This window comes from Vicia villosa, linkage group LG2, assembly GCF_029867415.1.
Source record: "Vicia villosa cultivar HV-30 ecotype Madison, WI linkage group LG2, Vvil1.0, whole genome shotgun sequence".
Taxonomy (NCBI): Eukaryota; Viridiplantae; Streptophyta; class Magnoliopsida; order Fabales; family Fabaceae; genus Vicia; species Vicia villosa.
This window is the reverse complement of record NC_081181.1, coordinates 208,522,987-208,595,075: the sequence shown is the minus strand read 5'-3', so window position 1 is coordinate 208,595,075 and position 72,089 is coordinate 208,522,987. Positions and strand designations below refer to the sequence as shown.

Genomic DNA, 72,089 nt, shown 5'->3' with positions numbered 1-72,089 from the left:
GTGTATATAAAGTATATATAATATAAGTTTATTTAAATAAAAATAACAAAATTTGATTGAATGTCAGATTTTTTTTATTTCAATATAACGTTTATTATTTATTAATATTAAAAATTTTATAATTTGAAAATTAAAAATTAAAATAAGTTTGTAGAATATAATTTTTCTTAATTATCAAAATTGTCATTTGTTTAAAATTGAGATAAATCATTATTTAATAAAAAATAACATTTCCTACAAATAAATATTAAAAATCATGTATTTTTAAGAAAAATTAATATAAATTACGTGATTATTATTATTATTATTATTAATTATAATACATTATTTTTATTATTTATTAAGAAAAAATGTGATTTTTTAATTAAAAAAACGTGTATTCATTATTTGAAACAAATTTCACAATTATTTAAAACACAATTATATATTTTTTTTTCACAATAAAATTATTATGCTAATTATTATTTAGTTTTTGTATATTTTTTATAGACACTTTGTGAATTTGTATATATTATATTTAAAAATGAAACAACTTTATTATTTATATTAAGTGAATTCAATATGATTAAATTTAAATAAAATTCAAAAAAAATTCAAAAATATTTAGCATTATGATTTTTTTTATATGAAGTATAATTAGATAGTTATACAAAAATGTGAAAAATCTATTTTATGTATGAGAATAGGGAATTATGATTTATTAGAGAGGAAATTATTTATTACTAAAAATAGGAGAAAATTATTTTAAGTAAGAATCTTGAGAAAATTATTGATTCACTTTCATTTTATACCTATTAATTGTATTGATTCACTTTGATTTTAATTTTTTAATAATTATTGAATTATTTCGGAAGTGTATATCCGAAACATTCCAAGACCAATTTGTTCTTGGAATATTTCGGATATGCATATCCGAAAACACCTCCCTCTCCCAAAAATGAGTGTTTTCGGAAATGCATCTCCGAAAACTCAAAAAGGGGGTGTTTTCAGAAATGCATCTCCGAAAACACCTTTTTTTTGTGTTTTCGGAAGTGCATTTCCGAAAACACCTTTTTTTTCAATAAAAGTACGTTTTCGGAAATGTATTTCCGAAATAAGGGGTATTTTGGTAATTTCGCCAGAGGTGGGTAAGAAGGTTAGGAGGTGGGTAAAGAAATTTCCTATATTAATAAATGGTGAATCAAAGTGCCTAACAACAAAGGTTTCCATGGTTCCAACTTTGTCGGTCGGAAAATTTTAACTTTATCTCTTAAGGCTATGTTTGCAAGTTTGAAAGAGAAGAGAATGGAGGACTTTGAACAATAGAAAGAATTGGGTGAAAAGAATAAAAAAAATTGGGTATGAGGGTTTTAGAGGGTTTGATTTTGTTCATAATACCAAAAACTCAATAAAATTGGGAAACTCAAAAATTGTATTGAAGGAGGATTTTGGAGAGCTTACCTAAATTTTTCAAATATTTTTTAAGTTGTTATAGTATTCTGAAAATTAAAAATTTAGTAATGATAATGACTCTTTTATCATTTTAAACAAAATCATTTTTTTAAAAAATTTCAAATATTTACTTTTTTTTTTAATTTTCGTTTTTGAAAACCTTTTATTCTCCTCCCCTCCAAACTCAGAAACATAGCCTAAGTATTTAAATTATAATATGATTTATCATGAAGAAACTAAACACATAGTGTTTGACAACCAATTTGTAAGATAAATGCTTATTTCAGAAGAAATCATAACTCAATGTGTTGGTTCAAATGATCAATTGACTAACATATTTATTAAATTCCTTAGAGGGTCTCAATTTTGATTATATTTGTAAAGAGTTTGGTATATATGGCATGTATGCTCTCGCTTGAGAAGGGGGTGTTAGAATTAAGGGTCATGCTAACATGTGCCCTAAAGGCACATGTTAAGAGCTAAATGTAGAAATTTTTTTTAAGAAATTATGCATTGTTTTCATAAAAAGTTCATAATTAATGTGTTTATTACATTTTCCAATACTAATTTACTATATTTATGTTTCTTAACATGTGCCCTTGGGGCACATGTTAGCTTTATCCTAGAATTAATTATGACTATAAGTATTCTACTGTAATCGTTAATATTTATAGACTAAACAATTTTTTAAATTAGCGTTTATTTATTAAATTTAATATATTTATTGTAAATACAAATAATGTGTTACGACCTAAAACACTCCAAATTTATAGAAGAACTCAATAAGAGTATTTTAATTTTGATAATTTTATCCTTTATATTACGATTTTAAATTCATTAAAATATTCATAACATGTAACACGCATTAGGAAAAATAGAAGCAATAGCAACAAACAATGACCGCAGAAAATTTGTTGTGTTGGAGTTGTTTTTTTCCTCTAAATTTCTTATTCTCATATATAGCTCGTGCCAAATTGCTGAAAGTTGAAATTCAAACTTCAAGCTGTCCATACTAGTAGAACTTGACACATGGACCAAAAAATTGAAGCAATCATACACCTTTTCCATTGTGTTTAATCAAATATGATTCCATGATTGCTAGTTAATCATCTTCGTCTTATCCTTTCTCTTATCTTCTTTGTTTCTATTACCGCCCACACAAATTTGGTTTGAACATTGAAACACAGCAATGAAGAGCTGTCGTATATGATTTTAAAGTTTATGCTTGACATTTCTTAATACTGCTATAAAGTGTATCCTTGTCGTTACATGCTTGATTATATCTAAAGTTTATTAAAGCTTTCTATTTCATTTTTTGTTGACATATTTGTTTTTAATAGACTCTTTTTTTTATTAATAATAAAAATATTTTTTTTATCAAAATTTAAAAAGTATTTATTGAATAAATTCTATAATAGAAGCTCTTATTATATATATATATATATATATATATATATATATATATATATATATATATATATATATATATATATATATATATATATATATATATATATATATATATATATATATATATATATATATATATATATATATATATATATATATATATATATATATATATATATATATATAGGATGTATCAAGTAGGAGGAATTTTTAAATAAGAGATTAGAGGATTCAATGCTAACTCATTGGATTAATCAAGAGAGAGAATTAAATTATTAATTAAAATATTATTATAATTATTATTTTTCTCTCTTGATTAATCTAATGGTTAGCATTGAATCCTCTTATCTCTTATTTAAAAACCCTCATACTTCCTCTTATCTCTTATTTAAAAACCCTCATACTTGATACATTCCCTATATATATATATATATATATATATATATATATATATATATATATATATATATATATATATATATATATATATATATATATATATATATATATATATATATATATATATATATATATATATATATATATATATATATATATATATAAATTTTATCTTTTACTTTGATCTTGGTTTTGTTGTCTTATTATCATTATTTAATAGGTTAATTTTTATTAAAATTATTCTACACATTATTTTTTTTTATCTTTGATCTTTAATATTCCACAACAATTATCAATGTTATTTATGGTTGAAATTTCATTTTCTTATACTCTTATCTATATTTTTCAAAAGTTTATTTTAATTTAATTTTTGAAGAGACATGAGGTTGAAATTGGAGTTGGAGACAATATAAAATACAGAATAAATGTTCCAATTAGAAGTGTGAAGACATTAAGCATGAAATTAAGTATACTCTCTTTGATTGGAATGTTTCTTTTTCTAGAAACCATTGAGGAATGCATCATACATGACACTAGAGTTGGTCACTATACATTAGTATACATATTGACTTAAAATTTTGTGGTGTTTGATAAAATTGACAATTAGAACATAAAAATCAATAAGTCGCGCCACCTATCAATCAATAAATTGTAATTAAAGAGACTTGTGACCTTAAAGTTAAAGGTGAATACAGTTTCCATAATTTCTTTTTTCTTTTCTTAGGGACTATTTTTAGCTTTAATAGTAATTCCTTCATCTCGTATTAAATAAATATTTAATATAAGTGAATAAGAAGAAATAATACTTTATACAAACTGATTAAATACAGGTACATTCATTTTATTTTATTTTTGACAAATTCTAATAACTTAAATTTCATTTTTAAAATTGTATAAACGTACATTTGAAATTAAATATTTCTTCAATAAACATTTTGACCAAACAAAACTATTGGAAAGATTCCAAATTATATATTAGTTAGTATAAAACATGAAAACAAAAATTATATAGAGTGATACTTTCACTTTACAAATAGTTTTGTATAAATGAGTTATATCAATTTCTAATTCTTATATGATATATATTTGATCATATAGATCGTATATTTGAAATTAAATATCTCTACAACAAATAAATTTGGATAAACAATTTTTTTTTTTGGAAAGATTCCAACTTCTATATTAATTAGGATAAAGCATGAAATTTTTTTAGGAAATTTTTTTACCCACCTCCTAACTTTCTTGGTCACCTCTGGTGAATTTACAAAAATACCCCTTATTTCGGAAGTTCATTTCCGAAAACGTACTTTTATTGAGAAAAAAAATGTGTTTTCGGAAATGCATCTCCGAAAAGGTGAATATTTTAATGAAAAATATTGATTTCGGAGATGCATCTCCGAAATAAAGTTGCTTTTCAAAAAATTGGTGTATTCGGAAGTGCATCTCCGAATTCACCCCCCTTGGAGGAATTCGGAAATGCACTTCCGAAATAAGGTCTGGACAGAAGAAAAATAACAAACAAGAACGATTTGCTTTATTTAATCGGATGAAGATTACATCGATCACATTACATAAGATTAAAGTTACATATTGTTAAACACGGGTAGGTGAGGATGAGTCAACATTTTGATAACATCGGCCCCCGATCTTTGAACTTAACATCACTGAACCAAATCCAACCCTTGTTCACCTACCTCCTCCTTTTCATATTCCCGGTAATTACATTTTCTTTACTTTTACTATTTTTTTGTTCTTACATTCCACTCACATTACTCTCATGATCATGAAACCCTCACATTACTCTCATGATCATGAAACCCTCACATTACTCTCATGATCATGAAACCCTAATGGGAAAATACACCTAATTTAGGGTTTGTTTTGATTATTCATCCAATGTTTTTACCAAGAGGTGTAGAAATTGTTACCCTTTTGTTAACACAGCTATTATCATTTAAACATGTTGTAAAATATCTTGTAGGATACTGTATGAGTATAGTTAATGAGTACTAGTACATTCATATATATGAAGCGTGCTTTAGTCAAGTTTAACCCGATTGACTCTCATATGAGTGGGAATTTGAAAAGTCCCGATCCTGATGATAAAAGAATGAGGTTAGAAAGACGATGGAGGAGACGCTGTAACAGGTTAGAAAGTCCTGATCCTCTAGAAATTTATACCGCATTGTAACTTACCAACATAATAAACAACAACAAAAACTATACACTTAAAGTTCAAAAAACTTATGAGCAAACTATACTTACATCATAGTGGTGTAGATCCTTATCAACCACTCGCAACTGAAAATGATTAGCACGAACTTGAATTTTCCTTTCCAATTGACCGTAACCAGGTCGGTTAGGGAACCTAACCGCCTTCTGAGATGACGGAGCCGACTCTAGAGTAGCCTTCTGTTTAACTTCGGCAGTCAGGCTCTCGATGGAAATCGGAGCCGAACTCAAGGAAGCAACCGGCGCAGCAACAGATGGAGTAACAACCGGAGCTGCAACATATGGAGGAAAAATGGGTGAGAGAGCAGGCTTTTAAGTAGGAAGAAAAGGCACTTCGAAATTTCAAATCAGGTTGATTACAACTCGTTCTGCATTTACTATCATTTAAGAGACTTCCCAATTTACTATCAATGCGATTACAATTTTTGTCCTGTAATGGTGAATAATTAAGAGACGAAAAATGGTTTGATTTTAATGGAAGTTTTGGAGAGGGTTTGTGTTTGTTTTGGAGAAAAATGATGAAATAGTGAAGGAGGGAAAATGGTATATGAACACTTTTCCGAAAGGTTACCTGATTGTAAATTTTTTGAATTTTCATGCATTTCGGAAATGCATCTCCGAAAACACCAATTTTTTGGTATTTTCGGAAATGCATTTCCGAAGTCTAATAAAATCTATAAAAAAAAATTACTTCGGAGATGCATCTCTGAAGCAGAGGTAAGTTGGGGATTTCGCTGGGAGTGACCCCCATAGGGAAGTGGATAAAGAAAAAACATTTTTTTTATATAGAGTAATACTCTCACTTTACAAATCAATTTCGTATAAATAAGTTAAATCAATTTTTAATTCTTATATAATATATATTTGATCATATCTTTTTTTTTTAAAACAGAAAATTTCATATAACCAAAAAAAGAGAAAGAAGGATTACAAAGAACACAAGGGGGGACCAAACCAAGACCCCTTAAGATAAGAGCCTAAGCCTAGGGGTACCATCCCTGTCTAAATTAAAATCCTTCACTAAAACAGAGGGAAGATAGTCAAACCAACAAAAAACTCTACAAGAATGCCCAAAGTTCGCTAGAGAATCAGCACAAAAATTGGCTTCCCGGTAAACATGAGAAACCATAAACTCAATGTTATGAGTATAAGCAAGACAACAAAGCCAACGAGATCTAATTCTCCAAGGAACAAGGGCAGGGTTGGAGAAAGCAGAGACAACAAGCATACAGTCAGATTCAATCCATAACTTTTTCCAACCTCTCACATCCGCCAACTCGATAGCTAGCATAGCTGCCCAAAACTCTGCTAACTCAGCACTTCCCTCTCCCATATAGTCACAAAAACTTCCAAGATGCCCAGCAGTATCACCCCGGAAAATGCCACCACAAGCCATAAGAACCGGATTCCCACGCGCCACGCCATCAATATTAACTTTGATCCATCCCTTAGGGGGGGACACCATAAAACCTCCAGAGGAGCAGAGTGCCCTCTAGGATGAATGGTAACATTCATACTTTTCAAAAAAGAGAAGCAGCAAATAGAATTAGAAGAACAGCATACGGTATGGTCCCCCACCCATGTAGCCCGAGCCACGATCTGAGAGATGCACGTTTTCCAGTGAATAATCTTTCCTTCAAATCTTTTAACATTTCTAGCTCTCCAAACATGGTAAAACAAGCTGCAAATGGACGACGTCATAACCACTTTAGCTTGAGGAGACCTATTAATACGCATAAGGTCCCAGCAGTCATTAAAGTTGCGAACAGCCCCTGCAAAATGAAGTTTCTCAAGCAGCCAGTTCCAAATGTGAATAACATATCTACATTCAAAAAAAATGTGAGATGTGGATTCCGGATTGGCACCACACAAAGAGCAAATAGAAGGGCCATAGAAACCTCTAACAGTGAAATTGTCATCGGTTGGCAGCCTACTGCAAATCGCCTTCCAGACCACCATAGCATAAGCTGGAGGCACATGATTGTTCCAAATGGAAGTAGCCCAAGGAACCACCTGATTACTCTTATCAACACTGCCATAGGCTTGTTTCAAACTCAGATCACCATTACTAGTTGCTTTCCAAATGATACTGTCATCAATGTCCGCATCTGGAATTTAAATTTTGATCATATCGATCAAACAACAACTTATTCTGTCAGCTTTATCATTCACAGTTGGGAAACTAGTTCATAAAAAACTCTCTTCTGATGATAAATTAAAAAATATGGGTTGCATTATCGTTTTGTTATGTGGCTTTTGTAATACTCAAGCGAAGACATTTAAAAAGTAATTATTTTTATAATTTAAAAAAAAATTGTGACAAATAAATTAATTAATCTCTTTATTTATAAAAATTTGTATTTAAATTATTATAAAACTTTAATTATATTATAACTATATTATAAATAAATATCTTAAAATAAAATAAAAACGTTTGAAGAAGAACGAGTTTAAATATGCATATCCAAAACATCTTAAAATGTGAAAATGGTGTCTTCAAATATGCATATCCGAAGGGTATTTTAAAATTTTCAGAAGTGTTTTTTATTCTATAAAAGTGCAATGAGAAATTCTCTTTAGGTTTTGTGTAAGGAGTTAATTTCTTAGGATCTCTGCATAGATGGTTTAACCTAAAAAATTCACAAATGATTTTTGTGGAACAATAGATTACCATAATATAGTGGATTTTTTGTGTTGGGGCAAACTTCCTTTGTTTATTTGAGAGTAATTTCTGAAACGGGTTTCCACATTTTGTTTTGTGGCTATTTTTGGTTGCTTTTTTTTTCTAATTAGTTGCAATTTTTTATTTTTTTTATTTTATTGTATTTAGATTTTTTTTGGATTAGCTCTTACCCACTTGTATATTATTGATTTGTAAAAACAGTTATTTAGATCAAACAATTAAACAAAATCATTAATAATGTATTGAACACTTAAAACTGTCAATTATTAAGTTAAAATATTTGTAGACCAAACCTTTTTTCTATAGAAATAATTAGTTATGAGATAGAGAAAGTCTTAAACCTTGGAATAAAGTGCTTTTTTGTACTTAAAAAAATTTAGGCTGCTGAAAATTTTCTCTTTATGGTCCATGATGCATCAAATACGCTAGAATAACGTCACTTGTTCTTTTACCATTTAAAGTTGCAATTTGCGATAAAGCCAAGTTGTTCCAATTTGGGCCTTTGTTTAGTATTTTATGACCAACAACGTGTTTTTAAAGGTTTTTTTTTTCCTTTACCTCTTGATAAAATAAGAGTAATTTATTCTATGTATCACTAATATAATTTGGACATTGTTTATTGCACTCTTAGTAATTCTCACGCTTGTGAAAAATAATTTTTTTTTTATGAATTTCAAAAATGTATTTTCAAAAGCATTTCATCTATTCTTAAGTGAGCCATAGCTTCATTTTGCCAAAAGTTAGTATGGATATGCATTTTTGAAAAAAAAAATAATATACTTTCCCATGGATGTTTAGTCTAATAGTGTAAGACAATTCTTTCTTCACTATAAAAAAATGTTCATTTTGTAGTGTGATTTTCACGCCACAACAAGAAAAATCACGCCACAAATTAATTTTTGCGACGTGACAGATTATGTCGTAGGAGAGCGGGTAACAACTAAGTTGTGATGTGATTTTCATGTTAATAATTAGTGAAGAGAAAATCACGTCGCAAATTTTTGCACAAAAGTCCCCACCATTGCAATCTGAGCAGGTGTAGCAGACATGGAATTCAGAAAAACAACTTTATTTGCGACGTAATTTTCATGTCACTAATTAGTGACATGAAAATCACGCCACTATTTATTTTATTTTTTTAATTTTAACGTTAGCCATAATTGAAAGTTGCAACGTGATTTACATGTCACTAATTAGTGACATGAAAATCACGTCATTAATTCTTCTGTTTTTTAAAATAGTTTCTGAAACCAATTATAAATTATATATATATATATATATATATATATATATATATATATATATATATATATATATATATATATATATATATATATATATATATATATATATAAAGTTAATAAACTAAATATACTAAAATATATAAATTAATAAAATATAATATAATAAAATTAATAAACTAAAATTATAAATCTAATATTACTAAATATAATATAATTATTAATTAATTAATATCTTACACAAATTCAAAACCAAAAGTAAAAACAAAATAAAAATAAAATTAAATCAACGATCAGTCTTCCTCCTGATCCATCGGCGTATGACCACCCACGTTTTGATTTCCACCCAAACGATTGTATAAATTGTCACATTTGCGCCTCCATATCAGATTGCATCTTCGCCATGACCTCTATTTTGCGTTGATGTTCACCCAACATTGCCTCCATTTCGGCCTTCGAGCCGCCTCACGTTGCGCCTTCTCGCGTCTCGCCTCATTTAACGCTAATTGACTTACTGTTTCTCGTTGTTCTGGTGTCAAATTTAGAGTTCTATCATATCATCACGTCTCAAGGTGCCTGCCAAATTTCCATCACAAAAAAACACCTGTTAGGCCCTTTTACGCCAATGACTTTACTCCAAATATAAAAATCCACATCTGGATGAAGCGGTTCTCTCGATCTCGAAGTATACTCAGAATTATCATTCAAAAATCGAACAGGCAATGTGTGATAATCATCATACACTTAGAATAAAAAAATTAAGATAAATATTCTACTCTTTTAAGAAATATAACATTGTTTTTTTCTTACCCAACAAATTACTCCTTTAAGAAATATAACATATAATTAAATTTTATTTCTTTTTATTTTAAATATACATAGATAAATATTATATTTTTAATATAAATTTTGGTTTAAAAAAATGTCTTTTTCAATTTTAAAAAAAAAATTGGTTTTATAATATTTTATTTATAATTCTATTTTTAAAAATTAATAATGCTTTTTATATATAACTATCATATTCATCTTTAATAAAAAAAATACTTTTTTATTAATATATAATATTCTATTTTTGATAAAAATAAAAAATATATACTATTTTTTATTAATATTTTCTATTTTTAAGAACAATAACATAAAATATGTATTCTAATGAAATTTCTATTTTTAATAAGTTAAAATCTATTTTTATTTTAAAAATATTTCCATTCTTATTATATTTGTAATGAAAATTCTATTTCCAATAACTTAAAAACTCTTTTTATTTCTGATTATAATTAATTCAGTTTTTAATATAATAAGTTTTTTAATATATTATATTTTTTAAAGTTTATATAATAGATTTAGTTTTTAAAACTATTTTAATATTTATAATTATCTATTTTAATATATTCTAAAATATTTAATAAAAAATTCGTTTTAATAAATTTATATATAATAATATTTTTTTAATAATATATATATAACAATCTGTTTTATTAATATATGTAATAATTTTTTTATAATCGATTTTTTATATATTCTAAAATATTTAATAAAAATTTTGTTTTAATAAATTTATAATAATCTATTTTAATAAATAAATAAATAATTACATATAGGTTTTACTTGGTTAGTCAACTTTATATGAAAAGTTTTTTGATTTTTGGAATTTTATGTTGCGACGTGATTTTAACGTCACAACTTGAATTTTGAAAAATTCAAACTTCTCCTCATGTGCAATTTTGACGCCTTAAATTTTCATTTTTTATTTTTTGAGTTGCAACGTGTTTTACACGTCACAACATTTTTTTAAGACTTCTCTAACTCTCCCTCTTTTTTAACGTTACTTTTTTTATAATATTATAAACACGTTGTGAAGTGATATTCACGTCACAACTTATTTATTTTACTCACGTAAAAATCACGTCACAATTTCTGCGAGACTTTCAGCTTTATACATGTAAGCACATAGATCCACAGAGGAAATCAATCAACTGTTCCCTTCAGAGTGTTTCTTGAATGCACTGCAACAAATGATATAGGCTTCCATCCGCACGTTGATCACTGTTAGATGCATTCCTAGGATGACATAGCCTTCCACTCAAGATGATTGGTTTTGTGGGTCATTCATAATGTACCTAAATCTCCTAGCCCAAGTTATGCGCTAATTCGAGTTTCTACAGGCCGTTACAAGAGACTCCTCCGTATCTGCTCCTCTTTTTATGGTCTGCGGATATGTTGACACGACATTTGATGATTTCTATAATTATCTAGTACATAAGGAAGCATGAAGTATTCCAACTTCTGATCCATGGAGTAGTGTATACGGCTACACCCAATATGGTATTTCAGAGTGTCACATCCTTACATGACACCATATGCTCAGGGAGCTCCACCTAGGTCAGCTCATCAAGCGATATTAGAGGAGGAAGAAGCTAGGGTAGATCATGATATTGATGTTTTACTAACATGTCTTCGTATTATGGATATTGCATGAGCGGGTATAGCCAGAAGAGACTTTCTGGAAGGTACTCCTTGGAGGGCCAATATAGTTTCCATTTTATCCAAGGCACGCAAGACATTGCAATACAAGAGGACAAGAAGGAACATAGGTCAGACATAACCAATAATATTTTATAGTCTTTGAATTATGGATTCTAGATAGTATTATAGTTTGTAATTTATCATTTTGATCATATTATGGATTATGGATTGATTCTAATATATGGCATTTTAAACTTATTACTTATTATAAATGGCCTATTACATAAGTATACTTATTACATCAGTGTATTTCTTAAATATTATCAAACCTTACTGCGTAAGGGTTATTACGGAAGTATATTCCGTAAATTTTGGTAAGATGCATCTCCAGACTAAGTTATAGCAAAATAAGGGTGTGGCTCACTTATCAAGGGATGGGGTGTATATGTCGGTGGATACGGAAGTATACTTTCGAATCTGTGAAGGGAAATTTTGGGTTTTAATAAGATGGCTCTTCACCACTAAAGGTGAGAATAGCAACCCCTTATAATTTTGTCACATAAAGTTAAATTTGTTTTGGTTGACCAATGACCCACAACTGGTCCAATTCATTTAGGACCAATTTTCTTCAAGGACTCTTCTCTTCGTTGTACATGTGGACTTGTGTCACATGGCGTGCAAACATGAACACATCTCTCCTTTGACGACAATCATTGATCTACACCCAACGATATTCCTCCCTCTTTGTCGGACAACTCAAAGACGGTTATACCAACGTCTCATATATAAGTGTTACATATAGTCACCCTATGTAAAATTCAATTCATACTTGTAAAATTCCACCCCAATCTAGTAATGACTTGAGCCTATATGTACTAACATTTTTTGCATTAAGACGTGCCATTTACAGCCTCAGTCTCAAGAGGCGCCATTTTATTTTATTAATCATAGAAGGATTTCCATCCCCAATATTGAAGTCTTTAAATGGGAACATTCAAAAGAAAATCATTGGATGGAAGAATTATTAGATATACAAAAGAAGTTGCACAAAGAGGAGGCAACTAGAGATACAAATATTCTCCGTGAATCTCGAAGACATTGGTACCTCTTCCAGAGATATGCATCGCCTAGGAAGAAAATAAAAGTAGTTGAAGGAACCAACAAGGTACGGTAAAACAAAGAAGATGGAGACCACCGGAAAAAAAAAGAGAAAGGACCTTTTACAGCGTCAATCTCAAGAGGCACCATTTTATTTCATTAATCACTGGAGAATTCCCGGCCCAAAGAAGTCTTATAATGAAAACATTAAGAAGAAGATCATTGAGATGATGTCCGTCGATCAGAATAAAAAACTTGTGTCAAGTGAGAGCCATGTAATAACCTATTTTAGGATTTAGAAACAACAAAAAAGTAGAATGAATATCCAATATTTTGTCGTTGATAATTACGTTGACCATGATTAACTTTAATGTTTCACGAATTCTCATCGATGAAGAGAATTCGTGTGACATTATGCTCACAAAATGTTTCACCAAGTTGAAACTTGTGAAGAGAAAGTTTAATGTCACATATGGAGACATATTCACAAGACTAATAGATACATTAACCCTCCCTTGAAAACATCGTGAAGATAATGGTTACTTTAGATAAGGGGGCATAGAGAGGAGAGTAAAAAAAATTCAAGAAGTCTAATGCAATTGTGCCTACACTTGAATTCTAGGGCATAAAATTATTCACTTTTATATTTTGACAATATTACACAAGGGTCTTTTATATATGGTAATTAGATTTTGTATAATACATTTTTTTAATTATTAAAAAATTCAAAATATATATTATGCGTTAGGAAAAATTAGTAAACATCTGTGTTATTGCACGAAATTATTATAAATAATATTATTATATAAATGTTAGTAAAATATAAAATATATTATTTTTGATTGATTAAAATTTAACATAAAAATTATTTGGCATAGTTAAATTAAATAATATAAGTAATACAAGATTTATTTTCCATCAAATATTTAGACACTTCAAACTATTAAATAACCATAATTATTATAGTTTGGTTATTGTATAGTGAACCAAGTCAAGAACAGATTTTACAATTTTAAAGCGAATTTAATTTTTTATTTAAAATTTAGTTTTGTATTTTTTTTTATGTATTAGTGATAAATAAATGTTTATTTCATTTTCTATTTAAAAAATTCAAAAGTTTATCCAATTTTTTATGTATTTATTGATGAAAATTTTGTTGTTCCGTATTTTTTTGTTAAACATTATTCAGTAATAAATATCCGCCTCACACTTTTTTTTTTCACCTTGATGATAACAATTCGGTGTTCAAATAAGTTTTTATCAAATGTGAGAGATATTCTATGTATAAGATGTGTATATGTTTTATTGGTACTTTTTAAAGGAGTTCTTTTTTATGGTTTTGAAGAGATTATAATCTTCCAATGTAAGTTTATTGTCTAAATAGACTAATTTTTATTTGTTTTGTCATATATGACGGTCCTCCTTCAATCATTTGTTTAAATTATGTGCTTTTTATTGAGATGTGTGCTTTTTATTGAGATGTACTCCCTCTGGCCATAATTATAAGCAAATATTCTCTTTTTAGGTTCATTGAATAATGAATGTATCTGGTCTTTTATGTAGACCAGATACATTCATTACTCAATGAACCTAAAAAGAGAATATTTGCTTATAATTCAGGCCGGAGGGAGTATATGTTTATTCTCGAGATCGTAGAATTTTTCTTAAGTCTATAATTGAAGGTAGGTTGTCTTTTACCTTACCTCACATTTAAAAAAAAAAGTTGATAAAACTTACATATGAAAAAAAATAGTTTATGAGTTATAGTTTGTTTTCTTTTATCTTTTAACAATATAATATAAAATATTAGTTTTAATTAAATTAAATTTTTAGTGATTAATTTTTTTCAATGTATATTACATGAAAAAATTGTTATAGGTAGTATTCTTTAAAAAATAATTTCTACATTATATTTATTCTCATTTATTTTAAAATATATTAGAAAAACATTGAATTTAACAAATTAATTAGCGACATAGCATTTGTTAAGTGTATGAATTGTAAGTTTTATTGATTTCTTAAGTGACTTTAAAAAATAACTTTAAGAATTTTAATTAATATAATATAATTACTTCCATGTTTGTTGTTGATAAATAATATTACAAAAATACTAACCTTAAAAAAAAATATAATATTTTCTCTCTCCTTCATAATCACAACTACCCATGAGCCAAATTAAAAAAGGAATTAAAATTTAACTAAATTAAAAATTTTCTCTTTTCATTAATTATTCTTAAAAATATGAATTTATGGTTGTTTCATTACAAGAATTTCTCTTAATATAATACTATTAATTGATATTATAAAATTAATCAATTTAATGTAACATTGAGAAAAAAAATATAAAATACCGTCTAAAAGTTTAACATATAATGATAAGAAATAAAAAGAAAAAGGTATAATGGTAAATTTAATATCAACTTGTTTTCGAAAATCTATAAGAGATAATAGATAGGAGTTACATTTTCAAATAAAGACTGCAAAAATTGTGATCTAGTTATTCTTTTTCACTAAAGATCTTAATTTCAATGCTTAGCTCGTGCCAAATTGCAGAAAGGTGAAATTCAAACATCAAGCTGTACATAGTAGTAGAACATGACACATGGATCAAGAAATTGTCTTTAAAACTAATTTTATATATGATTGCTAGTTTTCATCTTCTTCTTATCTTCTTTGTTTCCATTACCGCCCACACAAAGTTGGTTTGAATTTAATTTTAACTTTATGTAGCGTTTGGCTTCAAAACACAGCGATAGAGAGCTGTCGTATATTATTTAAAGTTTATCATTGACATTTTTAGTGCTAAAAAGTATATCTTTGTCGTTCCATACTTAACTATGTCCAAAAGTTAATATAAACCTTTCTATTTTACTTTTTATGTTGGCACATTTGTGTCCACCAATATATTTTTCAAAACAATTAAAATAAGTTCATACGTACAATCCACTTAGAAGATGATAATTGTATTGTATATCGAGTTTGTGGTTGAATTTTGATTTTCTCATAGTTTTTTATTTATTTTTCAATTTAATATTCTTTTGAATTTTATTTTTTTGTTTTCATTGTATCTTATATTTTACATCTTTTTTATTCTTTTCTCTCCCATTCATAAGCCTCTCTCAAAGTCGCATACATCTTCATCAAACATAAGGTTTATTGGCTCTTTATGCACTTTAGAAACATATCGTCTTTATGGAGTTGAAATTAGAAGCATTATTATAAATATTTTATCTTATTGTCGTTGCCGAAGACTAGAGCTGTCAAATAAGCCCTATAATTAAAAGCCCTAATTATTTAACCCTATTAAAATCCTATTATATTGAACCCCAAATTATTGAGATTTATTTTGAGGCCTAAAATTTTAGACCCTTTATTTACATAACGCATATTTTTTGGGCCCCATTGAAGGGGCCTTATTTTATTCCAAAAACTCAATAAAACTTCATTTCCATTTCCAGTAGCACAATAGCACGATAGGAAGACTTTTTCCATTCAGCAAAGCTTCATTTCCACACAATGACATATTTGCATTATTATTTTTATATTCCTCAGTTCTAAATACGCACTTCATCTCTTTTCTATTCTTATTTTATTGGTTCTTAATTAATTCATTGAAAGATGGTTTGTTTCGTATCTCGAACCGGAAGAGAGTTGCAGAGATACAACAATATGGGAGGCAGACAAGTTGTAGGGTGAATATATTATATATATTTTTAATTTTGGATTTTTTTTAACAGAATTTTTAATTTAATTTTTGTTAAAATTTTTTTAAAAAACTAATTTAACAAGTTGTTTGTTTTTGGGAAATTTTAAATATATTTTTAAATTTTTTATTTAAAATTTTTTTACTTTTTTAATTTTATTCTATTTTTTAAAATTAAGTTCTTATTTTATTTGGGGCCTGATAGCCGTCTTTCAAATTTTAGGGCCTTCTAACATTGGGCCCTATGTATTTGAGGACTTATTATTTTAAAATTGTTTTAGACCCTCTTATTATAGGGGCTAGGGCCCAAATTAATTGGCCCCTTAAATTGACACCTCTACTGAAGACATTTAAAACACGAAAAGAATCTTCCTAATAGAAGAGTGGAGACAATAAGCATACGAAACACGAATTGAGTATTATCATTGTGATTTAATTAATTTGGATTAAATTTCTAAAAACTATAGATCACGATAACATATCAATAAGATTTTTTTTAAAAAATGGTTAGTCTCTATAATTTTACTCGTAAAATTTTACTCTTAAAATTATGATTAAATATAGAGTGGAATGAAGCAAAGTGAAATTGAATTTATTATAGATTTACGAAATCAATGTTTCAAAATTATAGTAGATACATCGCATCTCCATTCAAAATTTTAAAACATTGGTATATGAGTCACGTCTCTTGAAAAATCTGATATTTCACTTACTTATGGAGAATGTAGAACTAAATCACTCACACTTGCACCGAACAACCTCTCACACAAGCGTGGGTCTCTTATGTCCTATAACATAATCCAATGCAAGATTTAGTTCCCGCTTTTCTACAAAGCCGAACCATGACACTTATACCACTTGGCGGGGAGTACGGGGAAGTCTAGCAACAACAAGACTTGTATATTAGGATCACGAGATAGGGAGATACCACATCTTCACCTAAAACCTCAAGGTATTAGCTCTACATGGGTATTCTCTCTTATGAACTCAATTTCCACTCATTTATAGTCGATATGAGACTTACCCACTCACACTTGCACTTAACAATTTCCTCCAAAAGTATGAGCCCTCACACACAGGGGCGGATACAAGGCCCGGCCAGGTTGGGCACTTGCACAAACTCTGGCCCAAATTTTTTTTGGGGTTGAAGTAATTTGCATGGCAAAAAGGAAAGGCAAAAATTAAAACTCTTAGTTATTGAGGGACCAAAATATAAAGTGAAATCTTAGTCAATCTAATTGTCCAGGCTTTATAATTTTCATGGCTCCGCCACTGCTCATACATCTTATAATAGGATCCAATATATGATCCAACTCTCATTCTTTCATCAATTCGAACCATGACTCTGATAGCACTTGCTGTGGAGTCCAGAAAAGTCGAGAGCAATAAAACGGTCAATATTCTAGAACTACAAAAGAGGGAGACCCCACATCTCCACTCAAAACCTTAAAGCATCAAATATATGGTACGTTGAGTTGTTAGCGGGTCTCTTTATATTTAATAGTGGTTCAGTTCACCTGTCTTCCAATTTGTTGTTTTGAGGAGTTCTTTGAATATTTGAACCCTCTGATTTTATTTTTCTTTTGGTTTAGTGAATCTTGTACTTGTAAACAGTTTTCCTCATTTGTACTTCTTTGAGCAGCTCCCTTTTTATATATTATATATTTCCCGTTTAAAAAAGTATATGATTGCTAGTTTTCATCTCTCTTATTCTTTTTCTCATCTTCTTAGTTTCCATTACCGCCCACACAAAATTGGTTTCAATATTGAACTCAAAGTCACAAAGGTGATCATCATGGCAGCTTCTGTGATTTCTTAGGTGAAGGAAACGCGGAGTATGCGGAGTTTTGTGTCGTTATGATGGCTATCGAGAAAGCCAAAGAGTTTGGGTGGAATAAACTTTGGTTGGAATCTGATTGTATGCTTGTAGTTAATGCTTTTTCTAACACTAACCTGGTGTCTTGGAATATCAAATCTCGTTGGCTTAGATGTCGATCTTACACGATTACTATTGATTTCATGATCACCCATATTTATAAGGAAGTCAATTTTTGTGCTGATTTCTTGGCTAATTTAGGCCTTAAATCTAGATTTTTTTTCTTGGTTTTCTCATGTTATTAATGGTATTGTTAGGGGCTTCTTGCTTGACAAGGAGAGTACCCCTAGACTTAGACTTCTTCGTCAAGGAATTTTAATTTGGTCTCCCCTTGTGATCTTGTACTTCCCCCTTTTTTTGATTTTATTGAATTTCTTTTGGTTTAAAAAAAAGTCACATTTATTTCAAAAAAACAGCTATAGAGAGCTAACGTTTTTCATTTAAATTCATCTTTGACATTTTGTTAGTGATGCTAAAAAGTGTATCCTTGTCGTTACATTCTCAAAGTATGTCTAAAAGAAAACCACGTAATAATCTTTTCTTCCTCGTTAATGTGGGAAACGAACCTTTAAAAGTTAATCATTGTATATTAGCAATAAGAACTTTTTCCTTGTTGATAAAATTGACAATAAGAACCTAATAAGAAGAAATAAATTACGCCAAATATATCTAAAAAATAAAATGTAATTAATAAGACTTGTGATCTTAAAATAATTTCCTCACAATTATACCTTTACCCTAGAAAATATAAATTATCCAAAATACCCTTTATTTTATCATCTTTAATATCAATGGTCTAGGAAAAAATTATTTCAAATTAAAAGTTTATAAAGACAAAAGATTTGGCATGAATATTCATATGAGAATTTTTTTTATAATTTTTTTAATAAAATAGTTTCATAGTAAAAGATAAAATTTGTCAATATAGATTAATTTTTATCCAATAAATCTTGAATATATGATAATATAGAAAAATTGATTTCTAATGGCGAATTTTGTCGGTCATTATAAGTCAACTTATTTTTCAAAAAAATAATTCTCTTTTAACATTCCATTTATAAAACTTGCAATATATATAGTTAAACCAAAACTTTCATTTTAAAAAGATTCAATAAAAAATTCACAGTAAATAAAATTGATTTATAATAACAGAAAATTCATCAATAAAATCGATTTATATTGATGAATTTTATTTTGCAAAATAAAATTTCTCGTGTGAATATTCATACTTAACTTTTTTAACTTTTAATAATTTAGTATGTCGAAAGTTATATATTTTATATTTAAGAAATTGTTTTTAATTTGATAGAGTTCAGAATATTTTTGTATAGTTTACGTGTTTGGAAGGGTGTAGGCCCAAATGAGAGCATGAAATCTAATTTTGATTAATGGAGATAAAATGAACTTTAAAGTTGCAATTTGCCATAAACCGTTGTTACAATTTGGGTCCTTATATCTCTCTGACAATAGAATGGAAGAATCTACTTTAGACCTTTACATCTAAGCCCAATTCTACAATTTTAAAATCTCCCTTTTAATTTTTTTGAATTGAAATATATTTATAGCCCGTTTTAATATATGAAATTTCCACTATTTTTTTTATATATATATATTAGTCTCCCTAAAGTTTATGTCACTAATTCATAACTAAACTTCATAATCTGCCACTAAAATCGTCAAAGAAGATGAATATTCATAGGTGAATTCAGACTGTGTCAAAAAACAATCGCAGAAAATAAAACCTCATAGTAAAATTAGAATCTATCACTAAAATTATTGCAGAAGATGAATATTCATAGATAATTCAAGAACCTGTCACTAAAATATTCGCTAAATATGAATATACTCATAACAAAATCTATAATTTGTCACTAATATTATCGCAGAAGATGAATATTCATAGTTTAACTTAGAATATGTCATTGAAACGGTTAGAAAAGTGAATGTTCAATAAAGAGATCTATGATGATAATTTTAATAGATCATATTTTCTAAAGAGTCAGATAAGGAGGATGGTGAGTGACTATGGAAGTGCAAAGTTAGCATCAAACATCATCGTGCATCAACAAAAAGAAGTTAAGTTAGTCTGATGGAAATATCCTCCTTTAGTTGGGTTAAACTGAATACTGAAAGGGTTAAAGACTTAAAGGGAAGAGTAGGGTGTTGAGGTCTTGTCAGAGGAAATGAATGGGAGTGATTAATAAGTTTCCCAAAGAGAATTGGATTTTGTAATGCGTATGTAGCAAAATTATGGGGAGTTTATGAGGATTTAAAACTTACTACAATGTTGGGTTTTTACGCAATTGAAATCTATATTGACTCCTAAGTAGTGAATGCAATACAATCCAAGGACTCAGGTTGTAGTCTTAGGCGGAGTCTCATCATCAAGATAAAATCGTTTTTCCCTCAAGACAAGAAAATTCTTCTAAAGAATGTGGATAGAGAAGCAAATTTTTGTGCAAATAGTTTAACAAAGAATGACATAGATTTACATAACAATTTGTGTATTTTTTATGTTTGTCCGCCCTTTATTAATCATCTTTTTTAGGGTGATTTGTTGAAAATCATTGTTCTTCGGTTAATCGCTTTATAATCTCTTTTCTTTTGGCCTTTTACCATCTATTCAATAAAAAAAGCAAATCCAAAAACCGTCACTAAATTCGTTATAAAAAACTAATTTAAACTTTTATTTATTATAATGGTTGGATTATAAATAAAAAAATACACCTACTATCAATAATTTATAATAAGGGTCAATTTCGTGAATCAAGTAAAATAGGGGAACCAAAATTATAATTAAGTCTATTTGAAATAAGCAAATATTTATTTGTGTTATTTGAAATAAGTAAATGTTTATTCTAAATTATTAAGTAAGTATTCATCATTAAAAAAAAAATTAGTGAAATTTTTCTGCATAATTTTTACATCATATATGAGAAAAATTTATGAACAATCTAACTTATATTCATTTGAGTTGATCATTGTAAGAAAAGATTATTCTCTATATAGAATTTGATACAAGTGCAGCATCTTCGTACAAATATATTATTCAAATTTTGTATTGTTCACTAAGTGAAAGTGATCATTGTATTCAAGTGAGAGTTATTTGCTTTCTCTTGTGTGTTGTAAAATCAAAATGTGATGCCTTTGTGATTGTGTAAGATAGTTCAGAGAGTCAAGTGCACTGAATGTAACGTATCTGACATAGTGAAATCTCTCACAGGGTGTGAGGGGACTGGAGTATCCTTGTTCGGAAATAGGAACAAGATATATCTTGGTGTTCTTTATTTTTCTGTATTTATTTTCAATGCTTTAAAATTCATAACAGTTTTGGAAAAATAAGAACAACATTGCTAATATGCATACTCGAGAAAGTTTCACTAATATCGGTTAATCTAATTCATTCAGCCCTCCCCCACTTAGATTACTTTTCATATTAATAATAAATTGACTACCATTTAATTTGAAGGCACTTGGGTTTGTGATCTCATGGGTATAAATTTTATATTTTTTGTTTTAAATTCAGAATTGTTTAATATTACTATAAATCATGAGAATTATTTGTTACTAATGTTCATTAGTCTAGTGGTAAAGGCATACGATGTGACATTTGTTACTAATATTTAAAAATAAAATTGAAATTAAAATAAAAAATCAATATTAAGTATTTAAAAAATGAAGAAAAAAATAAAATCCAACTTGGCGGTCTAGTCATGGTTTAAAAGTAGGAAAAAATCGGTTTGAAAAAAATATTAACAAAAGAACTAAAATGGTCCGGTTAAATTTTGTAAGAGATTATATTTTGTCTGTTTTTTGTGAAGGATTAATTTAAGTTATGTAATTTTTGTGAGTGATCAAAATGAATCTTCACTCTTAAATGTTTTATCATTGAATTCATTTATGGTCCAATTATTATGTTCAAGTAAGTATGAATTCTTTGAAAAATTAGTTTCCCTCTTGGATGGGGTATGAATTGTCCATCAGAATACAAGTGACCCTCATTAACTCTGTGATGAAGATGTTGGTATATCATGATATATCTAAATGATGAAATATAATTGGACTTCTAATTGTACAAGGATGGCTCTGCTTCTTCTCACAAATACACTATCAACTTACAGAAAATATAGGCGGCAGAGAGGAGGGTCGGACCTACAGGGGATGTTGGCGGTGGTCTGGCCTTGCGTGAGGAAATGCAACGCTTTGGCAGTGGAGCGTGGCATGCGCGGTTGATGTGGAGTGTGTGGTTGATGCAACACTTTTGCAGATCTTTGATTTGGCTTTTGGTGATGAGAAGTCTCACAATACAGCGAACTAAATCATTAGTGCCCTATAGGATCTTAAGATGATACCTGATTCTTTATTAAGGTGGGAACTGACTTGAGTTCGGTGTTAAGCTCGCGATGTTCCACGACAGAGGATGGACTGTTGGAAGAGGGGGATGTCCTACTCATCTTGATATATTATCTCAGCCACCAGATACTATTCACGGCTCATTTTGTGTAACAGTTCAAGGTGAAGTTATCAAACAATCATTCGGAGAAGAGCATTTGTGCTTTAGAACACTTCAGCGTTTCCCTGCAGCTACCCAGGAACACAGAATGTATCCTCCTGTGTCACCAAAACCAGAATGGCATTCCCTTTTGGATAAGATAGTTGTCATTGCAACAAAAGAATATCATTCAATTGTTTTCCAAGAACCTCACTTTGTTGAATACTTACGACAAAGAAAGTAACATTTGATCTCTCAATCTTCACTTATGATATACTTAGAGTCATAAACTAATCTATTTGTTTCTTATATTCTGAGTCATAAAACTAATGAAAATACTTTCTAAAGTGCAGGAAACACCTGCATTGGAATAATACGTTCTTCCTTTTATTCACTTTAGCAAACTCCACGTCTTTATCCTTTCAGTGGAAGCCATGAATTTGTATGTAGTTATAATATGTTCTAACCATTTATTTAGTTGCAGCCATGAATTTGTATGTAGCTCATGAATCAATTTTTGCTAATGAGTAACAGGATTTATAGTAAATTACCGCAGTGGTGTTTCGTATACATTTATGACAGTTGAAGATCAGAATTATTAGTATTCATTTGTGACAGTAACAATTCATTCATCGTTGCTAGGTTTACATTGACAACCGCGATTGATAAAAATGAGTTCGGCGGGGAGTTTGTTACATATGTTTCAACGACTGGGATAAAATTGAAAGCTTATAAGAGGAAGAAGGATGATGTTAATGACAATATTAAAGTTTCAACCCATCTGTTAATTTTTTGGTATTTCCCTTTTTGGTGTTTTGGTATTTTTCTTCTTGGAGTATATAAACTGGCTAGTAGATTATGATTTGTTCATGAAGCAAAAAATTAAATAATATGAAAGATGTCTTCTTTGTTTTACCATGAAAGTTATTCCTGTGCTTTTGTATTAGAAAGGTACTAACCATACACTTTCTTATGTTGATTTCTGCATTCATTCTAATATAAGGATGTATTGGCTAAAGAACATTCAATATTTCACATTTTTTCAAATGTAACTACATGGTATTTTTATTTGCATCCCATTCTATATCCTTGATAATAGTTATGTCTTTTATGCCAAATTTTCTCAGTGACATAATATACATTCTGTTAAGTTGTTTCATCCTTCTTTATGGTCCTAGCTAACAAGTTCACACTAGCATTATGGCTTTGAGGTCATTGTGAAATACTGTCTTAAACTCCTGTTGAAAAGTAAACATTGTATTTATTAAATTGTTTTTCAATATTGTTGGAACATTATGTCAATATTCCAAAATAAGGAGATGAATTGAAAAAGTTCTTAAGTCAAGTCCCACATTGTGTGTTAGTTGAAAAAATTCCTTAGTCCCACATTGCTTAGATTAGAAATCTCGGCTAGTTTACTTTATTATATAAGGAAGTCACTTGTTTCATTCCAAAATACACAAAAAACTTATTTTGAGTTTTTCCTTCCTCACTCTCATAACTCTGCGTCTTTCGAATTGTTGAAGCGCCAACTTCTCCTCCTTTCTTTCTACTCGTTGAACTTTTCGAGTACTTTCTTGAATCTCCTTAGAGAATAATGTTAATTTCTCCTAGTTTGAGTTGAGAAATTATCAAGTATATTTTTTCTTGGATTCTCTTTAGAGAATTATTGAGATTTCTCTTGGTTTGAGAAATTACTACGACTGGTCGTTATACCAGATACTAAGAATGGTCTTAGTACCATCTGAGGGTATATTTCTAGACCGATTATCTACCGTGAAAGTAGTAATTGTATAGTATAGAACTTGGCTGTTTTATCATGGAGGCGTCGTGGTTATTAAGAGATGCTTTGCATAATTTTGGTAGTACCGCGAAACGTCTTAAATAAAGCGTACCGATCCGCGACTCGACCCGGTAATTTCTTCGGTGAAAAACTTGTTAAAATCATGATCCAACAATTTTAAGACGTTTCGAATTGCCATGGATACTGAAGAAATTATTGGTACTTCTGCGGATACTTTCTTTGACAAACTGTTCATGTTTGAGAGACGTCACTTCAAATGTTGGCAGCAAATGATGATTTTCTTCTTAATGTTGAAAAAGATAGCTAACATTTTGTTCAAAGATATTTTGTTGCTCCTTTTGGATCAACCGAACAAACTAATGGTAAGAAATCTGATGATTAAAAGGAACACGTAATAATGTTGAAGCTAAATCTGCTGCACAGATTAAAGAGAACAATTTACAGCTTACGAAAGAAATCACCTTATAGAAAGAATGGTTATAACATTCTGAATGGAAATCACAAATGATCTGTATGACTATTAGAGTAACTGTGATACTTCAAAATATGTTTAAGAGGATCTGAAAAACAAGTATGACATTGAAGAAGCTGGAGAACAGAAGAATGATTTTAGCAGCTACGTGAAGTATCAGATGATAGTTGAAAGGTATGCAGAAACCCAAAGTCACAAACTTAAAAAGATTGCTCATAAGATCATCATTGAAGGTATGTATTTATAAGCAATTTGAATTTCTTTTATTATTGACAAACTGCCCCTAGTTTGAAAGTTTTTAAGAATTATGTTTTGTTACAAAATAAAATATTTTTTAATTGAGAGACTGATTATTCTCATTAAAGAAGAATATCAGAGACATGATTAAATAGAAAAGTTTTTGTTGTTTTAAACAACAAAAAGAAATTCGGTGTGGTTCTGAAGCCATATGGAAAATCGTTAAAGAATTAGAACCGCAATATTGTGAACCGAATTAAGAATGGGAACCCTTTTATGGCCACAATTGCTCCAACTAGACAACAACCACCACCTCAAAGAAATGACGTTGTTTTCCCTTTGTTTCAACTGTGGAAAACTAAGTCATATGGCTAAGAGATGTAGAAGCAGGCTTGAACCTGGTGTAGCCCGTAATGCACAAGTTAACCTGGCTAATGGACAATTTATTACTATTATCATTGAAATCAACATGGTTGATGGATCTGATGGTTGATGGATAAACATTGATGTCTCTCGTCATGTTTGTTATGATCGTGTTACGTTTAAAACATACACGAATAGTAAAGATAAGAAAGTGTTGTTGGAAGATGCCCACACCACTTATGTTGTCGATATTGGAGAAGTGGACCATGGCCACCTATGAAAAGACTTTAATCTTGAAGGATGTCATGTATACTCCAGAGATTATAAAGAATCATGTATATGTTTTTTTCTTCTTCTTCTTCTAAATAAGGCAAGATTTAGTCAGTTTATTGGGGTAGCTTTATACACCATCATCGCAAAGAATGATATTTTTGTGAATGAAATTGATAAGTTTAAAAACTTTGTAAAGAATTTGAAAATGATTCAGTAAGAATTTGTAGTGATAGGTAATCTGTATGATTCTAGTTTATTTAATTATTTTTAAACAACATAAAATTTTACATGAAACGACTGCTCCATATTCTCCTGAAATGAATGGTAAAGCAGGAAGAAAGAATAGAATTCTTACTGAACTTGTTGTTGCAATTATGACGAATTCTAGTGCTGCACCTCACTGGTGGGGGGAAATTCTATTGATTGATTGTTATGTCCTGAATAGAGTTCCCAAGTCAAAGAGTAATATATCTCCTTATGATATATTCACTACTAAAAATATGACATTTGCTTAATGGATTTTACATCAGGTATCTAAATATATGATGTGAGAAATATTTGTTAAAATATTTTACATCAGACATTTATTTCCAATGATATGAAAAACATATGAAAAAATGAAAAATGCATAACACAATGGCAAGATTGTAAATAAAATGAAAAAAAAACACGGTGACACAATTGTAAATAAATGAAATTTTGTTATAAGTGGCCGTTACATCGGGCCTTGGCACCAACCGATGTGAAACTAAGGGAGTAAGGTAGGTCAAGTGAAAAACAAAGTATACTAGCAGAGTGAATCAGTGGAAAGCCCTAGACGCACACAAACTCATCGCAACGGCGCTTGTTAATCAAACCCCTGACATCTCCGGCGAACGACAATCTGGCAAAGACGTTCGCATCTAAAACGGTAACATATCTCTCTCTCTCTCTCTCACGCATTCTTGTTCTCTAATAACAATCGTTTTTCTAAAACTCTTTCTCAGTGAATGAACGATTCCAGTTGTAGCATACCATCACAAACATCGTCAAAACCTCGTTAGTTCCCGTCGGTCTTGACAAGGTATAAGATCCGTGATTCTCATCTTCACTATCAATTTCTTTAGTTTTTCACTTCGTTTTCGTTTTTTCGTTTCAGATGCTTGTTGATGACATCAGTAATGTTACTATCACTAACCACTACAAGAAAAAATGGGATCTACGACACATGAATTGTGACACTTCCTTCAAAACTATCCTAATTTCATATCTAGGTAGGTTTCCACGGCGGTAAGTGCCAACCTTCGCCTTTTTGTTTGGTAAAGTGAGACCCCATAATGATGTTTAAATTGTTATTCGTCTGAAACTAAGTGCACAAATTAGATTGAATTGTGCGTCTCGAGTGAAACCCCATAGTGATGTTTAAATTGGGATTTCTCTGAAACTAAGTAATTGATAAAACATTTGTGGAATTGTAGCTTGTTGGTTGTTTTATTTTACACCAATTTTTACTTCTCTCAATGGTTGCTTCATGCTTAACTTCCAAGCATTGCATAGATGCTTTTTCCATGGGTCATCAATTTACAACACTTTTAGATTATAATGTGTTTTATGATGTTAACCGTCGTGTGTTATGTCTTGGCTTTTTTTCAGTTGCTTTTAAGGATGAAGGTGGAATCATTGTTATAGATTTAAGTGTGAAGCAAGGAGGTTGCAGTGCTCTTTTAAAGCTATGGTTTATTAGTTTTAGGACAAGTTGCTCCTGTTAGGTTCAACCTATAGTATCCATCGATGACACACAAACATTTGATACCACTAGTAAAGTTTCTTTCGGAAGTGGATACTCGCTGAAGGACTACGATGACAAAATGTCAGCTTCTATTTCATGACGGTCGGCTTTGTTTCACAGTTTCGGTAAGTTCCTTAGTTGTAAGCTTCTTTGAGATCTATTTATGAAGTGAGCAAATAGAGCTGGTGTATTCTAGCTTCAATTTTGAGTATTGATGTCTTTGATTGGTTGAATTATGTTTTCAAACTAATTTTAAAACAAAAGTGGATGAATAATGATCTTAAAACACTAAGCATATCATAGAGGAACCCTTTGCTTTGCTAGTAACTCCTTGAGTTTCCTTATCAGTTTAGTTTAGGATCAGAGTCCTTACAGTCGGACTTCTTCAATTCCTTCAAATTTTTTGTTTCAATTGGACATATTTTAGGAATAGAGCAGTGCTTTATAATGGATGAAGTTTCAATGTGATCCTTAAATGTAGGCATTATGGTGATCGGTGACTGTCAAGTTTGTAAGCAACTTTACGTGACATATTCCACTAATTGTTAAATGAAATCATGATATAATGGAGTATTTCATAACATGAGGCATGGAAGTAGATGATTATGCAAAGTATTTTCCATTCTCGTAGGTTATATGTCTTTTATATGGAACTTTAAACACTAAACACTTATTTTTATATGTCTTTTATTACCTAAAGAGTAACTAAAACAAAATAAGTGTTAATTACCAAGAGCTTCCTATTGCCTAGCCACATCCATCCTTCCAGCTAAAAATGGTATGTAAGAGATATTTTTCTAGTGCACTTAAGCCTTTTCAGCTTGTGATCAATTTCTTTCTACTGATATGCATGGTTTCTTGAAGTCCGCACCTTATTATTCACGCAGAGGGGGATTTTTACTTGTTTATAATGGATCATGCTGTTAATGGTAGTTTGCTTCAAATGCTTGTTTTTTTAATTTGCTACTACATTGTAGTTTAACTTAGTTTTAGTATTTCTACCTTTTATAATTGATATGATTAAAACTAATACGAGTTATTTCATAAAAAATAATTAATCTTATCTTTTACATCTTTTACAAACACAGGAAGATCGTTTGACAAATGATGGTTTGATTCCTAATATATTTTCATCTGTGCCGGCTCTGAGTGATGCTGCTTCTTATCTTTCACAAACAACATCATTCTTAGCTAGTTATTTCTCTGACTATTCAGGCAAGCATTTTATGGTTTTACTAGTTCTTCTAGAATCTATTTGGAGTAAATTATATGGGCAGTTGTAATTTTATTGATATTAGTATCCATTCTGATTGATTTATTTGGATTTCCATGTAGCTGCAGATGTAGACAGTGGATATGTTGAAATGTTAAAGGCTCTTTAGAACAAGAATCAGGTACATGAATACTAAAGTATCTACATGCCACATTGTTATCGTAATATACATTATCTTTGAATGTAGTTCATGTTTATTTGCAGATTTCTTGTTTTCGAATTTCATATACAAACTTATTGAAATTTCTTGTTTCCGTATCTAATTTTTTATTTATTTATAATATTTATAGATAAATGAAGAGGAGACCTTAATCCAAAACTAAAGAAAGAGGTGTGAATATTGATGAAGTCAAATGTTATATTTTAGTAGATGGAACATGGTTAAATAGTATAGTACTAATTTTGTAAATCAATTGTTCATTTTGAAGAGTATATATGTGCTTATTAACATGTTGGTTAGAAAAATACGAAAATAGCGACCTACATGTGGTTTTTGTGATGTAGGAAAAATATGAAAAATAGCGACATAAATATGGTTTGTGTGATGCTGGAAAATAGCGAAAAATTAGGTACCAAAAATAATTACGGGGAATCAATACAAATAGTTTAATATTTTTTTTAAAAAATAACAAACATATTACATCGGTCCAAGCAAATCACAGATGTTAAAATATACATATTATGATGGGCCAGTCTTGCCACCGATGTAATATGTACATATTACATCGGTCCTTACACTCAATCGACGTTAAAACCATCATTTAATTTTAATAAAATAAAATTGTTTTTTTCACATTAGACTTTGCTGTCAACCGATGTGGTAGATGTATTTTTCACATCGGGTTGTAGCCCGATGTAAAATGTCTTTAATTTACTACATCACTTGGATTTACATCGGTCCCAGAACCGATGTAAAATGTGTTTTTCGCCCGATGTAAAAAGTCTTTGCTGCACTAGTGATTAAAGAAAAGACAACCAATATTGTCTTATTGAGAACTTGGGGGTGTCTGGCTTATGTCATAAATTCGGATCCGGAACGAGTTAAACTCGCTAGTAGAGCATATGAATGTGTATTCATTAGATATGCAGCAAACAGTAAGGCATATAGGTTTTATGACCTAAATGCAAAAGCAATCATAGAATCAAATGATGGTAATTTCTATGAATACAAATTTCCCTTCAAATCGAGAAATAGTGGGGGCACTCAATCGAGTCACATTCTTGTGATAAGAAGCACAGAAAGCAGCAACAATGTAGAAACAAAACTTCGACAAAGTAAAAGAGTAAGAGTTCCAAAATACTATGGGTCTGATTATGCAGCTTATAATGTAGAAGAAGATCCAATAAATCTTCAAGAAGTCTTGTCATCTCTGGATGCAGATTAATGGCAAGAAACTATCAATAATGAGATATAATCTCTAGAATCTAAAAGGATCTGACACTTAGTAGACTTGCCTCCTGGTTGCAAACCAATTAGTTGTAAATGAGTTTTTAAAAAGAAACTAAAACCTTATGGAACAATTGATAAATACAAGGTTCGCCTTGTAGACCAGGGTTTTAGACAAAGCGAAAATATAGATTTCTTCAACACCTTCTCTCCAGTCACCAGGATTACATCCATTATGATGCTTATTTCAATAACTCTTATTTATAACTTAATAGTACACCAAATGGATATTAAAACGTTTTTTTAAATGGTGACTTAAAAGAGGAAATCTATATGGATCAACCGGAAGGGTTTGTGATACACGGACAAGAAAATAAGGTCTGTAAGTTAGACAAGTCTCTGTATGGATTAAAACAAGCGCCTAAATAATGTCATGAAAAGTTTGATAACTTAATGATATTGAATGAGTATAAAGTGAATGAAAGTGACAAATGCGTTTATTACAAATTCGAGAATCGCATCTTCACTATCATATGTCTCTATGTAGACTATTTACTCATATTTGGATCAAACATTCAGACTATTAATGATGTGAAATCATTGTTGTGCAACAACTTTGATATGAAATATCCCGGAGAAGCAAGTGTGATTCTTGGTATCAAGATCATGAGATCCGAGCAAGAAATTTCTTTGGATCAATCACACTATGTGGAGAAGATCTTAAAGAAATATAAATACTTTGATTATAAACATGCGTGCACACCATATGATCCAAGTGTGAAATTGTTTAAGAACAGTGGTGTAAGTGTAGGTGACAAATAGAGTATGCGAGCATCATTGGCAGTCTTAAGTATGCCACTGATTGACTAGACCGACATTACATATGTTGTAGAATTGCTATGCAAATTTACAAGTAGACCGAGTAACGAACACTGGCAAGCTATTGAGCGAGTCATGAGGTACCTTAAATGCAAATTTAATATATATACTCCCTTCGTAATAAATTATAAGCAAATTTTACTTTTAAGGTTCATTCAATAGTTAATGTATTTGGTCTATATATATAAACTAGAAACATTAACTATTGAATGAACCTAAAAAGCGAAGTTTGTTTGTAATTGCTGGAGTTCAAATTCATGTACAATACACTTTTTTATAGTCCTTGATTTGATTATTACAACACAGAAAGAAATTGGTGAATGAGAAAAAAAATAGAAAAAGAAAACAATACATGTTATATTCAATTTTTTTTCTGTTCACCATTTTTTTGCAGTAAAAGTAATATATTACCTCAGTGGTTTAAAAAACCAAAGGGAAAACTCCCTATTTTAAATAATTTTTTATTTTTAAAAGAAAAAAACCTTTACCTCTGTTTTTAACTAAATTGAAGGGGGAAAATAAGCGAGTTTATTGTGTTTATATATAATCAACGCTCTTGACACTACCATCACATTATTCTAAAAGTAAAGTTAGTGATTCAAGTGAAATCGTCACGATAACCATTAAGAATACGGATGTCACACTATATATTTCATCCACCTACAATTTGAATCACAAACACTGGTAATGAAAATATTAGGAATGAGAAATGTAAAACTTAAAGGAGTATAAAAATAGTCTTTATGATGGATTGCAAAATAAGAAAATAGTTTTATTTAAGGTTTGTGCTTTTTACATAATCTACTTTAGGGATGGCAATAAGACCCGAACCCGCGGGGCCTACCCGCACCCGAACCCGAGTTGACTGGGTTTGGGTTCGGGTGCCACCCGAAATTTCGGGTGCGGGTTTGGGTTGTGTGAAACCCGCACCCGAAACCCGAAATCACACCCGCTTATTTATATATATATATATATATATATATATATATATATAAATATTTATTTATATATATATATATATATTTATAAATATATATATATATATATATATATATATATATATATATATATATATATATATATATACTTTGTGGAAAATTGTAGGAAAAATCTATTTTACAGCGGGTTAGGGTTTGGGTGAAAAAACCCGAACCCACCGGGTGTGAGCGTGGGTGTTATTTTGTCACCCGAACAGCATTTGGGTTTGGGTTCGGGTGCCGATTTCGGGTACGAATTTGGGTAGTGTGAAACTCGCACCCGACCCGTTGCCATCCCTAATCTACTTTCTTTATACATGAAAAATTAGTTTCCTTATCTAACTTTTCTTTAATTTTATATATCCATATCAATTGAATGAGAAGTCATTAGGAATATGCTACAATATTAGAAATGAAAAATATTCCAGCATTTGATCTTCACAAAGATTCACAAGAATAATGATGAAGATGTTTCAAGACTCTTCTTCAAAATTGTACTTGTAGGTTTTATAATAAAATAATGTAAAATTAATTAAAAAAATTGTATTTCAATGAAAATTTAATATATATATATATATATATATATATATATATATATATATATATATATATATAATATTTTTTCTTGGTTATTTTTATAACTGATAAGTAAAGTTGTATGTTTTTTTATAAATACAAAATTGTAATTGTTGGAGTTCAAAGTCATGTACTATACATTTTTTCTCGGTTATTTAAAAATTGAGGATTAAAGTGAAAATTTTATGACATTTTTTGTGCATTTGAAATCAAGGTAAAAGCCCCTTTCAACTTGGATAAAATGGATTTTTTTTTTTAATTTGTATAGAATAGTTTACAAATCCTAGATGTTTTATTTACAGCATACATTTTCTGTGTAATTTTGATGAGTTAAAGAGAATTTAGAATAAAAGAAATAGAGTAATGATTGTGTGTAAAAAAGGATAAATATTTTTATTTTATTTTTAATAAATTTAAACCTTTGATAATTCTTTCAATCTAACCATCATTCTAGATTTCACCCATTTTCTTATATAAATATAAATAAATGATAGTAAAAATGCGATGAATCTAAAAGCAAAAATTAGTGGTCCACCCATGGACCAATCTTTTCATTTCTTCATATTGTATACGAACCACAACAAAATGTGACGAAAAGAAATCACAATGACACACAAGAAAAACAAACAATTTTTCACCCTAAAAAAGTGAAAAGTGAAAAGGACACTACGAGCTATCAAATTCTCTGACACACTTTTGATCTTCAGCTGTTTCAAAACCTTGTGACTTGTGAACCATATCAACTTCCATTGGATATTATTATCCAATCCCATTTATGTACCAACACCAAACAAACTCTTCCACAACTCCATTCTCAACACAAATATTCAAACTCAACATAATTGCAAGATAAAAATGCAATCATTAACTTCCTTTCTAGCTTTCTTCATTTTCCTAACATCATTATCACACCCTTCCCATTCAAACACAGTCCCTTCATATCCCACTCCAACTCAATCCCCAATATGCAAACTAGACCTCTCCAACGAACTCTTTGGCGGCGTAAACGTCGCTTGCGGCAACAACCTCGACCGAAGCCGCTGTTGTCCCGTCCTCGCTGCTTGGCTCTTCGCTGCTCACGCGCGAAGAGCCTTAGAGATTTCCCCTCCACAGTCCGAAAATTCCATCGACCTTCCGAGAATGCCGGATGATTCTCAGAAGTGTGTTAACTCACTCCAAGACTCGCTTCGAAACAGAAACATTATAATACCCACACCAAATGCTAGCTGTGATGCTGTTTTATGTTTTTGTGGAATCAGGCTTCATCAGATAAGCTCATTAAATTGTCCAACAGCTTTTAATGTTTCGGATTTTACCACGGTTCGTAATGTGTCTGGTTCTCATAAAGCTCCTCCTACTGCTGCGGTTCGTGAATTGGAGAAGAATTGCCGTAACTCTTCTTACGCTGGTTGCACCAATTGTCTTGCTACATTGCAAAAGGTAAATTAATCAATCAGAGCGTCTCTGGCACTATCGACACCTCTGAAAAAATGTGCGTCTGTGTCTGTATCTGAATCAGAAACAGACACAGAGACACATGTGATTACGTTTAATTTATATATTTTTTAAAATTATTATTAGTGTCAATATTTGAGTGTCATGTTTTTGAAATTTAATTAATTGATGAATGTGCAGTTAAAAGTGCACAAGAAAGAGAGCAAGGAAAGTGACCGGGAGAGGAAGATGTTCAACCGGGACTGTCAACTGATGGCACTAACATGGCTGTTGGGGAAGAACAAGACGTTGTATATACCAACAGTTTCAGCGGTTTTACGTGCTATAATGTACAGTGCTCATCCACACGATATAATGTGTAGTCCAGACCAAGAGAACATGCCTTTAGCCGTTGATTCGATGCAATTCGATCACGCGAGTAGCAGTGAGACACAATCTTGGCCGTTCATCAAGTTGTTCTGGAGTATGATTGTTGTTATGATTGGGGTTGTGATGTGATTGCATGGGTCTGTGTGTTAGTCACGTGAAACTATATTATTGGAAAAATGTATATGCAAAGAGACAAAGAGGTACGTTTCAGTTGTCTATTTTTGATAGATGATCGAATAATGCAACTTTGGAGCAAACAAAAAGAAGAGACAATGCAACAAGTTAGACAAATGACAACATGTCACGGGCCTCAAATCTCCTATCATCACTTGTGTATATGTTTGCTTATTACTTTTCGGATACCACAAATGTTTGTTGTATTTGATCATCCACGTTGATTAAAATTATATTTGTGATGCATATTTTTAATTAGAAGTTTGTTATATCAAAATTCTGAAAAAAGAACTTTGACCAAGCTATAGCTCGGCTTAGGATCTGTATGGTTTAAATGAGAGCGAGAAGAGGAGAGAAATTTTAATAGAAGGAAATGGAAGAGAAGGTGTAATGACTTAATAGAATAAGGGCAATTTGAAATCACTTTATTATTTGATAATGGAAGTTTTCCTAATGCAAAATTAGAGAGCTAGTGATTCAATGTTTAACTCAACTAAAGTAAAGAAAATTTCTCAAGATTTCCCAACCAATGGGTACAAAAGAGAGGAGAGAAACTAATTAAAGTCAATCACACCTTATTCATTTCCACTAATTAGTTTTATATTCTCTCAACCTGTTCCTAGAATATTTGGTCCGCTTCCACTATTTTCGAATCCATAACAACTTTTATTCTCTCTTGTGCAACCACATTCTCTAACTAAACATGTTATGGGGGACCTTTGGAAGCCTTGCAATACCTCACCCATTGAAGACAACCTTGTCATCAAGGTTGAAATTATGGTACGTCAACTCCATGTCAACTTTATCTATTCAAGCCCATCTAGCTGAGAAGGACCTGTGGAACAAGAGTGGAACCTCTAAGAATGACTCTCGTATCAAATACATAGTTGGTTGCATAATAGGTCTCAATTCCGAAATGGTTAATGGTAATGGCAAGTATGGTGTTGTGTTTGGACACTGAAACACCTTTATTAGTTGCAAAACATGGAACACCAAATGTATTTTTGTTGTTGCCGGTAGTTCCAAATGATACACAACTGTACCGATTCTTGTCATAATGACAAACAGACCAAAGTAACGCAGTCCGAACTACTGGTGCTTGCAAAGGGCCGCAGAAGATTTCCTATACAGTTGTAATTTCACAAGAACTAAGTCCCTAGTCTTGAACTCATTATGCCTTCGCTTCTTATCAGCCTGCAACTTCATTGTTTGTTGTACTTTGTGCAAGTTGGCTTGAAGTTGTTCAAGTAATTCTTCTCTCTAAATCAATTGAGATTGTAAGTCTGAAGGATCTTCAGAAATGCCCATACAACAAATTAAAGTTAGAGGGTCACTGCCATAAAGGGCCTTGAAAGGCGTCATTGAAGCACTGGCGTGGTATGATGTGTTATACCAAAATTCGGCGCAAGAAAGAGCTTTGGACCACTGATTCGGCGTATTAAAGGTCAAGTAACACAAATACATCTTAAGGAATCTATTAAGAGCTTATGTCTTCCTGTCGGATTGAGGATGATACATCGAACGCATCGCAAGAATGGTGCCATGTAGTTTGAATAAGTGCTTCCAAAAGTTGCTTGTGAAAACTTTGTCGCAATTAAACACAATTGAAAGGGACTTGCAATGAAGTTTAACCATATTGTTCATAAAACTTTAGCCACTTACTATATCATAATCAAATTTTAGAGGGAAAATGGGCATATTGTATAAGCCTATCCACGACAACTATGATCACAGTGAAATCATGATGTGGCGGCAATCTGGTGATGAAATCCATAGCAATACCATCCCATATTTGTAATGGAATCGAAAGAGGTTGGAGCAGTCCCGCTGGAAGAGATGTGGGAATTTTAGTTTGTTAGCACACGACACAGTTTTGAATAAATGACTTGATATCTATGAGCATCTTAGACGAAAAAATTTAAATTATGTGAGCTATTGTAAGTGTAATTCCAGAGTGACCGCCAACAGGGGAAGAATGGAATTCCTCTAATATGTGTTGAATTAAGGAACTGGAGGCGAGAATAACCAAATGATTCTTCCAATATAACAAGCCTTCTCTGAGTAGTTTGGGTCCAAAATAGAGTGATTTAGGCACTATTGTATCATAACATTAAGATGAAGATCTTGTTGTAAAGCACTACGAAGATCCTTTATAAATTAGGTGTGAGGTTCACACCAAGCTACCAAACAGATTCGAGATAAAGCATCTGCAACGAGAGTTTTCTTCCTGGGTTTGTACTCAATGGTGAAGTCAAAACCAATAAATTTATGTGTCACGCTTGCTGTTCCGGTGTCTATAAATTTTGTTCTAGGAGTGCCTTGAGACTCTTTTGATATGTCGGAATGATAAACTTATTTCAAGCCATATTTCAAGCCAGATATGATTTTTGAAACTATACAAGATGATGAATCATAAAAGGAGTAAAGAACACAACAAGTGAAAACCTGGTTCAGTGTAAATCACACCTACATCTAGGGGGCACTCTACCCAAGAAAGGAAAATCACTATTTCAAAATAGTACTCTTAGTCTTATATGAACAACATTCCCATGAAACTCAATGGCTCTTCCTAATCCTAGTTACTTTCTACTTAGGACTCACTATAGAACTATTTCACTCCCAATAGTAAGAAGGACTAATGGTCTTACTATAAATTCTCCCAATTCAAGGTCACATTCCTAATAGTACCCGTGAAGCTTCATTCTATTCAACACCTAAATATGAGAACCCTCTCACTTTCACTTAACCATTAATCCTTGGTGATCAACATCAATAATCAGAATGATTCTATGTTGAATATACAACTAAACTAAACTACCAACTACCATGACCTGTGATTGAAGCAATAACATGGCATACAAGTAACACACACTCTTTGCTCTCAAGCTTATAGACTTAATATCTTGGAGAAAAGTTTTACAACTCAACTACCAAACCAAACTTTATGCCTTAAAATATGAATAGAGGCACTAGATTGGTGCATAGAGATAACGCAAACAAAGACTCAAAAGCATAACCATAACACAATGAATCTTCATCACATGCACACCTCAAACATGAGGTTTGAGTCACCTTAAAATAGAAATGCTTCTTTAGGGGTTTTCTCCTTTGGATATCAGTTGATATCTCGTCCAAACTTAGTTGAATTCTATTTTTAATTTGTTCAAAAAAGAATACAACAAAAGATATGGTTTGATTCAAATTAAAATTAAAATTTAGATCTCAAAAATTTTATTTGATCGCGTTCAACTAATCAAACAAATCATATCACACATTGCTAAAAAAATCAACAACCCTTGTTGCACAAGTAACAGAAAAACACATTCCATTAAACTGAAAAACATGCGCTCACAACAACATCCTTATCCATGGAGAGATGCTCTACACATGGTGGAACATCATGTTCCACATGTTGCATCAGAACATTCAAATTCACTCTCTTCATATAAATCTTCTTTGTTGAGTAAATCTGAACCAAAACTTTCTTCAAAGCAAATCTAATCAATCTTCTGAAGGATTTAACATCATGACAAATCAAAAACCAATCCTTACACCTAGATGTTATATAATCACATGTTGAATCTCTTGTTTAACAAGTTCTGTCAAGAAATTTAGTTGAACAACAATCACGCTCGACTTCTAGCTAACAAACTAAGGTCAGGTGCTGGAACACAAGCTGGAACGTCTAGTTCCACATGTTGCCTCTGCATAAAATACATCTTGTACATATGTTTGTTTACCTAGAGCAACCAATCCAAAGGAACTACAAGTTTGTCAAAAGAATGAAAATTTCTAATGAGTGTTACAAATAACATTCATGTGCCTGAAACTTGAAGAACAAGTCCCCACACCTCAAATTGGAGGAACATTGGATGTCTTAACCATTAGTAACAAGTTGGACTCATTACATGTGAGATTGCGTCAGGTGAAAAGGTGGATCATCTAACAAAACTTATCAATAATAATAATGCAAGTGAAAGAAGCCTTAAGTTCAAAATGAGCCAAAAGCGAAGAGCAAAATAATTAATCCCCCCATCTGAATCTGAAAAAAATAAATTATTGGAACATAAGATAATATAATCAAACTAGGATTTAGGCTGACTATCTTAACTGAAGAATTATGGTCTAACAGACACTGTCAGGAAGCACACACACGCACACTCACACACTAACATGACTAATTTGTAAAAAGATTGAGTTGTGCCAAATTTTGGATGTGGTCCCCTTAGATAGATTTTGCGTGTATATGAATTGAGCTGCTAGATTAAGATATAGAGGGAAGTAAAAATTTTCTTTCTGATATTATATGTCGCATCATGTGAGGACAAGTAATGATTCAAGTCGAGGGTGTGATAACTCACATTTTGCGAGTTATTACAAACCTTATCATTTGAATTTATCTTTTTAATTCAGTTATTTAATAGCTTAATTTATTGCATTTTGTTGTTTTTAAGTATATTTTAAAGAGTGCAATAGTTGCTCTCATTTGTTAGTTTTTATGCATTTGTTACTTGTGTAGAGATAACTTCATATGAGTCCTGGAAAGAGGAATCTGGAATGACGCTTTAACGCCAATTTAAAGTGGAGAGCTATATGCAATAAAAGATACAAAGAGTGGACATTCATAGTTTTATGGCTTAAGTGGTAGCAATCTGCAAAATGGAATGCATTTGAATCAAATAACGAAGAGATAAGAACAAGGCGCTAGATGAAAAAACTCTTCACAATAGTACACCCACTATATCGCCCATCTTGTCTACCTACTACAAAGGACTGGTGTAAGACATTTCCGCCCAAATACGTACCTGCATCACTAGCCTACCACGGGACACTTTGTATCCAACATGTTGATCGTACCTGACTCTACAATGGTACCAAAATGAGGAATTAGAGGGAAACTTGTTGATTCCTTTGGTCCATAATTCACGAATATCTAAAATCCCATGATCCAAGACAACACAAAAACCCTAGATCAAAGTGAGTGAGGTGAACAAGGTGGGGAGCTTCATCTTCTCATCATCTCAAGTGTATGCTACCAGTATCTGGAGTGACACAGGTTGTCTGTTGTTGATTGAGGATTACAAGAAGACGAAGAAGTTACTCTTATGTTTTCATTTCTTTTTCATTATATGTTTAAGAATGTTTAGCTTACGATCCAGTATTGATGTATGTACTAAGCTTATCATGAGGTAAACCCTTTTATATTGAGCAATTTGAAATTAATATGACATAGTTGTTTGTGTTAAATGATGTGTAGTGCTTTACTTTATCATTTGTCAAACTGTCATAAATCTTCTTCTTTGAATGATCAACTTAGGAAAAGATACAATCTTGTTGTTGTGAGAGATACAACAACAAGTGGGTTTCATGATAAAAGTGATTAAAAATAATAGGATAGAAATATTCACTAGCTTAGCTACTTTAGACATAAAGAGCTACAGCCGTAGAGGATATTCAGAATAAAACTAGACATGCATTAAAGTTAAAAGCGAGGATTAGAAATTTGTCCTCTTGATTTACTGTTTATGTTTTTAATGTTGTAGAGATACACCACAAGATCACTTTCTGACCTCTTTTGGCACGACATAACACATCTTGTAGACACAATATACAATTTATATTAATGGATCGTTGCCCAAAATTCTCTCCATTATTGAATTCATTTTATTCTTATTAAACTGTTTTTATCATTATTTACTGAACATGTGACAATCATCAACTATTTTTATTCTTGCTTATGCTCATTTATAAAAGAAGGTTTTGCAAATCAATCTAAGTTATTTTCCACTCCCTGTGGGTTCGACATCCTTACTATTCAATCACTTACTACTTTAAAATACATGTATACTTGCATATGACATCTCATATTTTCAAGCAACACCTTAAGATACAAATTTTTCATAGTAACTTAGTGGAGCATTCGCATTTCGCATTGCATAAGGCTAATACGGAAATTAGAAAATTCCATATGATTTTAGGAAATAGATTTGGGTATGGACTCCACGAACTCAACACACTTACCGCGTGTGACTTATGATTGATCAACTTCTAAACCTTTGTAGTCAAGTCCTAAATGTTCATGAAATCACCGAGGGAAATGACACCAAATTACCATGAATCCTGCATAGAAAATCATCAATTGTATAATGAACATTGGAGTAGAATGGATTATCTTGGTATGGATTACGCATTTTTTTCAGATTTAGAAAATTCAACAATTTTTTTATCGCCAAATTATTACATGAAATCCAGTGAGAGTCAGTTCAACTTCTTTAGTAATAAAACACCAAAGCTTAAGCTTTTTGTTCATAAACCATTCAGAGTACATTTTGTATTTAATTTCAAGGATAAAATGATTAACATTGTGCACAAGAGAAGCTAAGGCTTGAGCAGATGAAGATGGCAAACCAAAATTGAAATAGATTAACTCGGAGGAACTATTTTGATCTTTGATCTAGATGATTCTCTGTAAGCTCTTGTTTTCTTCCTCTTCAGCTTAAAAATTTCATGAGACATAAATTAAGAACTTAGACATTTTCCCTTTTGATTCTTATGCAAATTCCTTAAACTTCCCATAGTTGGATGATTGAAAGGTGATAAAGGAGGTTGAAGGTGAAATAGGTTTATTATGAGTGAGATGAATGAGTGTTTTGAGAGAAATGAATTTGAAATTTTAAAAACGACAATAAGTGGAGTGAGAAAATATGCGATGATTGTTTTAAGTGAATTGTAATGATAAAAGTTAATGGGGAATGTAAAACTTTACACAATTAATGATTTGAAATTCAATGGGTTTGATTCAAATCAAGGGGAGATATGATTCAAATCAGAAGGGGAAAAGTTTATTTGATTCGAGTCATACTTCAAAGAGATTCAAATCAAAAGGTACATTTTTTAAAAACCTCTTTTTTATTCGATTCAAAGATGAATATGAGTCGAATCAAGATACCATAGACACAAAACGATTCTTTATCCTGATACACATAACAAAACTTAACAAAAAAACATTAGCTTCCCTAATGTACGTTGGTTCTACCACTCAAACTTAATCCTTAGAGTTGAGTACCACAACAATGATTTCCGGGTTCAATGTTACAGACGACGAAGGTTATCTAAAAAATCTCACACAACACAACTTATATATTACAAGATCAACATTCTAGGAAGTTTTTCACAAGGTTGAAACAAAGAGGCGATGTGTTTGTGAAAGGAAACGCACTCATGGGTTTTTCTCAAGATTTGTGAAAATATCGATTTGATCTCACATCAAAGTAAATTATTGTTTTAGGAAAATTGACAAAAATGATTTATGTAAGTGCTAGAGGTTTGGCACAAAAAGGTCAAGAAACGAACAAAATGATTTGAGTCAAATCATGAAGTTATGGTTTAAAAATTTCTGAATGCTCCTCAAGGATGATTTGTTTTGGTTCTGTTCTGATTTTTTCCACAAAGGCAAGCTAGTGAAGTCAGTAACATCTTCGTTTATAGCTTTGATCCCTAAGAGCAAAAATCCACAAGTTTTATCCGAGTTTAGGCCAATTTGCTTGGTTGGGAGCTTTAACAAAATATTATCCAAGATGCTGGCAGCAAGATTAAAAAGAGTGATAGGAAATCTTGTATCGTGTAATCAATATGCGTTTGTCCCTAGAAGAAATATGTTGGACGGTGTTTTGTTGGTTAACGAGGTCCTTGATTGGGCAAAGCGTAAGAAGTTAAGTTGTCTTCTCCTCAAGGTTGACTTCGAGAAAGCTTACGACTCTTTATCGTGGAATTATCTAAGAGATGTTATGTTGAGAATGGGGTTTGGTGTGAAGTGGATGGATGCTTGCATTTTCTCGAGTCATATGTCCGTTCTTGTGAACGGGAGTGACACCAATGATCTTAAGGTCCAAAAAAGGTTGCGTCAAGGAGATCCCTTATCTCCGTTTCTCTTCGTTTTAGCTATGGAAGGTCTCACTTCTTTGGTTAGAAATTCGGTTGAAATGGGAGACTTCAAACCTTTTAAGTACGGGGTTGACGAGGGTGTGGATATCCTCCAATTTGCGGACGACACGGTGATCTTCGGGGAAGCTTGAGAGGGTTTGAGCTAATCTCCGGTTTGAAAATCAATTCTCAAAAAGTAATGTTATGGGCGTAAATGTGGTTAGTTGGCTCTTGGATTCGCCAACCAATTTCCTCGCTTGCAAGAGAGGCAATACCCCGTTCTTTTTTCTTGGAATAATGGTGGGAGCGAGTCCTAGAAATAAGAAGGTGTGGAAAAAAGTGATTGAAAATTTTAAGAAGAGGTTAGCATCTTGGAAGGGGAGGCATATTTCTATAGGCGGAAGGGTGACGTTAATCAATGCGGTGCTAAATGCTATACCTTCTTTTACTTTCTCGTTTTATAAAGCCCCTGTCAAAGTCTTGAAAGAAATCAAAGGGATCCAAAGTAATTTTTTGTGGAGCGGGAACGCAAGCAAAAGGAGCATACATTGGGTGAAGTGGGAAACGGTTTGTAAGCCAAAGGAAAAATGGGGCTTGGGCGTTAGAGACATTGGCGAATTTAACAAAGCGTTTCTTTTAAAATGGAAGTGGAGGTTCCTTAAGGAGGATAGGTCGGTATGGAAGAGCTTTATGCAGTGGAGATATAATAACATCAAGTTAAAAGTGTTTCAGCCTGTAGGGGATGCGGTAAATTCAAATGATTCTATATGGTGGCGTGACATTATCTCTAATGATATAACGAAGGATGCTCTAGATGAAGGGTTTAGTACGTGTGTTCAATGTATAGTCAACAACGGCAATAGCATTCTGTTTTGGCAAAACATTTGGTTGGGAAATCAATCGCTCCGTTTCACTTTTCCGGATTTGTTTGATTTTTCAACCAAAAAGTTTTCTACTGTTGCTGAGTTAGTAGTGTGGGAGAATGGAAATCAATGTTGGAAGCTGGATCAATTGTTTGGCACTGTTCTATGTCAGGTTCAAAGCACGGTGGGAAGAGCCACGGCGGCTCAGCGACAGCAACTCCAGGACATGGTTAACACGGTCAGGTTGGATCCTACAGCAGATGATTCCTTCATGTGACAGCAGAAGCTAGACGGTCTCTTCACGGTTGCAAGCGTGTCTGTTTTGATCGCTGAGCAGAAGGATTCGGCTTGGCATCCTTCCATTATCCGGAGATTGAATACCATGTGGAAGATGAACATTCCGTTAAAAATCAAAGTTTTTGCGTGGAGGATGTTTATCTCCAGATTTCCTATGAAAGACTTGCCGGTGCGAAGAGGTATGTCTGAAAATGCCTTCGATCTAAACTGTGTTCTATGTGAGAGCCATGAGGAATCCTTGAACCATTTATTCTTCTTGTGTCAAACATCTAAAGCTGTTTGGGAAAAGATTTACTTGTGGATAGGGGATAGCTCTTTTTTCTCTCTTGAGGAGTTTATGAGTTTTGATGCTATTCAAGAGAAGGTGAGGAACAAATCTACCCGGAATACCGTTAATACCATTTGGTTGGCAACTTTATGGAGTATTTGGTTAATGAGGAATGTAATAGTTTTTGATAATGTCTCTTTTAGTTTTGAGACGTTGTACAATAATGTTATGTTATTGTCGTGGTGTTGGTCGGCGTGTAGTAATTTGTTGTCCCGGTCTAGTTTCTACGATTGGTATAAGTTACCTCTATCGTGTTTCAGTCCTTTGTAATTTTCCCTGTTGTAAAGGTTGCACCCCTAGTGAGATTTCGTCAATCAATTTCTTATTAAAAAAAAGGTAGTAAAAAGAGGAAACTGTGATTTTTATTTGAATCATGATCCGAGTCATACAAAAGTATGATTCGAATCATGATTGTTTTTGAAAATAATATATTGTCCTAATTCGAGTCAACAGAAGTTGTGATTCAACTCAAGGAGTATTGTGATTCGAGTCACACATATCCTTAATTCAAGTCAACTTAATTGATGAAAAATCCATATTTCAAATCGATGTTTGATTCAAATCAGCCATATGCATGATTCGAATCAAGCTTTCAAAAAAATACTTGATTTAAGTTTTTTGACTTGTGATTTAAGACACATACGAGATGTTGACTTTGACCAACTTGTTCAAGTTTTAAAAACACATTATCATGAATTCAAGTACTATTTATTAAATGAGAGGGTGACTCAAGGTATTGTTCTAATCAAATAAATGAATTAGATAAATTACACACAAATTGAAATAATACCATATCAAATTACAATTATCAAAAATTAAACAGAACGTCAAAATAAAGATAATACCAACTAACTAATTTCACCCCAACCATATAAATAAATGACACATACACATAACTATTATGTGTCATTTAAATATATCACTAAAAAAATAAATACTACTTTTATTTTTTTTTCTTACAAACATGGCGTCAATCATAATCATTCCTTTGTTAGTTTTAACTAAGATCTTACCAACCTTTACCTATCAACCACAACCAGTCTAAAGTCACCCCTGCAAAAATACCACCTAATAGAAACAACACCAACAGATTCCCCAATGCATTTTGTTCTGGACCCTGCAAAAATATAATATATCAAAATATGACATTTTAACATGCCTCAACTTGAATAAAGACTTAATATACTCTCACCTTGTAACCCTTTGGTGCAGATGTCATAACACAAACAGTGAGGTAACCATTGGATAACCCCAAGAATGATGTCAACATTATCATCCATCCTTGGTCACCATATTTTGCAGTGAAATAAAATGCCGGAACAAGTAAAAAACGACATAGAATAACTATTGTGATCAACTTTCTTGACTCCAATTTCAGGAATTCTAAGAGTGGAATGTATCTTCCTATTAGATCCCACACATTATACATTGCAACTAACACAAGTGCATACCTATAAAATTGGACCAATAATTATTTTAGTGGTGAATATAAGTACATAATACACATCATCATTATTTTGAATCAGTGGACTTACGGTCACGATACATAAAAATCCAACATTTATTGGTTTGATATAAAAAAATTATAAACGTAAATATAAAATTTTGAAATTATGAAATATTTAAAATGCACGAAGTGATGAACATACCACGTTCCCAAACTATGTGCTCCAGTATCTTCAAAAAGAAATCCAGGAAAAATAGATAGCGTCAATGCATATATTAGAAACATGTCAAGTAAATAATCAATGTTTTCAAATAACAATTGCTTGTTTCCTTTCCTCTCTTGTGCTTTTGTATGATCCACATCCTAAAAAAATTAGGAAATTCTTGTCACATAAAGGTGAGTTATAAATATCGAAAAAATTTGAGACAAATTTGAAAGATAAACTAATTAAAAGGGATGGAAAAAATAATACTTCTTTGTCTATTGTTTGGATGCCACTTGCTGCAAGATCTTGTAAAACAGTTTTGCTTCCTTCCGATACTGCTTTTGTACGGTAGTACTTCACAATTGGTATTTTAGGAAAAACAAATGCGTAGAGAAGGACACACAAAAGTTCAAAGAATGTTGATATTGCAAAGAATAGTACTGCAATGACAATATACAACATGGTGAATAAGGAAAAGGTTATAATTATGTATAATTCAATAAAAAAATTAAAATGAAACATCATTAATATAACGATGGAGAAAGAAAAGTTGAACTTACTGGCTCCTTTTCTAAGACCGCCCCTAGAATTGTTAAATGTTGCTTTTGTGATTAACCTTAAACCAGATGTTAATACACCAGATGCTGCCAAACCAGCAAGAAAAGACTGTAACAGTAAAATTACATTAAATAAAATCATTTGCTAAATGCATCTTTAATTATAGAGAAGCGATTATAATAAAAATCAAGTGATTAGCCTAAGTGATTAAGCAATTTCAGTTAGGAAAGAATGGTTGAGAATTCAAATTCAAATTCAAATCCCAATTGAAACAATATTCAATCTAACTTTATTTATCTTTCAACCTTATTTTAAATTCCAAAAAGTTAAGGACAAAATAGCTATTAAGGTTGCATAATATAATTTATAAGTATAAGATCAATATAGTTGACCTGAATGAATTCGGATTGCATGTAAGACAAATCTCCCACCATTCCACCTTGAACATGAGCATCTGCAACCCCAAATGCACCACTAATTGCACATATACCAATAAAAGTTCCAAGTCCTCCTTTACCTGAAGTTGCTAAATTCAACTACAACAAATACCATGAAAAATTCATCAAATCAAAACCATCTTTAACTAACTAATAAATATCACTCTCGAGAGTTGATTCTAGGTGATTTTTAGATTGAAATTTATTGTTCAACTCACTTTTAAATTGTACGTTTGGTTCTCTTGAATTAGTCGGTCGCAAGACCGGATATTAAGATTTCAAAAAATATATATCTTGAGACAGAAGATACAAATTCTAACTTCAAATAAAATCAATTCAGAAGACAAAATCACTTCTACTGTTTAAAAATCAAATACCTCAAAATCATCTAAAATCAATTCTACATATTTAAAATTATTCTTGTAGAGGTGGAACCAAACATAAAATAAAATTAATTCAACAATATGAATATATAGGACTTACTATTAACACCAATAGAGTGGATATGAAAAAGAGAGAATATCCAAACAGATTTCTTAATCTAGTATTAACTTTTGCTTCATTATACGAAAGTATAAAAAGTGTTCCAACTGCAAATGGCTGGTATACAAGTGTAAACACCCTGGATGGATGATATTTCTGCACAAAAAGAAATATATTAAATTACAAAAAAAAAAGGTGACATGCATTATGCATATCTGAGTTTAAAAATAATTTATAAAAAAATGTAATTTTATTATTGTAATTTAATCATTACCAATAAAAAAAATATGTTCAAAATTGTTTCTCATAAACTATATTTTATAAAATTAAAATAAATTATTAAAATTAAATAAATTACCGGAAACAATTCCATATAGTAATCTTCTATTGTGAGCATACTATTCCAAGAGAAAAGACATCCATTGCCAAGAAGCCAACAAACCACTATAGCAACATATTTTCCCTATGAATTGTTAAAAACAAATAAAAATCAAATTAATAAGAAGAAAAAACTCAATTTACATTCTAAATATAAAACAATAGTAGATGAAAATTAAGAAAATAAAACCTTAAGACGCGATGGAGGCTCAGTATCGACCATAGCTCTATGGTGGATTATTCTTTTGAATCAAACTTCAAAAAAAAATGCAGACAACCTCAATTCAAAATCAGGTTCAATGTGTATATATAACTCCAAATAAGTCAACTATTGTCAATAATATATATTAAAGTATCCTTAATAATATACTCAAAATAATAATGGAAATCAATAAAGTTGAAATTATAGAATAGAGAGTTTAAGGTAAATACTAAATTGTTTAGTAGGGACAATAATTCAATAGAAATGGCATGTAAGCTGTCAAAGCATGTGTACAATTACTATAAAACAGCTCTAAAATCGACAATATATTATTAAATAATTAAAAATATATAATTTTCCATCAACACAATTATCATTATATATAATCAAATTATACAAAAATTATAAAAATAGTAATTCGTATATCCACTTTTTTAATATAATAGTAATACCAAAAAAGTGGATATTCTCTCTTTAAGTCCAAAAAAGTGAATTATACCCATCGGTGAAATACCAAAAAAGTGAATTATACGTATAGATTAAATGGTAGTTAAACATGAAGATGGTAATTCATCGGTGTGAACATAAACTTTAATTTCAAAAATAGTTGTAAATCACATAAAGGAAGATAGGACAAACACCTTAGGAAGACAATAACCATTAATATATATTAGAGAAAAAGATGGAGATGGAGCTTACTATTTTATTAGAGGTAACATGAAGGAACTACAAAAGCGTTGAGAAAGAGAAACATGAACTGTAAGAAGGAAGAGTGAAGAATCTTCCTTATATATGAATAAAGTATGATTTAGATGTGCTTAAATAATATTTTATCATTAGTCGTTTATTTCAAACTTATCATTATCAATGTGAATTCAACGTTACATAAATTTCTTTTCATACGGTGCTCTGCCGTTACGTGCACCACCATAGTTACTTCAACCTTAACGTCGGCTAGACTCTAGAGTACATTTATTTTAAAATATTTTTTATCTAATGAATTTTTATTCTTTTGATTTTGGTGTATATACCATTTTGGTCATTTATTTTAAATTTAAAAATATACTAGTTTTCAATTTGAATATGTTTCATATATATAAAAAGGGAAAAAGATTGGGAGGCAAGTTAAATAGGGTGAGTTTGTTTTAACTTAGTAAGACGTGCAAATGTCAACATTGAGAAAATGCATAAAATCATTATTGCCATATTTTTATGAAACAATTATTTCCAATTGCATTCATTTCACTATCAATATATAATATATGTCCTTAATCCATTAATTCATTAATTGAAATTAGTCAATTTTTATAAATATGTGACAATAATTTGATATGTATTGTCAACATAATCAACACCATTTGGTTTCATTGCACCCAAAGTCATTTTTCAGGATGCCAAGCCGAATCTTGCATCTACTAAAGCTTGGATTCTCATTGGATCTGTCATCTCTGAAAATGCCACCAACATTTTTTCTGACCCCTCAATTAGGAATTTTGTTATTCTGAAGACTTTTGATCAAGTGAATTTGCATTCTCCTAAATACTATTTTGTTAAAGAAATTCTATGGTCTCCCTTTTATTGAGCTGGTGGAAGTGTAACACGGATGTCACGCGTCGTGGTTCCCTTGGCATTGTTTTTGGTACTAGTGTGTTTAATTAGAAACCATCGAGCAAATTTCTTGAGAGGTTTCACTTTGAACATTGGATCCAATACTATTTTGTATGCGGAGCTTGTAGGTGTCATCCATGCCATTGGGTGTGCTTTTATTCGTGGTTGACATAATTTAAGGATTAAAACGGATTCCAAAATAGTTATTTCTGCTTACAGCGCTTCTTATCTTGTGCCTTGGTGTTTAAGAAATATATGGAATAATTGTATGATGATTACCACGTACATGTGTTTTACTATCTCTCATATTTATAAGGAAGACAACACCTTAGCCAATAAGTTAGCAAATATAGGTCTTAGCTTGTCTGGTTTTAATTGGTTGGATAGGCTCCCCATCGAGGATTGACCTTTCAATAACCATGAAAGGTTGGGTCTCCCTAACTTTAGGCTTTGTCACTCTTGAAGGGTTTGGTTCCCCCCTTTATATTGGTTCCCTTTTCTCTTTCAATAGATTGGTGTTGCTCACCTTTGTTTAAAAAAAGTTTGTATTCTAAGATGACTTCAAAATATACTATACCTGTAACAAGTTTTATTCTATTATACTGAGATATATATTACTCTCTTAATCTCAGGAAGCATCATACTTTGATGTTTAGGTCAATATTGAAAAGGCACAATAATCTTTTAGCATGCAATAATATTGTATTATTTTATCTTCAACATCCACACTCTTTAGGTTATAAATACGAAAGTACAAGTATAATACCAATACCCTATTGAGTATGATATTGTGTTATGAAAGTACTTATGATTAATTGTAATTACTCTCTTAAAAGATTTATCACATTTTCATTTACTCAAGATAGTTATCAAAGAGAAGAAGGAGTAAGATGACATTGTCTTAAATGTGGGTGTAGACGTATAATTAGTGATTCAAAAGAAGTAGAACGTCATTTAAACAGAAGGTGTTTTACGAAAAATATTGGGTTTGGACATGTTGTACCTTTGATTTATTGCTTTAGGTCAAACAACATGGGTAATACAATATGTATTTTGTGACGAGGCATCGTGTGGAACAAGATGTTCCAAAATATATGCATCATTTTGCCTCAGATTGTTAGTTAGAGTTTGTGCGTAAACCAATGCAAGATTATGTTAGATTCCAAGGAGATTTGTTGTTGTATCTTTTAGCAATATGTTATTTAGTAAGATTTGCTGAAAAGATTTAGTAAGATCAAATCAAACTAAATGAAGATTTAAACTGAATAAAGATCAAACTAAATCAAATCTAATCTTCATCATTATCAAATCTTCTATTATCAATTCAAATGCCCATTAAAGAAAATCCCAGCAGATGAATTTTTATATAAAGACTCATCCTAATAACGAAAGAAGTAGAGGATAAGCTAAGATTTTAAAATCTAGTGTATTAGGGTTTTTTCTTTGAGTCTTTGTTCTCGTTGTTTACTGTATACCTATATAGAGGTTGGTTATGTTAGTTGAGTTGTAATTCACCAAACTTTAAATATATTTTTTATTTGTTCTAAAGCCAAAGAGGCTTGGGAGATCCCCAAAAATGCTCATGAGGGCTCATCCAAGTTCATATGTCAAGATTGCAGCTTCTCACTACCAAATTGAGAGTTTTAGAATGAAGGAAGATGAATTGATCTCTGACTTCAATATTCTCCTTTGTGACATAGCCAACACTTATTTTTCCTTGGGAGAGAAGATATCTGAAAAAAAGCTTGTCAGAAAAATCTTCAGATCACTACCGAAGATGTTTGAGCAAGTATACTAAGTACTTATTTATGTTGAACACATTGGATATATAACTTATTAACTTTTAACTTACTTATAATGTGTTTCGATATAGGACATTTAATACCTACTATTTTCAAAACACTATTGAACAAGCAAATACCCGACACATACTTGCCTATATTTCACCATGGTTCAAGCAACAAGTGTTGCACCGACTCCACAGACAATACATTTGAGAAACTTGTATGAAGGCCCTATTCAATAAGCGAATAAACGACACACCTACTTTGTGATTGAATATAAATTTTACACTCATACATAGACCGAAGGGAAAAAACCATAAAAAGTGGCGGGTACTTGTAAAAGGAGTTATAAATGGTGGCGAAGATAACTTATATGGTATCATTAGCATATTTACGAGTTGCTATACAATTATTTAATCTCGAAAAACAAAATGGTCTTGTTTTATTATAATTGGTATGATTCATTTTCTAGAGGATCAAAAATAGATAAAAAAAATATAACATTGTAGAGATTTGAATGGATAAAAGGTAAAAACATTATGACCATTTCATAATGGCACATTCTGCAAGGCAAGTTTATTACTTTCCTTATCCTTCAATTTAGCAACGTAAGCAATGGTGATGTGTTGTAATAAAATCAAAACCACTTGATCATATTGAAACTGACGATCATATGGAAGATGTTGCTTACCAAGATGATGAAATATCATATATTAATTATGTGATTGAAGTTGAACAAATTACAAATTTGTGTGATAATATGGTTGAGGGACAGCAACTTGATGTGTCTATTTCGTTGTCAGAAAAAAATATGGATGAAGACAATTTGGATCAAAAGATTGTAACATAATAGAGTAACATAATGAAGATTAGGAGGATACACAATTTGAATAGACCGCTTTTGTAAATATCGGGTAATCATATATTACTCAAATTAAATAATATTTTGTGGATGCATCAATTTTGTTGCTCAAATCATATAATATTTTTATTTATAATACATATTGTATCAATTTATTAATTATTTTATATTCTTTTATCAAAATAGACAAAAGCCTCCCGACCCGATAAAGGTATTCTTTTCCATTTCATACACATGTATTCTCATCAGCCCAGCAGCATGGGGGATCCCGCACCCCACATCCCCCACATGTACCCTCATCATGCATGCATTCAGAGGATCTTGTATCCCAAATACACCACATGTACCCTCATCATCTCAATTGGAGATGGGTGATTGTACTTTGCTGAATCACGAGGAGGAGGATAACATTGACCATGAGGATGTGATTGTGATGCAGGATGAGTATCAAAAGATTGATGGAAGATGTGTTATTGACATGGCAATAAAACCCAGACCCACGGGTATCCACCCGAACTCGCCCCGAAGTTGACGGGGAAAACCCACTTTGACTGGATTTGGGTTCGGATTTGGGTTTTCCCCGATTAGAAAACATGGGGATGGGTCGGGTAATGGGGACACTAGTACCCACCCCGAACCCGCCCCGTTTATTTTAATATGTACATTATTATTTATATTTCATAATTTATATTATTAAATATGTGGCTAATGTTTTAATAATTTGATTTGTATTTATTATTTTAAATATTTGAAATATATGTATGAAATTTTTTAAGATTGTTTTATTTTGTTATTTATAATGTAATTTGATTTTTGAAAAAGTAAATATTTTTATTAAAAAAATTGATTTTATGAAATACATGGTGGCGAGACGGGGATACCCGAACCCAACCCGAACCCGTTAAGGACGGGTTTGGGTTTTAATTCCCCATCCCCATTTGGATTTGGGGCGGATAACGGGGATTGATTGGGGATTCGGGTTTGGGTTTGGGGGAGGTAAAAACCGTCCCCGACCCGCCCCGTTGCCATGCCAACTTATTATGCCTTAAGTTTCTTTTTTATATTTTAAGTATATACATGTTACCATTTTTTAAATTTAATACTTATTCAAATTACTATTGTTTAGTTTCTTGTCAAGTAGGCCTGCTCTAGTAAGCATAAAAAAGGTAATTCATGAATTATATAAAAAAATCTTGGAAGACATTTGGAGAACTTGTGATGAAGAATAACAAATTGTATAAGGATTTCTTTTTAAGTAATTATTGTTTTACTTATTTTCTTGTTTTAATTATCTAATTTTTTTTTCCAACATTATAGAAGAACTATACCAGAGACATAAGAGATGAAATTACGATTGAGAATAATTTTCGAAAGAGAGCATTAACTCGATTTTATGACATGCTTAGGCGTTCTAGACTTGGATGGGGCAAGAAGTATTTCCTAAATTGTTTTCTTATTTTTTCTTATTTCATAAATTGTTTGCTTATTGGGATTGATATGCATTTAATGCAAAATATAAAAAAGCAAAGAAAGACATTCCTTTACCTACATCGTTTTATTTTTTTGGTGCGATTGAATTTAAAAAAAAAAAACGTATCATTGTAATGATGAACTAGTAACAACAAATTGTTGGAACCATTCCTTTAGCTCAATGATCATGACATTGAATAGCATTTCTCATAAATATTAGACGAGTCTTATCATCAAACTATCTGTTATGCAATTGGAATTATTCACTCACCACATTGAAGAATGTCTTTTACTTATACCAGCATCAATACACATAATATTAATTTGATTACAAAATGTGTTTATGCATTAATACAAAACAGACATGTTTGAATTTCATATTTGAATATATATCACATATAGGGACAAGCTTAACAAGTCTAAGACCACCATGGAGCATCACCTGTTCTGAAATCTGTTTCAACCCAAGGAACAAACACAACCTTCCCATCTTCCAATCCAACATCACAATGTGCCAATGCAAGAGACTGTCCAACAAAATAAGCAACAATATTCATTACTACAAATGCTTATGTACAGGTAGTAGGTCAAATGATAAAAAATTTCAATTTGCTTACCAAAGGTGCAGGTCCTCTCACAACTCTTCCTTGGTCATTGTACTGAGATCCATGGCAAGGGCAGATGAACTTGTTCTCAGCTTGATTAAATGGCACGACACACCCGAGATGAGTGCATACGGCGTTAATTGCAAAAGTTGCAAGTGTTCTGTCTTTCTCTACCACAAGGTAGGTAGGATCACCCTGTTATATAAAACCATGAAAGTAGTTATTGTGGTTGAAATGGAAGATTAGAGATACTCATTTTTACTCTTCCAAATAGTTTCTTAAGTGCTTATTGATAAGTTTTTATGCATAAGTTATTTTTATAAATTCTACAAACAACTTATGAAACAGCTTATAACGTAGAGTGTGTTTGGATTGATGGAATATGATGGAATGAAGTAGAATGGAATAAAGTTATGTTCCATCATTTGGATTTATTAAAAAAATGATGGAATGGAGCGGTATCAGATCGAATGCATTACATCCCATTCTATCACTTTTTGTACCCTTTGATTTGGGCAGAATGACATAATTACTTCGTTCCATCGTGACATACCTAAACAATGGAATAACATCTTTATTCCATTCTGCTATGTTCCGTTCTATTCCATTCCACTCCACTCCATTATTTTTTAGTATCCAAATATAGCCGTAATGTTTTAATCAATTAATGATTGTACACTTACCTTTAATCCTTGTGTAAGAGTACGGTCGCCAGGTCCATGAACCTTGAGCCATTCCGATGCAACTACATCATTGCCAATGGCATCCTTGGCAACGGTACCACCAGTTGAAGAACCTGAGCTGTAATTTTTTTCCAAGACAGGTTAAAAATTTGGTATATGAAGAATCATATAACTTTTGGATGCCAAATGCAAAAGATAACTAGTTTATAGTAGACTACTAATAGTTCTCTTGTATGATATATCTTATAAGTGTATGTTTGGTATTGCATTGAGTTTGCCATAACCACGGTAAGATCATCGTGATTCTGTCAACCAATAGTGATACCAAACATACACTTAGACACTGACATTTCAAATTGAAAATATGATTGTAACACTGGCATGTATTGGTGTATGACATTAACACGAAATTTATACATGCGTTAAGACACAAACAATTATATTTCCCAGTTTATTATCATTGTCTATGTATCAGAATCGGTATCATGTTCGAGGTTTGTGTCAAACATATAGAAATCCTTAACCTACACACCAATCCACACAATTGTACAACCCAATACATCATCAACAAGTCTCACCAACCAGAAAACAAAACCTTAATTTTAGTAACAACAAAAACTACTATATTATAAATGCATGTTAGTACTAAACTTGAATTACTTATTAACAAGAAATCAAAAACAAAAAACATACCCTGGAGGTACAAGGAAGGAACCATATGGAACAAGCATTCCAGCAGTAGGAAGTGAAAGAGCACCAAGAAGAAGCAAATTCAAGGTCTTCCTCTTACTCAAATCAGGTACACGATCAGCAGGAAGGCTGGTAGCTTGGCAAGTAATTTTCATTCCCTTATTACCCTTCCCAACCATCTGTGTCCTTGTTGGTTTCACAAGAAAAGCTACTGAGGGACATGAAATTCCACTCTTTCCAGAACATAGCTGAAATCAAAAAATCAAAATGACCCTTTAGTTCAGATCATAAAAAAATAAAATTTTTGATGATTTTTTAGTGTTACCTGAGATGGGGTTGTGGGAGATAGAGTGGTGGAAGACATGGTAGAAGCTCTTGATGAAGAAGATTCTGTTGGTTTGTGAATGAGAGGTGAATGTAATAATAAGATGATGTTCTTGTTTGGTTTTTTTAAAATCTTAAACGACCACCACAACTGGTAAGTGGATAAGGCGCTAAGGCCATGTATGTAGGTGCCACATATTCTTCGGCCAATCACAACCAGCAACTACAAATTAAGGGGATTATGTTTTTTTATTGTTCAAAATGTTTTTTACACTTATATTCTATAATGTGGGCTTTTTTTTTGGTTTTTCATTTAGCCCACTTATTTTGGGCTCGTACCAGATTTAAGTTTGGGCTTCAAGTCAGATACTTTCAAAAAGGCAATTTCTTTTGACAATTTCTTTGCAAACCCCCCAAGGGGGAGAACCCTACTAAAAACTCCAAAATATCCCTGCTTCGGAGATGCATCTCCGAAGTAATTTTTTTTCCAGATTTTTCTAGAATTCGGAGATGCATATTCGAAAACTTCAATTGAGGGTGTTTCAGGAGATGCATCTCCGAAAACACCATTTTCACATTTTTGGGTGTTTCAGAGATGCATCTCCGAAATATGCAGAAAGCTATCTTTTTTGTTTTTGTTTTCTAAACAATGTTTAGTTCCGTATTTTAAATTAAACGACAATATAACACGTAAATGTCAAAAAATAGGACAGCAATTGGGGGTGTTTAGTCCCGTATTTTCTACTACTTTTTTTGATATAAACTAAATATAACACGCATAATGGAATAAAATACTAATATTATATATTCAACTAATAGTGTACGTAAATGTCAAAAAATACAACCCGAATACAATAAAGCCAACAATGAAAAATAAACCAGAACCAGCTACTGAGTATGCCTAACCCTAACTCTCTAGGACCTCATCTGCCTAGTATATGCTGACGCACCGGCCGCGTCACCGACCATCCTCTCCATGATGGCAACTGCCTCTGGACCGCCGTGCGCAATGATACTTCGGTCCAATGCGTCCCGCCCAAGCATCTTTATCCCCTGGCATATCAGAAGGAGATCAGTGGCATGATCATCCTCGGTCTGCTGGTTCTCCAAGATCTCCTCGTGTGCTGGCCTAGGAGCTCCGGGAGCGTCGGGTGTCAGCAGAGGATGTGACACCCGATAGAACCATGTCACGTACCCCTCCACACAATGCCACTCCTTGGTGGCCTGCATACGCTGATACTCCTCTGGGACCAAATGATGGGCCAAGTCCTAAAATATAGCAGTGAGCTCCACTCGAGTAACTGTATCGGGAGAAGCCTCAAATGGTGACCTCGGTATCATCTGCACACGTGCAAACTGCCTCATGCACCGCTCTGGCAGATACCTCACCAAGGTGTTGGCCCCGCATGTCAATCATCCGGAGTATAACGCGATGCGGTCGAATGAGACAACAACACATTAGTCGGTGAACGACATCCAACAGATGTCATCGTGAGCTATGCGGTCGAGGTACACGCGATATGGTGGCACTGTGTTGTTCCCCCTTTGGAGAACATGTCGAACGGCCCCCGACATGGCGTCAGTGTACGCAGGATCAATGGCGAAGTCGTGGATGCGGGGGAGTAGGAGATGATCCAGCCTTGTAACACCAATACGATAATATGTTAAAAATAAATATGAACCATGAAAAAAAAGTGAAATAATTAAAAGGAAACGTACCGTCAGGAGTGTGGAAGATCCAGTCAATTGCCTGGTCCTCCAGTTAGAGGCTTCATTCAGCTTCTGGTATAGGTATACTAGAATAGCTGACCCCCAGGTCCACTGGTGAATGGTAGTCAGGTCCATGAAGTAGTAGAGATATGTCACATCGATGTAGGTTGCACTCTTGTCCACAAAGAGTGCAGTGCCTACCAAGAACATGAATCAGCACCGCAGAGCGCATGCACGATGATACTCTATAAAAAGCTCGTCCCCCTCCTGCTCGGACTCGGCCGCCGCCACCAAGTGGTTCTCATACAACTCTCTCAAGCTAGAGAACCGGATATGGTTCCCACTTGTCGCCCGACACTCATAGTCAGCCATGTTTGGGTCCATACCCAGATAGTCGACCATCCACTCAATCACCTCGACCCTCTGTATTTGGGAATGGTGTAGCAACCTCCCTGTGATCGGCATGTGGAGCAGACACTGAACATCATGCAAGGTGATTGTCAACTCCCCCACAGGAAAGTCGAAAGAAGACGTCTCCTTGTGCCACCGCTCCACGAAAGCCCCCTGCATGTCGTGGCTGATAGTCGTATAGTCGGTCATGCACAACCCGCCGAGCCCGGAAGCAGTTACCACATCATTAAACCACTAGGCCTCTAGTTTAAACAGATCAAAAATCTTCTGTGTGTGGTTAACGGATTTTATCGTCGGCCTTTCTTGTTACAACAAAAACAAAAACAAAAGAGATTGTTAGTTAGACTGTTAAGACAAAGTGGAATAAAAAACTAAATAAAAAACAGTTAAATTATAAAGTCGGTTAAATTAAAAAAATACCTCTCTCTCCCAGACACGTCGAGCGACGTGGTCGTGGTAGGAAATCAGGAAGGAAGTGTCCCCAGGACCTCCCGGGAAGCCATCCTCCTCCTCCTCCTCCCCGTGCGGAGGGTCAGCAACAGGTATCTTCTCATCCTCCTCGTATCTCACCTCCTCCTCATCCTCCCGCACCTCTTCCTGACGGGAAAAAGACGCCCGAGCCAGCTGACTCCTCGATCCAGACGAGGAACCAGCCTCATCCATCTGGACGGGTACTCGTACTCTACCGCGTCCCTGTGTCAATGCCAACTGTGTCGCCCGCTCGCGTCTAGCTGACGTTGTTTGGGTCTCTCTACCTGTCTAAGTCGTGCGGGTTGCCTGCCATTTTCCTGAAATAATTGAAATCCATTAGAATGCGAAACAATGGAGAAAATAAAAAAAACATTTCTGGATTCATTTCGGAAGTGCATTTCCGAAACTGGTCAAGGAGGTGTTTTCGGAAATGCACTTTTGAACCCCCTGCAAATTTCATTTTTGCAGAACCTCCACATCTTGCCCTAAGTGCTTCAAAATCAAATTTTTCCTATCTAACCATACTCAATGACATATAATAACTTAAATATAATACATTGCACTAATTTCTAACACCCCTAATATCAATTTCAATCATAGATTTAAAGTTGGGAGAACTTACAGATTTGAAGTGATGTTGGTGGTGCTTTAGAAGTAGTCTTTGAATGTTGGAGAGCAATTTGATGTTATCTTGAAGTAGCCTTTGTAGTGTGTTTCTGCAAATGGTTGAGAAATTTTGAAATTTTAAAGTTTAGGGTAAGTTGAAAATGGGGGAAGGCTATTTTGTTTAAACAGCAAAACGCGCAATATTTCGTAAATGTATCTCCGAAATGTTGTTTTTGGAGACGCATATCCGAAATTAATTTTTTTAAGTAAAAAGAATGTGTTTTCGAAGATGCACTTCCGAAATCACCCTATTTTTTGACTTCAGAGATGCATTTATGAAATTTAGGGGCATTTTGGAGATTTCGCCATAGGTTTCCAAGAAGCTTGGGGGTCTACAAAGAAATTGTCTTTCTTTTTTACATCCATGTACTTTCTTACAAATCCGCCATGAAAAGCCCAAAATACTCCTATATTTCAGATATCCATATTCGAAGACACCTAAAAGGCTGATTTCAGATATGTATCTCCGAAGACACATTTAAAAAAAAAATGAATTCGGATATTCATATTCAAAATCACCCTTTTTTTTTTATAAAAAAAGTGTCTTCGGAGATGCATATCCGAAAATTGTTGTGGTTTTTCACAAAACCCAAACAGCCACCCCTTCTGTTCATTCTCTTCAAAACAAAAGAAATCATCTTCCAACCCATTTCTGCCAAGTTGTATTCAAAGCATTGTTACTCTACAACTTTCTCCAAGCATTGATAAAGGGTTCAAAGCTCCACTCCACATCTACTTAAAGCATCAAAAAATTGTAAATTTCCACAACTTTATACTCTAGCTTTGAACTGTTATTAGGGCTGTTAGATATTAGAATGATGTTGTAGATTGAAGTCATTATAGGTAAATGATAGTGTTTAGATGGTAAAAATTGGATTTTGAATGAGTTAGGGCAAGAAATGGTAGTCTGCAAAAATGTTTCAGATATGCACTTCCGAAATATAGTTTGAGTTTTGTTTTTTAAGTTTCAAAATTGTTTTCTTCATACTCTTACCGGTGAAATTTTTTCAAGAAACTAACAGATACTTAGGTACCGACCACACGACTTAGACAAGGGAGGCAGACACAAACAGCATCGGCTCGGCGCGAGAGAGCCGCGCAACAAGGAGTGACTAAGGGACGGGGTCGAGTCCAAGTCCAAGTCCAAATGGATGAGCCGACTGAAGGATTATCGTCTGCACCGAGGAGTCGGCTGTCTCTGGCGTCTTCCTCTCGTGAGGTTAGTCGAGAGGAGGATGAGGTACGTGAGGAGGAGGAAGAGGTGGTGGGACATGAGGAGGAGGATGTACCTGAAGGCCATCCTGAACACAAGGAGGATGATGCTCAGGACGCAAAGGAGAAGGGTTACCCGGGAGGGCCTACAGACACATGTCTCTTGATATATTATCATGACTACGTCACTCGACGTATCTAGGAAGGCAAGGTTGTTTTTTATTACACTTTCTAATTTAACCGTTTTAATTACAATTAGTTGAAATGAATTCAAACGGTTTAACTAACATTTTTGTTTTTTTGTTGGACAGGAGCGGGCGACCATAAAATTTGTGAACCGTTCACAAAAAATATTTGGTTTGTTTAAACCGCAGGCTCAGTGGTTTAATGATGTTGAAGCTGGTTCCGGACTTGGCAGGTTATGCATGAACGGATATATTACCATAAGCCACGACATGCAGGGGGCTTTTTCCGAAGAGTGGCACAAAGAGACGTCTTCTTTCCACTTTCTTGTTGGGGAGTTGACGATCACCTTACACTATATGGCCTATCTGCTCTACCTGCCGATCAAAGGGAGGTTATCAGACCATTCCCGGATACAGAGGGTTGAGGCCATAGAGTGGATGGTGGATTATCTGGGTATGGACCAAAATATGGCCGATTTTGAGTGTAGAGCGAAGAGTAGGGCGCATATCTGGTTCTCCCTCCTGAAAGAGCTTTATGAGAACCACTTGGTGGCGGCAGCAGATTATGAGGCAAAGGGTAATAGGCTTTTTGTTGAGTACTATCGGGCCTACGCTTTGCGGTAATGGTTCATGTTCTTGGTAGGCACTGCCCTCTTTGTGGATAAAATTGCAACTTACGTAGACATGACTTATCTCCGATACTTTATTGATCTGACTATAGTTCACGAGTGGAATTTGGGCACCGCCATTCTTATACACCTATACCAGAAGCTGAATGAAGTCTGCAACTATAGGACCAGACAATTGAATAGCTCTTGCACACTCCTTACGATTTATTTCTTTTTAATTATATCATATTTAATTATATCACATTTTTTTAACATATTATAGTCTTTGTCTTTCAGAGCTGAATCATCTCTTACTTCCACCGCATTCACGACTACGATCCTGATCCCTTTTACATTGACGACATGCCTAGGGCTGCACGATATATCCTCTAGAGAGAGAGTTAGAAAGTGGGGCCATATTATGTATACCTTGATCGTACTGCTCACGATGACATCCAATGGTCGCCCTTCAGTGATTACGGTGATGTTGTCCCATTCGACCGCAACGCATTATATTCTGGATGGTTGGCATGTGGGGCTAACATCATGGTCAGGTATCTGTCGGAACGGTGCATGAGACAGTTTGGACGTGTGTAGATGATACCGAGATCTCAATTTGAGGTTGCTTCTGACACCATTACCCGTTGAGAGCTCACTACTATCTTTGAGGATTAGGCGCGTCATTTAGTCCCAGAGAAGTATCGGCATACGCGGACCACCCAGAGATGGAACTGTGTATATGGGTACGTGACATGGTTCTATCATGTGTCACATCCTATTATGACACCCGATGCTCCTGGGCGTCCACTTAGACCAGCACATAAGGAGCTCTTGGAGAACCAGCAGGTTGAGGATGACCATGCCACTAATCTTCTGCTGATATGCCAGCGGATACACTCGATAGGACATAAGGCATTGGAGAGAGGGATCATTGAGCAGGGCGGTTCAAAGGCGGTTGTCATAGTACAGAGGATGGTCAGTGAGGCGTCCGGTGCGGCGGAGTATTGGAGGCAGAGGAGGTCGCAGAGTGTTCGCATTAGACATACTCAGTAGTAGTTGCCTATTTATGTTTTATTCATGACTTTTTTTGTGTTGTAATATTTTTGTTTTTATGCACTCATCCGAACAAGTATTTCCATATTATGATATCGGTATTTTATTATAGTTTCTGCATTTTTTATTTTTCGTTACATTTTGTCAAATAATATGAGGTTTTAAAAGAATGATATCATTGTTTTGAAAAAAATGAATCACTCAGAGCATATTTCGGATATGCATATCTGAAACTGGTTCATGGTGTTTTCGGATATGCATATCCAAAATCAGTGAAAATGTGATAAGGGTGCCTTCGAATATGCATAACCGAAGCGTATTTTGGGAATATTGGGGGTGTTTTCCATCCTATATGGGTGCATAAAGAAATTGCCTTAAAAAAAATTGGACATTATTCTTCGCACTCTTAGTGGTGCACATCCACCCTAGTAAAAAATTAATAATATTTCTAAAATTCGGAACTTAAATTTCGGACGCATCTAAATTGCAATCAATTTTGTATTCTTTTGGTTGCGTATGGTATGAAGGTTAACTTCCAGACTCAATACGAAAGTTAACTTTCAAATTTTTTTCATAAGCATAGTTTTTTTGATCTTGCCTGTGTTCTATTCCCTGAGTTTGACTTCTATGATTATATGATAAGATTTTTCTGTTTTAATTAAAGGTAAAATATATGATAACCAAGAAATATTGAGATATGGTAAATGGCCCAGCATGCATCGTTTGTGTCACTTAATTTGATGCAAAATCATCGTCTTTCTGACTTCATGTGTCTCCGACATCATCTTTTCAAAGGAATGTGTCCCATGTTGTTGTTCGAGTAGTCCTAGAAGTATAACGAAAGTTAACTTTCAAATTTTTCTCATAAGCATAGTTTTTTTGATCTTGCCTGTGTTCTATTCCCTGAGTTTGACTTCTATGATTATATGATAAGATTTTTCTGTTTTAATTAAAGGTAAAATGTATGAAAACCAAGAAATATTGAGATATGGTAAATGGACCAGCATGCATCGTTTGTGTCACTTAATTTGATGAAAAATCATCGTCTTTCTGACTTCATGTGTCTCCGACATCATCTTTTCAAAGGAATGTGTCCCATGTTGTTGTTCGAGTAGTCCTAGAAGTATAACCTACTAAACTGCTGCTATCATTCCCAATTTTTTCAGTAGATCCCTCAGATATCTTACTACTTTAATAATTATGCATACTTTGTATAAATGATTTAAATTATAAGGTTTATTAAAATATGTCAAATTTATAACAAACTGACAGTTCAGGAGGGAAACTTAGTGTTTTAAGGGTTAGTCTAAATTTTAACATTTAGATTTTTCAGTGAGTTATAAAATAAACACATTATGATGAGTACAAAATGTGTTTAGGGGTTAGTCAGAAAATAAACTTCCTGAATCATCCTTCCATCAATTTTTTTGACATAAAGGTGGTAACGTAGTTATGAAGTGTTTTGGTGTGTATTAGGGGCGTCCAACTCTGGAGTTAGTCTGAAATTTAACTTTCGGACCGAGATTGTGATCAATCCTTTGGTAAAATGAGGATGACTCAAATACGATGTGTTTTTATATATATTAAGGGCGTTTGAATCTAGATACATTCAAACGTGTTTTTATGTAAATTAACCAAAGAACTACTTTAAATTAGATACATTCAAAAATGATTTTTACAAAAAGTTATTTGAAATATCTTTAAATTTAATTGGTTTTTTTTGAAATTTAGATATCCGAAAAAATGTTAAAGCAAAAAGACGAAATATCAAAAACAAAATTTTAAGAATAATTATTTAAATTAATGTTTCATTTGAAGCTTTTTAAAAAAAATAAAATTGTAAATTTTTTTAAACAAAAACATATAACACTATAAGAATCATTTAAATCTAAAATAAACATGCCCATTATTTCTAACCTAATTGTTGAGTGAAAATACGAGAATGCAACGGTCTAGAAGAGGGGTGAATAGACTTTCCAAACAAAATTGACCACTTAAAAAATAGTTTTGAATAGACCTTCACTCATTGTCATACATAAATTGTGGTTTCCAGTGAGTGTTTCTAATGATGAAATGAATATTGATTATGCTTTGCTTGTTCTTGCTCAGTATGACATATAATCTGCTCATGTTGAATTGAAGTTTTTTTGAAATTTTTGTGATAACTTGCGACTTTGCTCTTGCTCATGCTCCGCTGAATTGAAGTATTAGAAACTTCTCCAAATTTTGGAATTTTTCTTCACACTTATGTTGTTTCACTTCTAGTCTAATGGATATTTTTGAATTATAGATCTGGAGTTGAAGATGAAGGTGTAAATGAAGACGAATGGAATTTATAATTGGATAATAATGATCAACTAAGTGACATCGATCTTTTTTTGATGGACGAACTTATTTTTACTAGATTGTGATTATGTACCCGTTTTGTCATTTTGGTTTATTATTAAATTATGATTTGAACTTTAGTTTTGTTGAAGTTGGTATAAGACATAAACTTAAATATTAGCTTATGCAAATTGTTGTCCACGTGTCTACGAGTGTTAGTTTTGTTGTTTCTTGGAATATTGTGGAATACATATTTTGACTCCTACTTTCCGCATATTATGTATCAATGACAACTATAAGTAGTTTTTACCTCCTGATATTTTCATTCCATTTAAATGTACATTTTATCCTAAACAGGTATTGGGAGTTCTAAAAAGAGATATTAAAAACAGGTATAAAATCAAATAGGTTCAGAATCTGGTAAAAAAGGATTAGTGTCGGCTACTCCTGACGCTACGTAGCTTAATGCAAAACACGTAGGGCTGCCTATAGCCGACGCTAACAAACGTAAACAAGACATAAGTGTTGCCAATAATCAACGCTACATAATTAAATGTAAAATAATAGTGCCGCATAGGACCGACTCTAACAAACATAAACAAGATAAATAGTGCAGCTCTGAACTGACATTACATAATTAAATGTAAATCAATGGCGCCTCCTCAGACCAACGCTAAAGAACGTAAACAAGACAAATAGTGTCGCGTTGATCCGACGCAAAGTAAGAAATAAGTCTCGGTTATGGTTGTCGCAAACACTAGCATGTTTGAATCTTAATGTCTACTTTTGTGTATAAGCGTCTTGTTAGTGTTATGCGTAGCCGATGCTAATATTAGCGTCGACCATTTAGTACGCTTTGCTTCGAGCTTATTTTTGTCTACCCCAACCCTGACGCTAACACCCTTTAGCGTCGATATTATGCCTTTTAACGACGGCTTTAGGCCAACGCTAAAGCAATGTTTTCTTGTAGTGGATATAGATAGTTTGTTGTGAATTAATGTCTTAGCAATATCTTAAGCGTTGTTCCTTTATGAATGTAGGGTAGAGACTCGTTGTTGTGACTATGTTACAAAATCTGTCGGTATTTTTAAAAAACAGGGGGAAAAAAGTATTTTCTTTTTTTAATAGAAAATTAAAAAACTTAAGGTCACCCCTTCGTTTTAGTGAAAAAACTGAGGTGATAAGATTCAAGCAAAAAATGGTGAATGGTAAAAAAATTAAAAGTAACATGCCATTTTCCGTTTCAGATTTTTATCATAATTTAGACCATTTTTAGGAATAAATTTGTCAATATTGTCAACCTAGAAAAATCAGTGTTGTTTTCTTTAATTGACACCATTGAAAGGTTATTCGAAAAAATACAACAATAACAACATTAACACCATTATGTGAGATAGATTGCAAGGACAAAAAAAAAATTTAAATATAGAAATATTGAAGATTTTTGGTCTCTAAATCGGTTGCTGCTTTATTTTAGCGACCTCTTAAAATTGGCTTATGAATATCAGATTTTGGTTGCTAATTCGGTCACTCCATTGACATAAATTTTTCGATCACTAAAAGCGAATTTTCTAGAATGATGCATACAAGTGTGGGGTGCTACATGTAAGTTAGGATTAGAGTAAAATTTGTTTAATGAATACTTTTATAGTAAAATATGATTATTTTATCTTTGGTTATTACGGAAACTGAAGAGATAGATCATTTAGTTTACACTTATAAAAATAAAATAAAAAACATAAACTGCAATAGCTGAGATTTGAAGCATGTTGGTATTTTTTTAAAATAACAATAAAACATGATGCAATATGACATTATATCTCGGTTTATTTTTTACTGAGAGGAAAATTTTATCATAAAATATACTACACATATTAAATCCTGTCTTTCGTATCCTAATTCCTTCCTACCATATAACGTAGCTCTAAAAATAATAGCTATTTTTAAAAGTCATTCAATTTTAATTTTTAACTTCTTCAAAACCTCTTGTTCAAATATTTACTATTTTTCCGATATATTCCTATCAAATTTAAAATCAACGTTAATATCAGTGTGATACTTCTAACTTATATTTGACACATCAACAATGTCCCTGTAATGTAAGACTCTCTGCAAGAGATCAAACGGCAAAAAATACACTTGCTTGTTCACTAAGTTTGATTCGGACTTGGTACCATTGTTGGAACTTCTAAGGAGTCTTAAAACATTAAGTTATTGCATTTGACTTAAACAATCACACAAAAAATATAAAATCTTTAGACATTAAACACATACTAATCACATGACCGACACCTCTAATCAAACTTGCTAAGGAACTTCACATGAGTATGTCTTATGCTCTCATGTACGGTGCCTTTTCCGTGATTAATGAAAATTATGAATACACTTTTTCTTCTTAAAGGAAAAAGGAATGTACAAAACAACAAGAATTTGCATAACTTTTTTCAGTACATTCATGAGTGCGTAGCTAGTAAAAGAAAAAGAAAATATCAAATCTATTATGGCTACATATTATTTCTATTCCATGTTGAATATGTATTGCCAATGTCATTGATTCCACTAGAACATGAATTATTGTATGTGTTTTAGTTTGTCCAAAGGTTGCTAGTAAAGGCCCACTTCTTTGTCTAGACCCTCTATTGCAAATAACAAACACTATATACATAGAATGATGTTGTTACATGCATGGGAGGTATGGCGTGCCACTTGTACTCTTCAAATCATCATGCCATACTCTACCTTGTCTGTTGGTATTAGGACAATTACAGAATTAAACCGCCGAAACGTGTAGAACCGAAATAAAGTTAAAATAACCGAGTCATTATGTTTGATTAAGTAACCTAATCATGTCGTCAAACAGTTCATGAACTTCATCAAATGGCTGAAATTGAAAATAAAAAATGTTGATAAAAAGTTTAAAAATTTTGTATTAATAAAATTTTAAAAAATATAATAATTCGGTTTTTTAACAAATAATTATAATTCAATTTGAAAAAATGTGTCTTAAGATTTGATACGATTAAAAATTATGAATCAATATATCAAATCAATAATTTTGATTTGTCTCAATTCTAAATAAATTAAAATGATTTGATTCAGTTAGATAACATTTTATTATGATTCAATTCAATTTTAAAATTGAATTGTATAATGAACGGCGTAATTGGTATACCCTTATTTTCTTTGATTAAATATGATGTTACTCCATGTTTTATTTATTTATTATTATTAACTAAGTATTGCTAATTTGTTAAAGCTAACATTAAAAAATATTAATGGTTTGAAGCGTGCTACTTAATTCCTTGTAATTAAATTCCTACAATCTTCAAATTTTAGGGCTGCATCATGATGATATACTTAATTTAGAGAACGTGAGAAAAGAGAATTAAAGAGCTAGCAAAAAAGAAAGAGTAAGAGTCTTCAAAGAAAAGAGAAACAAATAATGGTTCTCTCTCTTTATACTTTCTCTTGAATCAAGGCAAGCCATGAAACAGAATCTGTTATTTTGGTCAAAGAAGATAACACCTAACAAACAAAGCAAAAAACTATTTAGTTAAACTTTTGTACATAAAAAATGAAAGCTCTTCCAAAGTGAAAGTAGTAGGTTTGAAGCGTCCTCTAAAGAAATAGAACGTTCTTCAAAGTTGTTTCAAAGTGATGAAACAAATGAAAAGATGTTTTGGCATTTTGCAATGTTTAACAGCTTTTGTCTCAGGCCTTAACTACCACATGAATTAAAATATCCCATGAGGTTGACCTAGATAAGATGAATTGGTTTAGGTTAAATAACGGCTAAATGCATCTAGAGTAGACACATTCATGGGATCTATTTGAATTCTTTTAATATGACACATTCAATTTTTTATTTTTTTTACATTATTTCACATTTCTCAATTAGTTAAACAATTTAATTATATATTTTTAAAATATTCATACATTCTAGCAAACAAAATTTAAAGTGGGTTCTATAGCCTAAGAAGTCCAAATAATTTATGAAAGGCCATAGGGAGAATCGAGCGAACGCGATCTCCGATCGTAGTTTAGATTACATGATCCTGATCCATGCTTCCAACCTAATCATCTGGTCATTATGTCACATAAGGGATTTTCTAAGAGAAGGCCGTTTTGATTCTCCCGGTAAAGGAACCCGCCCCTCAAAATTAAGTGGAAGAACCAGTACTTTCCTACTTGCATGTATTTGTTATGGACGTAGGAAAAACTATTTCCTATTTGTTAACCTGCCCAATAAGCCATCTATTAATACTCCAACCCCAAGTGTTGGAAGATCATTCACTAACTTTAGATATTCAGAGCACCTAAGCCCTCATGCGGCCATCTCGTTAACCAAGGTTATCACTTTATTTTATTTCTTATTAGTACATTTGGTGCTTACTGTGGAGTCTCAGTAAAACTAACCTAGACCACACTCACATACGATTTTTAATTGGATCAATCATCCTCCTCAACACGGTGACACAATGAAGCAATACAACGGCTAGCAGCGCTGGTGACAACGACAATTAGACATTGATAGAGATGTGAAACGTCATGAAAGAGTGGCACTATTTCAACTAAGCTTTGCAAGACAACATTCTAACCATTCAGAAGCGACATCATGAAGATGCCCCAGTCAAGGACGTGGCACTAGACCTCCAACCTCTCTTTGATGAGATATGGGGCGCTCTAGTGTAAAAAAAATTCAAGCCCCCGTTATTGATGAAGTTTGATGGGAAGAGCGGCCCCTAAGAGAATATTGTTTCCATCAACACTAAGATGAGAATCATACGCGCCTCTAACTCCTTGAAGTGCAAGCTTTTGTCCAACACGTTCAAGAAGGCGGCCCTCAAGTGTTTCATGAACCACCCTTACTTTTCGATGAGCAGCTATCAAGATTTCTCGAGGAAACAAGTCCATTTATTTTTTGCGAGTAAGCAACAAAAGGTTTCAACAACTAGTTATTCAATGTTTGCTAGGGGCATGTCGGTTTGCTAAGGGGTTACCCTACGCATTTCAATGAGGACACCATCAAACAGATACACCCAAACTAGGGGATATTTGTGGGAGCATTGCATAAACGGTTGAGATTCAAGCATTTCAAGAAATCTTTTACCCATAAGCCCGCAAAATCCATGAATGACATCATGGTAGGTGTTGAATATAACACCAATGGAGAAGAGAGCAAAGATAAGAAGAAATTCAAATATATCAAAGACGTGCCTCTAGCGGATTAGACTTATTGCAGAATCAACGCATAAGCCACCATGTCTTGCCTGCCAGAGATAAGGCATCCTTCAAGTGTATTAGGAGGCCCAAAGATAACTTTATTCCCATCAACATCCTCCATGAAAAATCTGGCATGAAATACTCCATATTAGGACGTATTTGATAAATTAAAGCCAGATCAAGATGAGTTACAATCTTTTAGAGGTAATCCGGTTGGTTTCTTTGGTAAACAGGTCCAAGTGAAGGGTTACATCACCCTCGTGCTAGTGCTCAGACTAAAGGAGAAAGCCAAAATGATCAAAGTTAAGTAACTCATAGTAGAATCCACATCATCATACAACATAATCATTGGACGACTTGATTTTAACATCCTAAGGGCCTTTTTGACAACACTTTATTTGAGCAGGAATAGCCCACTACCGAATAAGCGTGTGGGTATGATCTAGGGCGATCAAGAAATTTCCAAATTCTACAAAGACAGATTGAGGCCGGGCATAAGGGCGACTATGAAAGTTATTATCGCACCCTATATTTGGAACCCAAAATAGATCCTAAGAAGGGGAGGCTCATGCCTACAAAAATACTTAAAAGAGGTCTCGGTCTACCCCCAAGAATTCCACAAAACCAAACTTAGAACTTCCATGACGGAAGTAGAGGAAGATGACCTGATCTCCCTAATCAAGAAGAACATTGAACTATTTTCTTAGGCCCCCTCTAATATTCTAGGAATCAAAACCAGGGTTTTATGTGATCGCGTCACCATTAATCCCTTAATGAATACGACAACCAGAGAAAGCACAAAGTTGGTGGAAAGAAACGGGCGGACATCGACGAAAAAGTAAGAAAATATAAGGAAGTGGACTTTATAACAAAAATCAAATATCTAACCTTGCTAGCAAATTTAATGCTAGTTAGTAAATCATCCCAGAAATGGAGAACATGTGTAGATTTCACCAATTTAAACACAGAGTGTCTTAAAAGTCCATATATTTTACCAAACATTAATAAGTTAACCGACAGATCCTTAGGGTATAAAACTATGAGTTTCATGGACACCTATTCTATCTATAATCAGATAAATACGAGTCCCTTGGAACCGCCTAAGAAGATTTTTATGTTAGAGAAATTACAATTACTATTACAATGTTATGCCTTTCGGATTAAAGGACGCATACACCAATTAGTATATGTTAATGGACGCCATGTTCTCTGATAAAATAAGGTGTACCTTAGAAGTATATGTTGACGACAAGGTCATTGATAAGTGTCAAAATTACCTTTTTCACATAAAAAAAATACATTTGACCACCCCCCCCCCCAATTTGACATAAAAAAGAGATAAAACATTTGTGTGTATATTTTAACTATGCCATTCATAAGTGAAGTTTAAAATATCCAAGAAAATCACAAAATATAGAATTCGAGTAGTTAAGGCATGGCTAGGAGAAGCAGGGGCTCGCCCGATAAATACAAGACAAAGAATAGAGCATCCTTTCTATGGCATTCTCGCTAGGAAAAGACTTAGGCTTGTTAGATGAGCATGGGTGGTTCATATGAATTTTTGGCTAAGTTACTTAATGGAAAAGAAAGGTATACTCTTTGGGAGAAGTATTCACCACGTTGGGAGAAACACAACAGTTTCAAGACAACTTGGCTAAGTAACTTCAGGGTGAAGAAAAGATTTTGCTTGTTGGATGAAATGAAGCGGTCATAGCCCACTTGTATGAGCTTAACATACCTTTATGGGTGAAGAAAAATAGGCTCAACGGGAGAGCTAATGACCTCACTGGGAGAAAATGCCTACTAATACCTCTATAAATAGAGGCCAAGACCATTGGCAAATAATTCATTTGTAAAAATAACGATCATCAAAGAAAATGCCCGCAATTAGCGGAAAATGATAAACTTGAAAAACAGGAACATCAAGGTCTCATATACCCTATGATCATCAAAAATTCAAAATCCCAAAAACATGAGACATTTTATGGTATATTGGAAAGCCTTCCAATAATAACAAAGAGAAAAGTGCAGCTAGCATAT

The 72,089-nt window shown here is 32.5% G+C and overlaps 4 protein-coding genes and 1 long non-coding RNA gene across 5 annotated transcripts; 3 read left to right on the top strand and 2 right to left on the bottom strand.

Moving 5' to 3' along the window:
• Positions 1-22,942: 22,942 nt before the first annotated feature.
• Positions 22,943-23,275, top strand: LOC131651190 (phosphoenolpyruvate carboxylase-like). The gene has a single exon (XM_058920859.1). The coding sequence runs from the start codon at positions 22,943-22,945 to the stop codon at positions 23,273-23,275; it is 333 nt and encodes a 110-aa protein (XP_058776842.1).
• A 4,069-nt stretch (positions 23,276-27,344) lies between these two features.
• Positions 27,345-29,152, top strand: LOC131648088 (uncharacterized). The gene is made up of 3 exons (XR_009298042.1): positions 27,345-27,433; positions 27,813-28,073; positions 29,037-29,152. It is a non-coding gene; the product is annotated as an uncharacterized LOC131648088 (long non-coding RNA).
• Positions 29,153-33,754: 4,602 nt separating this feature from the next.
• Positions 33,755-35,383, top strand: LOC131648087 (uncharacterized GPI-anchored protein At4g28100-like). The gene is made up of 2 exons (XM_058917879.1): positions 33,755-34,480; positions 34,676-35,383. Exons 1-2 carry the CDS (start codon positions 33,896-33,898, stop codon positions 34,991-34,993), a joined length of 903 nt encoding a protein of 300 aa, XP_058773862.1. The 5' UTR covers positions 33,755-33,895; the 3' UTR covers positions 34,994-35,383.
• Positions 35,384-45,173: 9,790 nt separating this feature from the next.
• Positions 45,174-48,941, bottom strand: LOC131648086 (equilibrative nucleotide transporter 3-like). Its single transcript, XM_058917878.1, has 10 exons — positions 48,859-48,941; positions 48,148-48,212; positions 47,938-48,042; positions 47,580-47,735; positions 47,052-47,195; positions 46,662-46,767; positions 46,369-46,541; positions 46,099-46,259; positions 45,642-45,900; positions 45,174-45,566 (listed from the first exon to the last, which is right to left on the bottom strand). Exons 2-10 carry the CDS (start codon positions 48,178-48,180, stop codon positions 45,459-45,461), a joined length of 1,245 nt encoding a protein of 414 aa, XP_058773861.1. The 5' UTR covers positions 48,181-48,212; positions 48,859-48,941; the 3' UTR covers positions 45,174-45,458.
• Positions 48,942-54,142: 5,201 nt separating this feature from the next.
• On the bottom strand, positions 54,143-56,395 carry LOC131648085 (cytochrome b6-f complex iron-sulfur subunit, chloroplastic). The gene is made up of 5 exons (XM_058917877.1): positions 56,187-56,395; positions 55,865-56,109; positions 55,172-55,289; positions 54,501-54,683; positions 54,143-54,410 (listed from the first exon to the last, which is right to left on the bottom strand). The coding sequence occupies exons 1-5, from the start codon at positions 56,223-56,225 to the stop codon at positions 54,303-54,305; spliced, it is 693 nt and encodes a 230-aa protein (XP_058773860.1). The 5' UTR covers positions 56,226-56,395; the 3' UTR covers positions 54,143-54,302.
• Between the last annotated feature and the right edge of the window lie 15,694 nt (positions 56,396-72,089).

Excerpts from the sequence above, each read along its gene's own strand:
- LOC131651190 (XM_058920859.1), top strand. The coding sequence starts at position 22,943 with ATGTTCCACGACAGAGGATGGACTGTTGGAAGAGGGGGATGTCCTACT.
- LOC131648087 (XM_058917879.1), top strand. The coding sequence starts at position 33,896 with ATGCAATCATTAACTTCCTTTCTAGCTTTCTTCATTTTCCTAACATCA. Across the intron at positions 34,481-34,675 it reads GTCTTGCTACATTGCAAAAG|TTAAAAGTGCACAAGAAAGA; the intron begins GTAAATTAATCA and ends ATGAATGTGCAG.
- LOC131648086 (XM_058917878.1), bottom strand. The coding sequence starts at position 48,180 with ATGGTCGATACTGAGCCTCCATCGCGTCTTAAG. Across the intron at positions 47,196-47,579 it reads CCACTCTATTGGTGTTAATA|TTGAATTTAGCAACTTCAGG; the intron begins GTAAGTCCTATA and ends TATTTGTTGTAG. Across the intron at positions 46,260-46,368 it reads TCCAAACAATAGACAAAGAA|GATGTGGATCATACAAAAGC; the intron begins GTATTATTTTTT and ends TAATTTTTTTAG.
- LOC131648085 (XM_058917877.1), bottom strand. The coding sequence starts at position 56,225 with ATGTCTTCCACCACTCTATCTCCCACAACCCCATCTCAG. Across the intron at positions 56,110-56,186 it reads CTCCCACAACCCCATCTCAG|CTATGTTCTGGAAAGAGTGG; the intron begins GTAACACTAAAA and ends TTTTGATTTCAG. Across the intron at positions 54,411-54,500 it reads TGAGAGGACCTGCACCTTTG|TCTCTTGCATTGGCACATTG; the intron begins GTAAGCAAATTG and ends TTTGTTGGACAG.